We start from the raw sequence: 71,713 nt of genomic DNA on the forward strand, positions 1-71,713 counted from the left end.
TATTTAAATGACTTTATGTGTCAAACTATTTTTTTTGTAAGATTTTGTACACATGGTCATGTTCTTAGATCACGTAGTTTCCAAAACAATAAATGGTTACTCCCCAATACGCTATCAATTCTCATTAATTGTTTGACTAAATCGACATTCTTTGATACCAGAAAACCATAATTTAGTACTAAGATAACAACATAGTAATGTAATAGTAACAAACTTAAATTGTTTTCTGTGTACAACTATCTTTTTTATTTTTCATCAGATTTTGTACACATTTCATTGAATTAGATAGTCCTCACACCAATAAATAAATGGTTACTTTGAGTACGCTATTTATTTTCATATTAATTGTTTGACCAATTTCAGTTCACTAATACCACAAAAACATAATTGAAAGGCTAACCCATGTCACATTATCACTAACAAACGTAATTGTATTTTTGTGTACAAGTATGTCTTTTCTGTTTAATAGTATGTCTTTCATTAATTGTTTGAGAAACTCTAATAGTGACAAACTTAAATGTATCTATATAATGTATCTATATATAAGTATCTGTTTTTTGTAAGATTTTATACACATACTTATGATAATTCAATTAAGTATGATCATTCAATTAAATTATACCCATAATTTTAAATGTTTATCCCTAATATTGCTATTAATTTTCATTCGACACCAACATTTCGCTACCATGTGAGTTTCTCATTACCCTATCCCAATCAATCTCTCTTTCGGCATTCGCAAGAACATGACAGGGATACGGGACCCAAGTAAGAAAAAAAGATGAAAAGTGGGAAAGAAGACAGGTGTAAAAAGAAAAAATCAATAATGGAGGACAGGTGTGAGAACTGGTTTAGGAAGAAGAAGATGAAAGGAAAAACATAAGAACAGATACAAGAATGCATATTAAAATATACAGAGGTGCTGGAAGAAGTGCCCATCCTCTGAAAGATCATCTACAGTTGCCACATTTGGAGTTGGTATTAGCTTACGATTCTAACATTTTTATGGTACATTCGACAAATTTATTGCAAGAAGGAAACTTGATGAATTGCGCCGTGTTAATTATTTTCTCCTTTAATGTACTCAATCAAATCGTGGAGACTGGTGTAAGAGGAACCACCTGGACTCACACTCTTGTGTGCCAACATAGCTATTGCTCGAGCTGATTTTAGAAACTCGTCCCTCCTATGAACCATGACATCATTTACCATCTTCTCCACAACATCTCTGTCACAAACATCTTTCATGTCCAATCCAACCTTCCAAACCTCACTCACAAACCTGCTGTTAATCTGCTGATCCGCAAAGTACGGCCAACAAATCATGGGTACACCAGCCACCAAGCTCTCCAGGGTTGAGTTCCACCCACTGTGTGTCAGAAACCCACCAATGGCTTTGTGTGCCAGCACCTCCTCTTGCGGGGCCCACTCCACAATGAACCCCCTCTCTTTAGTCCCTTCCTTCACCTCAGTTGGTATCTCGTCCTCATTGTGTTTTCCTGCAACAATGTCAGGCCGCATCACCCACAGGAACCTCTTCTTGCTGTTCACCAAACCCTGCCAAATCTCCATTAAATCTTCCTTTTTCACAATAGTGCTACTTCCGAAGCTCACATACATCACTGACCCTTCAGGCTGAGCGTCCAGCCACGTCATGCAGCTCCTGTCTACTTGAAAAATACTGTTCTTAAACCTGGGAATCTCCTTTCCTTGGTTGGATTCTGTCTTTCTCGTGATCAAATGGTGGTGGAGAGGGCCAACGGTGAAAACTTTGGAAAAATGATGACGTATTTGGTTGAGGACAGGGCCTTCTAGATCCTCAAATGAGTTGAGGATAAACGCGTCTGCTGCAAGTGATTGTCGACTCCGATCTACATAGGACTCAAAAGTCGAGTTCCCCTGTTTGTTTGGTCGAAAGAAACTTGGAAGATCTCTGCACCGAAGCAAGTTCTCCATTCCTGGCAAGTTTTTTATGATCCGATCCATGTCGTCATCTCCTACAACCACTCACATCATAAGTTCATCTTATATATATTAACCACGTCACTAATGCTCCTGAATCTATACAATTTTTGTGTACTGTATAATATAGTTCCTTCGCAATTTGACTTTAAGAATAAGTACAGTTTTCTAATAAGTCAAAAAGCTGAACCATTAAGAGATTATAGCAGCTATTCAATGTCCTTACATACCTCTGATGGGAAGTTCTTGACATTGGAGGAGCTTTGTAGCAGAGATATAAGCCCAGAAGCAGCAAGAACTAATGGTTCGGAAATGAATGATTGGTATGGATATGTTTAACTCAGCAGCGACGCCAGCGGAAAGGCTTCCGAAGATTCCATCCTGAATAACGCAACTAAGTTTGGGAATTTGAGGAGTGTGGGAGAGCAGAATATCTCTCAAGAAGGGCTTAGCGTGGAGAGTTACGGAAGAAATGAAGTCCCAGATACGGTCTCCGAATCCAGGGTGGCCACCCTCGTCGTAACAATCGGAAAGGGTCTTGAAATGGAGCGTAGGGTAGGATTCTGAGAGAACTTGGATGTCACCGAAACGAGTGAGGCGACTGTGGATGGTGTCGGTGGTGAGGAAGGTGATGCGGAGATTCTGAAGGGCCAGAAGCTCGGCGAGCTTCAGCATGGACACAACATGCGCCGGCAATGGAAGAGGGAAGATCAGCACGTGCGCTTCTGCCATTGAATTTCTGTTCTTCAACTTCGCTTGCTCTCTTCTTATTCGATGCTGTGTTTGATATTGTGGAGATGCAATGTGTTAACAAATAAAATGGACACAGGGGAGATGGTAGTTTCAGGCTCCTTTCAAAGAATACAATCCCACACTTTACTGTATTAATATTTGAATGATCTTAATAAAAATTAACTTTTATATTAATAAAAGTAAAAGATAGATGTAGTCTTATTTTAATGTATATAATGTTAGAATAGGATATGAAAAGAGTGTATTTTGTTTGTTGTACGTGGTGAGAAATTATAATTTTTTGGGGAAATTGTTGATTGAACGGCACTTGCTGAGTTTGTCTGCCAGGCTCTAAGTCGCCACATTTCAACCGTTCGTGTCGCTTTTACCAAAACGTTACAAAAAATATCTGAGAAAACACACCAGAAATCATTCAATAAATTTGGATGGATATGAGAAAACAGACATGCTCTAAGCATCTTCCACAAGTGTGTTTCTTTCAAGAAATAAATTTGAGAAGAATGTAAAGATGAATCTCAATGAATATTAGATGAATATGAATGGATAATTTTGTGTTTCTTTAAATAATATTTGAAAGTGGAAGTAAGTGAATTTTGTGATGAAGTTTGTGAGTGATTTAATTGATGTGATAGATAAAAAAATATTAATACATAAAATTATTATTTTATTATTTTAGTTAAAATTAATATATTATTAATATTATTTAATATTACTATAATTATTTATATAATAATAATTAGGTTAATCTTTTCATTGGTCTCTATTTTTGTAAAAAAATCTCAAATTAGTCATTTTTTTATTTGTCTCAATTTGGTCTTATGTTTGGATATTTGTTGCAATCAAGTCATTTCCGTTAATAATGTACTAACTACATTAGAAGAATTGTCACATGTTAGTTTGTGATTTTTTATATATTTTTAATTGTTTTATAATTCCTTTTTTAAATAAAAAAAATATTGTCATGTGTCAAGCTGACGTTATGTCACATGATAATAATAATGTGATGTGGTATTGACAGTGTCATGTGTCATTATCACACACCAAGTGTCATTGTCTTAGTCTCTATGTATTTTTATTTTGTCTCACTCCCAATTTTTTTAAAATTGAGCAATTTTATCTATTTCCAAAATCAAATTTAACTTTTGTGCAAATGTTATACAAATATTTTTATTCAATATTTTTAACTTTATTTAAATTTATATTTTACATTGAATTTCATAAAATAAAATAAATTTATCACTTATTTTCAATTCTTATAAATAACTGTATATTTTTAAAAAGTTTAAAACTCAATAATATCTATACAAATGTTTGAGTTGGTTTAAAAATAAAAATTTTATAAATTCATTTTTAAAATTTTAAAATAATTTTAAAGATTTTTTAACAATTTAAAACAAATTAATTTACAATTTGAATACAAATTTAAATAAATTTTAATGTCAAATATAAAAATAAATAAACTTAAAAATATTTAATAAAAATATTTGTTTAATATTTATACAAAAATTAAATTTAGTCTCAATTTGGAGATCGACAAAATAACTCAATTTAAAAAAAAAAATTGGAATACAATGGAGACAAAATGAGAACATAGGAACAAAATTGAGACTAATAAAACAATGACACCTTCTGATAGTGACATGTGACACTATTACTAGCAAAACTTTTTAATTTAATGAAAAAAAAATACAAGACACGTAATTTCTCTTTTATCGTGATTAATATATTACTAACAAAACTGACATAATTATAATAAATTTACCAAAATAGGAACTAAAATGAGATAAATAATAAAAAAAATGACTTAAAATTTCTTTACAAAAATAAGAACCAATAAAATGATTTAATCTAATAATTATTATATATATATATATATATATATATATATATATATATATATTAGTATTTTAAATTTAAAATAAAAAAGATATTAAAATACTAATATATGAAGTTGTAAGTGACTATTATTTCTGTATGCACGTCAAAATGTTGACAAATATTTTTTAAACAAATTATCTGGATAGAGTACTCTGCATCACTCTCCTAATTTTTCTTAAAAGATTTGAACATCGTAGCAAGTCTTAGTTAATGAAAATTTATCGTTAATATAATTAATTTTGAAAAGTTATTTTAAAAATAAGATATATCACTATGTATTATATTAAACTGATTATTTCTCTAAAAATAAGATATTATTTAGGTTAAAATTAAATATTTTTAACCTCTTAAAATTTTAAAATAATGGTGTTATTGTCTTTTTCGTTTTAGTTTTAAACCAACTCTAATTTTAAATTAAAAATATTTAATAAAAATATGCATTTTAATAAGAATATTCATATAATATTTATATATAAATTAAATTTTGTCTCAATTTGGAGAGGAACATAAATGCTAAATTAAAAAAAAATAGGACCACATTGAAAATAAATAACGAATATTAGAAACAAATTGAATATTAAAACTGACATTAACATGTGACATGATATTGACTAGACACGTGGATTTTTTTTAATTAAAAAAATTAAATTTAAAAAAAATTAAAAAAACCACAAAATGACACGTGGTATGATATGAGCTTGACACACGTACATTTTTTTTTAATAAAAAAATTAAAAATAAAATAAAATGAAAAAAAATCACAAAATGACATGTGACGGTTACTATTCACAGTTCGTTAACTATTTGAACGGTGTCAGTGAAAAGACCAAATAGAATAAAATTGACAATATTAGCACCAAATTAAAAAAGAAAACAAAAGTATGACCAAATTGAAAAAACCCCTGGAAAAATTGTACGATAGTGATTAGAAATTTCGGACTAAAGTGTATTGTTAGTATAACATCCCTGGCTACCCCTCTTCGGGCCCCAGAGGCTATCAGGTGTTACTACAGCCCAATGCACCCCAACCCATCACCCTTCTCCGTCCATTCATACTGGGTGGGTTGTTGCCAGTGGGAATCGAACCCCCAACCTGACCTTTAACACAACTGGTAGCACCACCCAATATGAATGGACGGAGAAGGGTGATGGGTTGGGGTGCATTGGACTGTAGTAACCTGACAGCCTCTGGGGCCCGAGGAGGGGTAGCTAGGGATGTTACAAAAAAGTTTTTTGGTAGCATCTGCTGGTGAACCATAGGTGTTAAAGGTCAGATTGGGGGTTCGATTCCCACTGACAACAACCCACCCAGTATGAATGGACGGAGAAGGGTGATGGGTTGGGGTGCATTGGACTGTAGTAATCTGACAGCCTTTGGGGCCCGACGAGGGGTAGCCAGGAATGTTACAGTTAGACTCGTCTAATATGTCTTGTTACACTCATCTGATTAATATATAAAGTAACTAGCGTAATGTATATGTATTGATAAATTTATCTAATTAATGAATGGATAGACTCATGTATATTCATATATTCATCTAATTGAGTATGGACAACTTAATGTGTACATACAAATTAAATTATCCGAAAAAGTGTGAAAAGTAAAAGATCTAAAAACAAAAGTCTTAGTCAATAAAAAAAATGTACACGCAAACTTTTTTTTAATATATTAATTTAATAGACTAAAAAACTAGTTGAATTATATTTATTATAATATTTATAATTTATTTATATATTGTTATTATTATTATTATTATATTTTTATTAATAATATATTTCAACTGGTGGTGTATTTAGATATTAAATAATTTTGTTAAAAATTAAAAATAATATTTATTTTTTTAATGTATTTAAAATAATAATTCAGTTTTATTCAAGAATTTTAAATATTACTTTTAAAGTATTTGAAGAGAATAGTTATATAACATTTGTTTTAGAAATTTCTAATTAGTTTTTATATTTAAATATTATGTGTTTTATGTTATGTCTTTTAGAAGTGTATTAATGTTTTACAATCATTATCTGTATGTTTGTCATTGTCATTTGGAATTGTTTTGGAATTATATTAACTTTTTAGTTAAAATCATATGAAATTTGTAATGTTATTTGTTGTGTTTATTCACTATAATATATTATTTCCACTTATTTTTTATGTGTAATTTAATAATAACAAATTAATGTGTTAATGTGTATTATAGTTTACAAATTTAATTTATTATTATTTTGAATAAATAAATCTAAATATTTAAAATGATCCACATAGTTCGAAAAAGAAAATGGATTAAGATACAATTTGTCATATTTTACATATATTTTACTATGTTGAAAGTCTCACATCGATTAGAGATAAAACTAATTCAATATATATATATATATATATATATATATATATAAATAAATAAATAAAAGTGGGTACAAACCTCACCTTATAAGTTAGTTTTGTGAGGTTGAATTAGACCAAAAATCCACTTTTAACAAGTAGGTTGCAAACCTCACCTTATAAGTCTACTTCTAATATGATATTCATAATATGAATATATCTTGGGTCTGAAAGAATGTGTAAAAACTCTCATTTACATATAGCTTAGTATAGATCATTGATTTTTTTCTAAAAAAAAATAGTATCACTTTAATAATAACCCTTTAAACTCGTCAGAGAGTAAAAAAATAAAGGATGAGTTGTATTATATAATTGTCGTACTACTTAATATTTCAGACAAAATTAAAATATTACGAAACAAAACTTCATGATCAGGCTAAATAAAGAAAGGGATCTTTGATGTAGACACACTAAAAGAATACAAGTTCCAACAATACAGTGTTATCAAATGCATAATATTGCAGAAAACCAATAATCTACTACATATATAGCACTATATAATGGCTATTTAACAGCACAGAGCAATACACTATAGCAACATCAACAATTCAAACCAGCATTGATGGTAAAATAACATCGTCGAAAAAATTGTCCTAAAAAAATTCCACTGAAGGGCAGCAGAATCACAGTCAAAGGACCAATATAGTTATGTCAAAGTAACCAAACCATTGAAATGTTCCAAAACAACTTTCACCGCTTTATCATCATATTCCTGTGTATAAATAGAGTTATACACGCAAAATGAGATGATGAAATCAGAAGAACCAAAATTACATCAAGATGTGACAAACCCCACCCCAACCCAAAAACCAAAAGCTGCATTTATTTGGTGAGAACGGTAAAAGGAACTTAAGGGGCCACCTCGCTGCCATGCTTACAAGAAGTGTGCAGTGTTAATTATTTTTCCTGCCAACTGATTTAATGTATTCAACCAAATCTTGGAGACTGGAGTAAGAGGAACCACCTGGACTCACACTCTTGTGAGCCAACGTAGCCATTGCTTGAGCTGATTTCAGAAACTCCTCCCTCCTATGAACCATCACATCATTTACCATCTTCTCCACAACGTGTCTATCACACAAATCTTTCATGTCCAATCCAATTTTCCAAACCTCACTCACAAATCTGCTGTTAATCTGCTGATCCGCAAAGCATGGCCAGCAAATCATGGGCACACCGGCCACCAAACTCTCCAAGGTTGAGTTCCACCCACTGTGTGTCAAAAACCCACCAATGGCCTTGTGTGTCAGCACCTCCTCTTGTGGCGCCCACCCCACTATGAACCCCCTCTCTTTAGTCCCTTCCTCCAGCTCAGCCGGTACCCGGTCACCGTTGTCTTCTCCGGCCACCATATCTGGCCGAATCACCCACAAGAACCTCTTCTTGCTGTTCACCAAACCGTACCAAAACTCCATGAGCCTCTCCCTTGTTACGGTAGTAATGCTACCGAAGCTCACATATAGCACCGATTGCAACGGCTGAGAGTCAAGCCAAGTCAAGCAACTTCTATCCGCTTCCCAGAAAGAAGCCGTGGACGGCGTCGTTTTGGCGTCGGATACTCTTCTGGAGTTCAAGTGCGCATGGAGAGGACCAACGGCGAAGACACGGAGAAACTTGAGACGCATTTGTGACAATAGAGGACCATCTAGATCCTCGAAAGTGTTGAGTATGACTCCTCGGGCTCGAAGTGTTTGATGGCAATCAAAGACCGTGGATTTTAAAGGATCTACTTGGTTGGATTCTGTTCCTCGATAAAAACTTGGGAGATCTCGACATCGGATAATGTTTTCCATGCCTGGAAGAGCGGTTATGATGCGATCCATGTCTTCCTCTCCTTCAATAAGTTTCGATTCAGTTCTCATCGTATTATCAAGCATGATAATTTATAACAAATAGATTATAACTTATAGTTTTATTATACCTCTGATTGGAAGTTCGTTGGATTCAAAGAGATTTGGAGCACAGAACAAAGCCCAGAAGCTTGAAACACTGATGGCGCGAAAATGAATGACCGGTATCCCAACCTCATCCGCCACGTCAGCGGTGAGGCCTCCGAGGAATCCGTCACCAATGAGGCACGTGACCTTGGGCTTGGCAGCAGTTTTGGAGAGAAGAATTTCTGTGAGGAGAGGTTTTCCATGCGAGTTGAAGAAAGAATAGAGGTCAGCGAAAGCGTTGTTATTGGAACGAGGGTGATGATCAGGGAGGCCATCGGAGATGGACTTGAATTCGAGGTTGGGGTAGGTTTGTGAAAGAGAGTGGATGTCGGCGAAACGGTGGAGGCGGCGGTGGATGAAGTCGGTGGTGAGGAAGGTGATGTGGAAGTGATGCAGAGCTAGAAGCTGTGCCAGCTTCATCATGGAGTTTACGTTGCCTTGCATTGGTCCTGGTAAGAGGAGCACATGGTGTCTACCTGCTGCTGCTTCTTCTTCTGCCATATGATTCTCTCTCCACAGAGATGCAACAGCTAGAGCAGCTATCAGTTGTTTATATATTCTTCATTCAAAATATACTTTATTTACATTTTTCAAGTCAAATAATTGCTATACACCTAATTTATTAATATATGAAGATTTGGTACCATAAAAAATCCACACATACATATTTTTAAATACTAACACGTGTTATTTTTAATTTTTTGTTTATTTCAATGTCATTACACACAACTCATTTAATATTTTGTTCAAAATAACCCTACCATATTTGTAATTTACACAATTACCATTCAATTAATACTTTAAATATTTTATCTTATTTTTAAAATGTCCCTCTATACATATTTCTATTATTCTATTTATTACTTTTATTATAATTTTATTATTATCAAAATTATAATAATTAGTATTATTATTTATTAACTTTATTATTAATATTAATAATAATAATAATAATATTTATTTACATTATTACTTTTATTATTATATTATTAGTTGTGGTATTATTTTAATCATAAACATAATTAATATTAATAATATTATTACATTTATTGTTATTATTAACGAAAATATTATTTTATAAAATTTTATATTTGAATTTATAAAATTTTATTTTAAAACCAACTCTAATATTTGTATAGAAATTATTTAAAACTATTTTGTAACAAGTTAAAATAAATATATTAAATTTTTTAAATAAAATATAAATAAAGTTTGAGGTAAAATATAAATTTAATTATATTGTTAAAATATTTAATAAAAATATCATTATAACATTTATATAAAAGTTAAATTTGGTCTCAATTTAAAGGAGATGAAATTGGAAAAGTTAAAAGGCAAGGAAGAAGATGACTTTTTTCTTTGAAATGTGGATGGTTGAAGTTAGAGTTAATTCTAGGTTTAATTAGTAAGATGATACCCACTTTCATTTAGATGTGACACATATGAACGAAAGTCAGTGTTATCCGACTAATTAAACCTTAATTTTATGTCTTGATGAAAGAAAATAAGTCCATGTTATTATTATGTGTTTACTTAAGAGTTAATATCTGCCAACTCGTGATGTATGATTTGCACATTAAATACCCATGTTAGTTAAAGTTGATCAGGGATGATTTCATTGGTTGGTGGTTATGCTTACTTAAAAGTTAATATATGCGAATCTATGATATATGATTTGAACATTAGTTACCTCTCTTATTTATAATTGAGAAGGAATGATTTCATTATGTGTGTACTCATCACTTCATAACTACAAACCCATGGAATATGGTTTGGACATTACATATGAATGTTACCTATACTTAAACAGGGATGATTTTCATTCGTTGTTTCATCGACTAAAATGTTAACCCATATATTTGCTAACTTCATAGTTCTTGGTAGAGATGACAAAACGGGTTGGGCTCAACGGATCAGCCCGTCAGTCCGTGTTAAAAGGGACGGGTTGGGTTGAATATTTCAACTCGTGAGTCCGTTATGCTCTATCTTGTTCAGCCTGTCAACTTGGATTCGTTGGTCCGTTTTAAGAAAGTAAAATAAAATAAGGATAATTAAAAAGATTATTTTTTATCTTATATTTTTTAAATATGTAAATATATAATAGTATTGTAATTAAAATCATTAATACCTACAAATTAAACTCTAATTATTAGTTATAATTGAATAATTTAATATGTAAATTTAATAATTATTTTAATTTATCTAATTAAAAACTTTAAATAATCAATTAAAAGTTCAAAAAATATTTTATTTGATTAAATATGCCTTCAAGAATAATTTATATGTATATATAAATAAATTTTAAAAATTAAAAAGTTTAAAAAATTTGAAAACAAATTATTTTTTTTCTAAAAAATATAAAAGAAAGAAAAAAAAGTGGGTGGGCCAGTTCGACCTGACCCATTAACCTGTCTTATACGGAACATAATGTGATTATTGATTATTTTTGTTTGACGAACCAATCCGGTTTGACCCTTTGACGGGCCATAAAAGGGCCAAAGAAAACCGGGTTCACCCTTAGTTCTTAGTTACATCATAACCGTCTAATTTTTTTCCCAAAGCGTAATCTCAGGTGTCAATCTTTACTCTTCCTTATATGTACCCCATTGCCTTCATGCTTGTTCTCGCGTCAAAGTTGGTTTTGTCATCTTCTGTTTGACATATATGGCTTGGGGGATTGAGTTTTATTCGTATTATTTTGACGATTGTCGTGTATGGCTTTGGGGATTGGAGTTCCCTTCTTGATCAAGACTCTTAAAGGTTTTGCAAATTATCTGATCGATTGATGTGCTTTTTTGTCGGACTGAAATGCAAGAATTACCAGTAAACTTACGCCTTTACCTAAATTTCGAGTTGCAGTTCTCCGTAACACAATCCCTTTATATCTCCAAACGTGTTTCAGGGGCAGATTCCTCCAAAAGCCGTTATTGGTGCTAAGGATGGCAACGGGGCGGGGACGGGTTTCGCTATCCCATACCCATCCCCGCATAAAAAATTCATCCTTATCCCCATACCCAAACCCAACGGTCAAACTTTTTTCCCATCCCCATCCCCACCGGGTAACGGGTATAATCTCGTACCCATACCCGTACCCTTGTTCTAACTACTTCAATATTAATTTTTATAAAAGAAAAAAAATTACGGTAAAGAAAACATAATATTATGAAATATTCAATATTAGGAGGATTTTCTTCGATGCCAAATACCTTAAAATAAATTATAATTGTTTACATTTTATATTAGAATACCAAATAAAATTTCATGTGAACCAAAACATTTGTTAAATTTGCAAACTACAACATTGATGAACTTAGTTGATAAAATTAAAAAATATTTCAAAAAAATATAAAAGGAAAATAAATATTTAAATTAAAATATATTTTAAATGTTTGTTTACTTCAATTTTTTAAATTCTAATGAATATCTTTTTTATACACTAATAAAAGTTATAATATATCACTTGATCAAAATGACACAAAGAATAAATAATAAACATAATAATAAAAGGAAAACAAATATTCAAATTAAAATATATTTTAAATGTTTGTTTACTTCAATTTTTTAAATTATAATGAATCTCTTTTTTATACACTAATAAAAGTTATAATACATCACTTGATCAAAATGACACAAAGAACAAATAATAAACATAATAATAAAATTTTGACATAGATTTTGTATCTTTTGAACTTCAATATATGTTGGATAGTGACAAAAAAATATTCATAGCAATTACATTAAATTTTTATATTGTAGTAAATAAAAGTTATTTATACAATTAAAGTGGAAAAAATTACAGTATGATTAATAGTGAGTTATAAAATAACAAATAATTAGATAGAATATATCGAAATATTATTCTACATGATGAAAATAAACAATAAATAAAAATATTAAAAGACTAACAAATGTGTGTTTTAGAAATAATTTGAGAGACTATCGAAAGAAATCGCACAAAGGAAATCAAATGTATAATTAAGGTATGATAAAATGAAAAATACCTTACAGAACTAATTATTAAATTATGTTTGAAGTGGTTAAAATTAAATAGAAATATCATTAGTGACCAAAAAATTTGTCATTAAATTACATATAAATTAGTAATTAAATTGGTCACTAAATCAAGTACAAATTCGATCATTGAATCGGTCACTAATTTAGTCATTGACTCAGACAATAAATCAACTACTACCACCAATGACGAAAAATAGTGACTGATATGGGTTACTGACTAAATCAGTCACCATTTCATGTTTTTCTTGTAGTGAATTATCATATACTATTCCTAAATATCATTATATATATATATATATATATATATATATATATATATATATATATATATATATATATATATATATAAAATTTTAACCACTTCAAACAAAATTTAAAGTGAAAAAATTACATTATGATTAATAATGAGTTATAAAATAAAAAATAATTAGATAGAATATATCGAAATATTATTCTACATGATGAAAATAAAAAAAATAAATAAAAATATTAAAAAACTAACAAATGTGTGTTTTAGAAATAATTTGAGAGACTATCGAAAAAAATCACACAAAGGAAATTAAATGTATAACTAAGGTATGATAAGACGAAAAATATCTTAGAGAATTAAGAAAACTTTTCAAATATTAACATATAATTAATGGTTGAAAAATAACGAAAATTATTTTAATGAAACAAAAGAGTTCTTCAAATTAAATAAAAATTAATAATAATAATAAGTAAAGAATTTTTTTTATATTATCTTAAATTGAGAGTATAAACATTCTCATGTGAAAGAAAAATTTATAATAAATAAAAATATTAAAAAATAATATAAATATTCAAATGTGAGGCATAATTTTTTTTTAATTAACATACATCATTTTAACATAATTACATAAAGGTTATGATAAGATAAAAAATATATTGGAGATGAGAATGAGTTTCATGACAAATGAAATAATTAAAAGAAATAAAAAATAGAAAAAAAATATATATATAGGGGTTACTTGATTAATTGTGAATATTTTAATAATTTAAACGAAAATGGAGATATGGCGGGGACGGGTATTATGGCGGGTATATGTACATCCCCATACCCATCTCCATACCCAACTGAAAAAGTCGGGATTCCCCATACCCATACTCATACCCAGTCAATGTGGGGATTCCCCGTCAAAACGGGGACGGATTCGGGCAATACCCACGGAGACGGGTTTATTTGCCATCTCTAGATGCTCACTTTCTTCGAACAAATAGGCTTTTTCCAATACCAGATTCACTCCCTGATTCCAATACGGACATGACATGGATAAAAAATATGACAAAATTGAAAAAATATAAAACACGAACATCACAATAAATATATATATATATATATATATATATATATATATATATATATATATATATATATATATATATATATATATATATATATATATATATATATATCATCTTAAAAAAATATACTAAACGAATCTTTTAAGAAAGATTATTTTTTATAAATGATTTCCTTTTTAATTTTAAATGTTTTGGATTTCCCTTTATAATCTTAAAAAAATATACTAAGTGAATCTTATAAGAAAGATTATCTTTTATCCTTTGATTTCCTTTTTAATTTTAATTTTTTGGATTTCCCTTTATTCTCCCATAATTATCAATCTTTCTGATACGTGTATATAATGAATATCTTAAACGTGAACAGATTCGGAAATGTTCGATTCGTGAAAATTTTCCCTTTAAAATTTGGGATTCGCGAAATTTTTTCCTATATTACGTATCTGATGCAGTGTATGGAGGCGTATTTGATGCAGTGTCCAAATTGATGGCCGCGTCTAACCCATGAGCAAGCTCCGGACACCGCATTGTGCAGGTGTCTGCTCCGCCTCCGCGTCGGTGTCCGCTTCGGGAGCGGGAAGCGCGCTCCAAACGGCGTGTCGGAGCATCTTCTTGAGACCCAAAATCCAGTTCTTTAGTATGTCTGGATTCCAGGGTTAAGAGTTATGGAGCTATTAGGAAAATTGTGTGCGACCGAAAGATTTTATTCTTGTGTAGCACAGAATCAGTTTAACGTTTAACGTTTAACGATTGATGATTTTGAATTGTATGGTGTGCTTTTGCGGGATTGAATTATACGGTGTGGTGTCTAAGGATCATCAATGTGCTTTTTGTTGGGTTGAATTATACGGTGTTTAAAGATCGACCGATGTGAATTTGTGGGATTGAATTATATGGTATGCTTTTGTCGGATTGAATTATATGGTGTTTAACCATCTATCGATGTGCTTTTGTCGGATTGAATTATATGGTGTTTAACCATCTACCGATGTGTTTTATTTGTTTATCCATCTTATTGTCTAGGTCCTTCATCTTTTACCCAGATTAATTGTAGTTTTCTTAAATTCATGGCTGTATAGGGAAACTACGAAATGAAATGGATGCATAGTGTGCAAATGATGGGTGGTGGTCATGTTTTGGGAACAGTGAATGGAGATCCCGTGAAACTTTAAGTAAGGCAAAACTTGTGGAGTGGGGAGATCTTGTAAATACTCACTATATGAGTGAGAAACTTTGACAATTGTGTTGTTGGGCGGTTGACTCTTTCCATTTTGATTATCTTCTGCTAGTGTTGCAGTGAAGATGATGTTTATTTCATTATGGAGGCAATAGCTATAGATTATTGAACTTACTACAAAACTTTATTTTTTTATCACGATTCTCACTATTCAATTTACTATTTCTTTTATATGCTTGAGTTGGAATGGATGACTGTAGGATTGTACATATGTCAGCCATGGTCTTTGTTTAAGCAAGAGCAATATTTGATTATTGAACATTATGATTGTCGAGTTGGTTGTGGAAATTTCTCCATTGGGTTTCTTTAATAATTAAATTTATTTATTGATCTTATTGTCTAGGTCCTTCATCTTCTACCCAATTTCATTATAGTTTTCTTGAATTCATGGGCTTTACAAGGAAACTAAAAAATGAAGTGGGTGCGGAGTGTGTAAATGGTGGTGGACAAGTTTGAGAAACGGTTGGATGGAGATCTGGTGAAACTTTAGATTTTATTGTCCTTGTATGCAGTATTTTCATTGCCGTTTTTCTTCATGCCATGCTTGTGGAATGGGTGATCCTGTAAATAAGCATTCTTTGAGTGGGAGGCTTTGACATTTGTGTTGTTGGACCGTTAACTCTGAACTTACTATAAAGCTTTATGTTTTATTACGTTTCCATTAAATTCATTCGCCTTGCAGGGAAACTAATAAATGAAGTTGCTGCAGGGTGTGCAAATGGTGAGTGGTGAGGAGGTTTTGGAAACAGTGCATGCGGTAGTGAAACCTTAGGTTTAATTATTTTTGCATTCATTATTTTCATTGCCATTTTTCTTCCGGTTAAACTTGTGGAGTGGGAGATATTGTAAATTCTTGTAAATATGCACTGCATGAGTGAGAGGCCATGACAATTTTAATTAACTTTTTCTACACAGTGAAGAGGATGTCTATTGGGTCATGGCATCATTAGTTGTAGATTATTTAACTTACTATGTTGCAGCGAAGAGGATGTCTATTGAGTCGTGGAGTTGTATATTATTTAACTTACTACAGAGCTTTATGGTTTATTACGATGGCTTTATTCTCTCTCATAAATTGTAGGAAGGCACATGTGTCAACCATGGCTTGTCTTTGAGCAAGAACAATACTTGATTTTTCTGCACCAGTTTCTTAATAATTTGATTTGTTTATCCATCTTAGTGTCAAGGTCCTTCATCTTCCTCCGAGATTGATTATAATTTTCTTGAATTCATTGGGTTTTCAGGAAAACTAAGAAATGAAGTGGGTGCAAGGTATGCAAACAAAGGGTGGTTGGTAGGTTTTTGAAACTAAGAAATGAAGTGGGTGCATGGTGTTCATATAGTGGGTGGTTGGCAGTGAATGGAGATGATGGAGATCCGACGAAACCTTAGGTCTCATTATCTTAGCATTCATTATTTTCTTTATCATTGTTCTTCATGCTAAACTTTTGGAGTGGTATATGTTATAAATAGGCACTATATGAGTGAGAGACTTTGACATGGGTCCTGTTAGACTGTTGACTCTGTTTATGTTGATTGTCTTTGTTTAGTCATGTTGCGGCAATGAGGATATTTGTTGGATCGTGGAGGCAAAAGCTGTAAATTATTGAACTTACTTCAAAACTTTATGTTTTATTACGTCTCCATGTATTCTCATTCTTGAGTGCTCGAGTTTGAGTTGTAGTCTCTCTTATTGGTTATAGGCAGGTACATGTGTCAGCCATGGTGTTTGTCTAAGCAAGTGCAATACTTTATCACTGAACATTATGATCACCAAGCCTGTTATGGAAATTTGAGTTTTGGTTTTTTAGTTCTTGAATTTGTTTATTCATCTTATTGTCTGTCCTTCCTCTTCTACCCAAGTCGATTTTAGTTTCTTAAAATCTTGGGCTCTGCAGGAAAACTAAGAAATGAAGTCGGTGCAGGGTGCGCAAATGGTGTGAAAACATTAGGTTTAATTATTTTTTTTATTTGCTGTTTTCATTGCACCTGTGGAGTGGGAGATTTTGTAACTATAAACTGTATGAGTTAGACGCTTTGACTTTTGTGTTGTTGCACAGTTGACTTCGTTGATTTTAATTATTTGTTTTTTGCACAGTTGACTACGATGTCTATTTGATTGTAGTGGAGGCAATAGCTGTAGATTATTGAACTTACTACAAAGCTTTATTTTTTATCTTCTTTGGATATATTATTTGTTTTATGCGCTTGAGTTGGAATGGTTGTAGTTTCTCTTATTGACTGTAAGATTGAACATGTGTCAGCTATGTTGTTTGTTTAATCAAGAGCAATACTTGTAGATTATTGAACTTACTACAAAGCTTTATTTTTTTTATCACGTTTGGATATACTATTTTTTTTATGTGCTTGAGTTGGAATGGCTGTAGTTTCTGTTATTGACTGTAAGATTGAACATGTGTAAGCCATGTTTGTTTAAGCAAGAGCAATACTGGTTGTGGAAATTTCTCCATTGGTTTTCTTTAATTATTAAATTTGTTAATTCATCTTCTCGTCTAGTTCTTCATCTTCTACCCAGTTTGATTATTGTTTTCTTGAATTCATGGGCTTGACAGGGTAACTAAGATGAAGTGGGTGCAGAGTGTGCAAATGGTTGGTGGTAGACAGGTTTCAGAAACAGATATGGTGACCTTGTAAATAAGCATTCAGTATTCAATGCGGTTATTCTTCAAGCCAAACTTGTGGAAATAAGCATTATTTGAGTCAGAGGCTTTGACATTTGTGATCATCAGAGCCTATTTTTGGATTTTCTCCATTGGTTTCTCACTTCTTGAATTTGTTTATATGAAGCTTTATGGTGTATTACGCTTTAATTTACTATTTTTGTTATGGGCTTGTGTTGGAATGTTTGTATCCTCTCATTCGTTGTAGGAAGGTACATGTGTCAATCGTGGCGTTTGTCTGAGAAAGAGCAATGCTTGATCTTTTAACATTGTGACTTTGAACATTGTGATCATCGAGCCCATTATGGTAGTTTTTCCATTAGTTTCTTAATTCTTGATTTTGATTATCCATCTTAATGTCTAGGTCCTTCATCTTCCACCCATTTTGGTTATATCTTTCTTGAATTCATGGATTTTTCAAGGAAACTAAGAAATAAAATGGGTGGAAGGTGTGCAAAGAGTGGGTGGTTGGTAGGTTTTGGAAACCGTGTATGGAGATGGGGTGGGTGGTTAGCTTGTTATTTAGAGTGACCAAGGGTACCTTTGTTTTATGGGATCATCTTACCCGAGTTTTGATTTGGTTGGTTGGTAAGCTGGAGTATCAAATTTCGTTGTTTTCTTATCAGGCATAATGTTTGTGGACTTGGATATAACGAAACAACTTATATAATGCCTTTGTACAAACAATGCATCGGATTAGGAATTTTCAGAGAACTAACAACGCGTATGTACAAGTTTGAAATATGTGATGTGCTTGTCAGATATTTTCTAGGTATGTATTTTTAATAGCTAGTTTTATTCTTGCTTTTGTATTACATAGATGTTATGTTAATATGATCTTTTTGATTATAATAACAATTAATAACAATTGCCGTGGTTTATGTAAAATTATTATGATTGATGGATTGCCTTTAATAATTATTGCTGTAAGAAAAATATACTGAAGTTCCTGGTTGATGATTCTCGTTATTGGAATAATTTTATGGCATTTTTTTTTTGTAGTTATGTACAAAGGTGTATTTTACTTTCCTGCATCCATGCTTTGCACTTTCTGAACTGTTGAGATTTAACTTTGACTAGCAACTGTTACTATTGCCTCTTCTTTCAAATATGCTTCTGCAAACCGCTTGGGATTTTTGCTCCTTTTCTATTCTTCTCTGCCATTTCCTTGCTGTCATTTCTTTTTCAGGTGCGCTTCTTTTTTTCTCGTTCTTGTGTTCTGTATTTCTGTCTTTTCCATATCTGTATGGTCTTCAAGTGTTTATTTTTGGATGAGTGTATATGCATCTTTTCTCATTCTACTGCACCCGCTGATTCCATGCATTAGAGTCCTGGTATAATAGCATAAATTTTTAACGTTTATACGTTTGCAATATGTTAGTTCTGATTCTCTTTTGACATATTTGTTCTTGTAACTTTCTATAGGGTTTTAATCTTTTGCTTAGTTTCAGGCTTGATATGCGTTTTGGTGTTTGTTTTTCCTTGTTTTTCTTGGTTCATTTGAACTTGTTTATTTGTGATAAGCCCATATTTTACCTTTATTTATTTATATGCTATTATTTAACATGGACTATACTGAATAGATTTAAGATTTAACAGAGAAGAATGTAACTTAATTGAAAAAAAAAAGCATTAAACTAAATAAAAACAATAAATATAAGAATTAAATGACTAGTTAAACCTCATTTTAAGGTATTGAATTTTCAGGATGTGTACATTTATCTAAAATGGAAAATATTTAACTAGAATGACACATGAACATTTTACGGATATACATTGTGTTATTAGCTTTTTACATATACTTTAGCTTCAATTATAAATTACATGATTTTGTAGTCTAATAACAACCATTCTAGTACCATGGCTAAATCTGTAAAATATATGAAAACATACTAGCAAAATAATTTTAAAATGTCGTAAAAATTTAATTTTTATCTAAATTTTTGTTTAAATGGATGTGTGGATGATCTGTGATTCATTCGATAAAAACTCAAAATAAAGTTGAAGAAAATTATTTTTTCAAATAAATTATTAAATAAAAATATATAACAATGTATTTACATCTTCGCATGAATAAATACTAAATTGTTAGTTAAATCATTAAGTAACAAAACTTCATTCTATCAGTAATAAATAAAAAATGAATTATTATCTTACCATGGGATAAATATTTTTCAAATTTATAACTAATAACTATTTAAATTCATATCATATTTAAAATTTCTAAAGAATAATCTATCTGTGATATAATTTTATTTTAAATTGAATCTTTGTTCGGTTAAAAAAATTGTATGAGTCAGATGTCTTTTAGTTAATTATAAAGATAATACCTTAAATACATTTCAAAAAGGAGATAATTAAAAATTTGTTATTGTTATACATTGACTCCGATTTTATATTTGAATAAATTTTGTTAGCGAAAACTTACTCTCTCAGAACCTAAAATATTTTATAGTAAAGTTTGTAAGAAAACTTAAGAAAATAAAAAATGGAAAATAAAAAAAAAGATTAATCATAAATATATTACTGTAAAATCTGAAATTATTATAAAATTATTATAATAAAACTAATAACGTGTAAAATACTTAAAAAGATATTAACTGAAGAATATAGTTTTTTTTTTAAATTGACAGTATAAATACAAAAATATTTAAATAATTATATATTAAAATTGTATATAATGTATACAATTTAAAAAGTTAAAGCTAAAATGTTACTTCTGCTGTAACTTGGTTTTGGTTAACAGCGGTTTATTCTAACCCAAGATAAGGACGAAAATCTTAATTGCATAATTTTTCTCCCACCGCCTAATCTCAGTTGTCCATCTTTACTCTTCCTTATATATACCCTATTGCCCTCATGGTTGTTCTTGCGCCAAAATTCGTTCTGTCATCTTCTCTGACATACAGGCCTCATGGTTCCCTTCTTTGATCAAGATCTTTCAGGGCTTTGCGAATTATCTGGTCGGCCGATGTGCTTTTTGTCGGCTTGAAAGCAAGCATTATCAGTGGTCTTACGCTTTTATTTGATGATGATGAGTTTTGAACCTCGTGGTTCTGACATCTGGTGTCTGTCATATGGCTTTGGGGTTTGTGGTTCCGGGCAGAGCTGAACGTAGGGTTTTCTTTGTTCCTTGAAATACTTTGTTGCATTCATTCATTTTCTTTCACAATAATTGATTACCTAATTTCGAGTTGCAGTTCTCCATAATCCAATCCCTTTATATCTCCAAACGTGTTTCAGGGGCAGATTCCCTCAAAACCCCTTATCGGTGCTCATTTTCTTCAAACAAATAGGCTTTTTCCTGTGCAAGATTCATTCCCTGATTCGTCAAAGATCTCAGATACTTTTTACGACAAAATCTTGAGACCCAAAATTCAGTTCTTTCAGATGTCTGGATTCCAGGGTTACGAGTTATGCAGCTTCATTTCAAAGAGTCCCTCCATTTTGACTCATAGCTTGAAGAGAACATTAGTCCCCTCGGTTGAAGCTATTTGGAGAATTGTGTGCGACCAGAAAGATTTCATTCTTGTGTTACAGAGATGTGGCTGGATACTCCCAAAGAACAAAAGGTTTATGGAGAATGTCGTCTTCTTGGAGAGGGGTGGCATTCTTGGGACTCATCTTGCCTTGGTACTCAAACTTCATCCAAGGCTTTTTCTTGCACCCGCAGTCTACTATTGAAAACCGTTCCTCGAACTGTAGACTTGGGTTTCCGTGAAAATTCAAGAATGGTTGTCCATGCAAGAAAGTTAATTGTTTTGGGTTTTCCAAGGATGAGGGCCCGCAAATGTTCAAGAGAACGAGAACCCCGACTTTGTTTAGAACATCAGAGTAGAAGTTGAATGTTGAAATGAAATTCTTCTTGCATACAGTTAGGCTGCCCAAGTCTGTCCTTATTCACCAGCCTAAGATTTTAATGTAGAACATAGAGGATTGCGTGCTTTCTTGATATAAAGTCTTCCCGCTGTTGAAATCAAAAAATCTCTGCAAGAAAGTCCCCATTTATATTCATGTGTTGTGCTTGTCGGAGGAGATGTTCTTGGACAAGTATATATCACAAGTCAGAAAAAATGCAGTGGAGTCATTAGTAGCATACGAAGGTCATTATCTCGAGGCATAACCAACATTCAATTCTGTTTTTTTCACTCTTCCACAGGTTCTAATACTGAAATTATTTTGACAGTGTTGTGCATGCTTAATTTAGTTTCTTATATTTTTTAGTTTTTTTTCAAGGCAACGCTACCAAATATCCTTTCCTTCTACACAGTAGCAAAAGTAGACCTGATTAGACATGAGTCTCCTTGTCTCAAGCAAAGCCCATGTGGGGAGTGGAGGAAATTAAAAAAGAAATGGGTTGATTTCAAATCCACAAAAGTACACAGAATCAACGTTGATGATTTTGAATTATGGTGTGCTTTTGTGGGGTTGAATTATACAGTGTTTAAGGATCGATATGTACTTTTGTTGGTTTGATTTATACGGTGTTTAAGGATCCATGAATGTGCTTGCTTTTGTTGGTTAATTATACGGTGTTTAAAGATCGATCGGTGTGCATTTGTCGGATTGAATTATATGGTGTGCTTTTGTCGGATTGAATTATATGGTGTTTAACTATCAATTGATGTGCTTTTGTCGGATTGAATAATATCAGTTCTTTTATCGCAAGAATTATCACTCAGTTCTTTTATCACAAGAATTATCACTAGATCGTGGAGGCAGCTGTAGATTATTTTTCTTACAATAATGCTTATTAAGTTTCCATTTACTATTTTTCTTATGTGCTCAAGGTAGTCTCTCTTATTGTTTGTAAGAAGGTACATTTGTCAGTGATGTTGATTATCTATCGAAGAACAATACTTGATCGTGAACAATATGATCATCGAGTCTGTTATGAGACTTCTCCGTTGGTTTTTTCAATTATTGTATTTGATTATTTATCTTATCTTCTAGGTCCTTCAACTCCTTCCTAGATTGATTGTGCTTTGCAGGGAATCTAAGAATTGAAGTGAGGGCAGGGTGTGCAAATGAATGTCGGTTGTGGAGGCAATGGCGGGAGATTATTGTTTGGAATGGCTGTAGTCTCTCATTGGTGGTAGTCTCTCTCGTTTTATTACGTTTCCATTCACAATTGTTCTTAACTGGTCGATTTGGAATGGCTGTAGTCTCTTGAATTGGTTGTCGGAAGGTACATGTATCAGTCAGGAACAATACTGTTATGGTCTGAGGCTAAGGATTTTATTTTGCCAGTACAGTGCTATGTTTTCTGGATTATCTTTTAACTGGCTAAACTGGTTTGTTATGCAAGAGTACTGTTACAAAATGACATTTGAGGTGGATTTGTCTGCTACATTTTTGTGTTCTGGGTTTACAAAAGGCATTGTGGGATGAGCGTGGTTGACAAGTTCTGTTGGGCTTAGAGGTACAGTGCTGTGTTTTCTGGATTAATGTTTAACTGGCTACACTTGTTTGTTTGATTCTGATCTTCGTTGTAACTTTGACTACAATAGAACTGTTACAAAGTGACATTTGAGGTTGATTTGTCTTTCTTTTGGATTTGTCGTTCCTTCATTCTTCATTTTTGTTTGATTTTAGATAGGAATTGATGTATTTTCTTTTGGATTTGTCGTTCTTTCATTGTTCATTTTTGTTTGATTTTAGATAGGAATTGATGTATTTCTAGGCATGCTTGATGCTGGAGTTTTTTAGAGGAATTTGTTAATTTCAGGATACGATTCTTGAAATGGTATAACGAATTAGATCGACTAATAACTCTAGATAAAATAATTGTTTGTTTGGTTGTATTTCTTTTCAGCACACACCAAGGAGTCTGGCACTTCTCTTTCTTTGAGTAATAAAAATTATGGAAGAGTTTAGAACGGTTTAAAACAGCACGTGATCACTGATCTTAGCTTGTGTTTGGAGTGACTAAGGCTACCTTGGTTTTATGGGATCATCTTCCCTGAGTAAGTTGATTGGTAAGCTGGCACTATTGGATTTCCTTGTTTCCTTATCAGGCATAATGTTTCTGGAGTTGGATATAATGAAACAACTTATGTAATGCCTTTGTACTAACAGCAGTGTATTGGATTAGGAATTTTCAGAGAACTAACGGCATATGTATAAGTTTGAAATATGTGATGTGCTTGTCAGATATTTTGTAGATATGTATTTTTGATAGCTAGTTTTATTCTTGTTTTGAATTACAGAGATGTTATGCTAATGTGATCTTTTGATTCTAATAACAATTGTCGTTGTTTATATAAATTATTATGATTGATGGATTGCCTTTAATAGTTATTGCTGTAAGAAAAATATACTGAAGTTGCTTGTTGATGATTCTCATCATTGTAATAATTCTATGGCATTTTTTTCGTAGTTATTTGCAAAGATATATTTTACTTTCTAGAGTTAGTTCTGCAATAGTTATTTTCTTATTATTGCTAATTAAATATTTCCTCTTGTTTTTAATTTTTTTTTTAAATTATTTTTTCGTTTGTGATTTGTAATAGAAGATTAGGATGTCACAGATTTGTAATAGAACATTTTTTTTAACTGCTTTCTTTATTGAACCTGATAAGTCCTTCCTTGTTTTGGGTTTGATCAATAATTTTGTGTAACGTCTCTAGTCTGTTAGTGAGAATTTTTTAAACCATTGTAAACATACGCCTGAATTTAATGTATGGGCCTACATTGTTCTAACTTGGAGTTGTTTAGTACGTTTGTTGTATATTATGATAATATGATAATATTGTTGTTTAATTTGTTTGAACTACTTTTACATTCAAAAATTTAGAATTGAAATTCTTACTTTTGTCTGTCTTATATTTTTATAATATGTTGAATTCAGAATTAATTATTGAAGTATCATTATCTTCTGCAAAACATCTCCCTAGGCTCATTATGACAACTTTCCCCTGGCTACAGCTTCATGACACGCGTCCTGCATCCATGCTTTGCACGTTCGGAATGTTTGAGATTCAACTTTGAGTAGCAACCGTTACTATTCCCTCTTTTTTCAAATATACTTCTGCAAACCGCTCGAGATTTTTTCTTCTTTCATCTACTTCCATGCCATTTGCTTGCTGTCATTTCTTTTTCAGGTGCGCTTCTTTTTTTCTTGTTCTTGTGTGCTGCATTTCTTTGTCTTTGCCCTATATGCATCTTTTCTCATTCTACTCACCTGCTGATTCCCTGCATTCATTTTCTGGTATAATAGCATAAGTTTTTACCGTTTATATGTTTGCAATATACTAGTTCTGATTCTCTTTCATGTATTTTAAAACTTTCTATAGGGTTTTAAACTTTTGCTTAGTTTCAGGGTTGAAGTGCGTTTGGTGTTTGTTTTTAAGTTTTTTTCTTGGGTCATTTGAACTTGTTTATTTGTGATAAGCCCATATTTACCATTATTTGTTTATATGCTATTATTTAACATGCAAAATACTGATTAGATTTAAGATTTAACAGAGAATAATGGAACTTAATTGAAAAAAAAAAAATACTTAAACTGAATAAAAACAATAAATATAATAATTAAACCATATTTCAAGGTATTGAATTTTCAGATACATTTATCTAAAATGGAAAATATTTAACTAAAATTAGACAAACATTTAAGAAATTTACATTGTGTTATTAACTTATTACATATAACTTTGGCTCCAATTATAAATTACATGATTTTGTAGCCTAATAACCACCATTCTAGTCACCATCGCTAAACCAATAAAACTGATTTAAAAATATTATAAATTATAACTTAGATATTCTTAAAACTTTGAGATTAGATTTTAATTAATTTTAATATTGAAAAAAAAAGAATCATATGAAAACATAACACTAACAAAGACTAATTTTAAAATGTCGTAAAGATTTTAATTTTTATCTAAATGGATCTGTGGATGATTTGTAATTCATTTGATTGAATCTCAAAATATAGTTGAAGAAAATTATATTTTCAATTAAATCATTAAACAAAACACACAGCAATGTATTAAATCTTCGAGTAAATAATTACTTAATTGTTAGTTAAATCATCAAGTATAAAACTTCATTCAATTAGCAATAAATAAAAAATGAATTATTATCTTGGCATGGGATTAATATTTTTCAAATTTAAAACCAATAAATATTTAAATTCATAATCAAATTTATAATTTGTAAAGAATAATCCATCTGTGATATAATGTTATTTTAAATTGAATCAATGTTCAATTAAGAAAATTGAATTTTTCGGGCTGTACAGGGCAGACACGGTGTATGGATGTGTGGTGTGGGAGATAATGTAAGTATTAAGTTTTGTTACACTTGTGTTTTCTTAAGACAATCTGATTTTGGAACCTATCAGATTTGTTGTTTGTGTTTATTCCTTTGCAGCACGTCTCGAATCTCTAAGATTTCTTTTGGCGGTTGAGCATGTAGAATCGAGTTTTGATGGCTGTAGCTCCCAATATCCTAATTTCTTGACGAGTGTTCTCTCTTATTAACTTTCTCTCGACTTGATCATGACTTGATCACCAAACATTAAGGATTGAATTGTGATTTGTTACTCGGAAACTTTAGGTTTTGTTATTGTCACATTTTTTTTTGCATTTATCTTTGATTGGCTATTTGTTGACGAATGTGAATATAGCCAGGTGTGTGATCCGCGATTGTGTTGAGGATTAAATAATAATACGATATCCAGGGTAATATAATATCTTGGATGAGTTTCATTTCTATTATTTAACTTCTTTGAACCTGAACTTCAAATATAGGGATTCAATTGCGATTTGTTTTTCTGCAGCAATGTTTGGGGGATTTGTTTAGTGTAACATTTGTCTCATTGAGCATATATTAGGAGTGAAGATGTCTGCAGGGACTGATGTGAGGTTGGATGTGGAAACACCATCAAGGGGATTTGTCAAGCTTTAGGTTTTGTAACCTTTACATTTTTTATGTCATTATTTGTGATTAGCTAAACTTGTTTGGATTCTACGTTTTGGTTGGATTCATTGCTGACCTTGCAGTGTGGCTGTCAGTTCTTGTGGGTTTTTTAACATGCACTATCAGACTATTGGTGGCACTGCAATTTGGGTAGGATTTGTCTGGCATGGTGATTGTAGTGAAGAGGATATCTGATTGATCGTGGAGGCAATAGTTGTAGATTATTGAACTTACCATAAAGGATGTCTCTTTTATTGGTTGTAGGAAGGTACATGTGTCAGCCATGGTGATTGTTTTCATTTACTCATGTTTAAGCTAAGAGGATGTATCCTTGAGGAAATTACTCTAGATTAGTAAACTTATTGCAAAGCTATATGTTTTATTACGTTTCCATTTACTATTTTTCTTATGTGCTCAGGTGAGAATGACTATGGTCTCTCTTATTAGTTGTAAGAAGGTACATGTATCAGCCATTGTGTTTGTCTAAGCAATGGCAATACTTGGTCTCTGAAATTTGATCATAAGTTTGTTATGGAATTTTCTCCATCAATGTTTTATTGAATTTGTTTGTTGATCTTATTGTATAGAGCTTCCATCTTCTACCTAGATTAATTATTTTTTTTATTCATGGGTTGTACAGGGAAACTACGAAATGAAATGGATGAAGGGTGTGCAAATGGTGGATGGAGATCCGGTGAAACCTTAGCTTTTATTATCTATGTATTCAATGGGATTTGTTATAAATTGGCTTTATATGAGTGAGATTTCTTTTGCGATTGCGTATCAAAAATCTTCAGTTAGGAACGGTTTACGACATGGAACCTAATATCTGAGTTTGCTCTTTATATAATTTCTCTGCATTGGTATTTTGGGTTTGTTTCTTGTATTTTTAGCCTATTATTAGCATTTACGTCTCCCTTGGTTTTTGAATTACCGAACTGCATGACTTTTAAGCATGTGAGGATTGAAAAACATAAGTGTTAGGAATGGCTAAGAACTCGTAATAAACATTGGCATTCAACTGCCGTTTGTTTCTCTGCACAGGTGTTTCTCTTATGCAGTTGAAGTGGAATTTGTTGTTGAAGAACGGGCCATCTTCTATTTTTACTTTTCCTTGGTCTTCGATGAGCTCATTTCACCAATTTTTTGTGCTTCGTTGGGTTCTCACAGTGAAATCAAGTGTGGTCGTTTGTGGAAGAAATTAACTATCCTATAAAATATGGTTTGGTGATTTTGTATTGATTTGGGTGAAGTATATGGTGTTACCATCAATTGATGTGGTCAAATTTTGGTGTTAAAGAGAGTTTAGTATGACTTTCATTCTGATTCTTGCATATGATTTGCACTCTTCGGTACTCCAAAATCACAGCTCTTTTGACTCCTTTCAGTTTGGGGTCTCCAAATTTATGATAGGATGTGGGAACTAGATGCTATCTTGTTGCAGACTATTTTACTCAATCTTAGTCCCTTGCCGATTTTCTTCAATCTCAACTTTTGCTAATACATATGTGGGCACAGGTTTTGGAAGCTGTGAATGAAGATCCAGGCAAACTTCAGGTTTTATTATCTTTGCGTTCATTATTTTCTCTGAAGTTATTCTTCTGGCTACATTTGTGGCGTGGTGACAGGCACCACATGAGTATAAGAGGCATTGACATTTGTATTGTTTGGCCTTTAACTCGTTTTGCAGTGATGTCTAGACTTACTTTGGATGTCTTTGGTTATGGACGCAATGGAGGTAGATTTTTTTTTTGAACGTCTGGTCTCTCTTAATGGTTGAATAGTGAGAAGGTGCATCTCATTTTGTTGTGTTTCCATTCACTACTTTTCTTATGCGCTTGATTTGGAAGGTACTTGGTCACTAATCATTATGATCATCGAGTCTGTTATGGGAATATCTCCATTGTTTTTTAATTATTGAATTCATCTTTTCGCCTATGAAGCCAAGCAATGAAGTGTGTTGTAGATGTGCAAATTGTGTGTGGAAGTTCTGTGGTATGTGAAGCTAGAGGGTTTATTTACCGTTACTTTGCTGTGCTCTTATGATCCAATTTTTAAATGGCTATATCTTGTTAGTTTGATTATGATCTTATTTGTATTGATGGTAGTATGTCGACAGTCTGGGATTTTGTCATGGGCACTGGAAACTGCAAACTAACACTTGAGGAGGATTTGTCCTCTATGTTTTTATGAGTTCTGGGTTTATGAAAGGCATTGTGGGATTCTTAATTAGCTCGTTATCCTAGAACAAAAATAATTTGGCGAAAATATGTTAAATCGGTGGGTGGTGGGCAGGTTTCAGAAACATTGGACGGAGATCTAGTGAAACCTTAGGCTTTACTATCTTTGAATTCATTATTTTCATTGCCGTTATTCTTTAGGCTAAACTTTTCTAGTGGGAGATCTTGAGGCTTTACTATTTTTGAATTCATTATTTTCATTTCTGTTTATTCTTTAGGCTAAACTTTTGGAGTGGGAGTTCTTGTTGATTTTGATTATCTTCTTATACTAGTGTTGCAGTGATGACAATGTGTATTGGATCGTAGAGGTAATAGTTATAGATTATTTAACATACTACAAAGCTTTATGTTTCGTTACGATTCTATTTACTATTTTTCTTATATGTGCTCGAGTTGGAATGGCTGAAGTCTCTCATATTGGTTGTAGGAAGGTACATGTGTCAGCCATGATGTTTGTCTAAGCAAGAGTAATACTTGATAGCTGAACATTATGATAATCGAGTGTGTTATGGGAATTTCTCAACCGATTTTTCAATTCCTAAATCACCATATCATCTATGTCCTTCATCTTCCACCTAGATTGATTGAATTTTTATTGAATTCGTGGGTTATTTCAGGGAATCTAAGAAATGAAGTGGGTACAGGGTGTGCAACTGGTGGGTGGTGGGAAGGGTTCAGAAATCTGGCAAAACCTTAGGTTTTATTATCTTTGAATTCATTATTTTCTTTGATGTTATTCTTCTTGCTAAACTTGTGGAGTGAGTGGGTGATCTGTAAATAGGCACTATATGAGAGGCTGTTGGCTCTGTTGATTTTGATTGTTTTCTTGTTCTCATGTTACAACTAAAAGGATGTGTGTTGTATCCTAGAGGCAATATTTGTTCAGTATTAAACTTATTGCAAAGCTTTATATTTTATTACGTTTCAATTTACTATTTTCTTATGTACTATAGTGTGAATGACTATAGTCTCTCTAATGGTAGTAGGAAGGTACATGTGTCAGCTATTCTGTTTGACTAAGCAATGGCACTACATGATTGCTTAAATTATGATCATCCAATCTGTTATTGAAATTTATCCCTTGGTTTTTTAGGTATTGAATTTCTTTATTCATCTTATCACGTAGGTCTTTCTTTTCAACCCAAATTCATTAAAGTTTTTTTAAATTAATGGGTTGTATATCGATACTACGAATTAAAATGGTTGTCAGGTGTGCAAATGGTGGATGGTGGCATGTTTTGGGAACAATGGATGAAGATCCGGTTAAAACTTAGGTTTTATTATTTATGCATTCAGTATTTTCATTACCTGGAGAAACTTGTGGAGTGGGAGATCTTGTAATTAGGTACTATATGAGTGAGAGGCTTTGACATTTGTGTTTTTGGACTGTTGACTCAGTTGACTTTGATTATCATCCTAGAGGCAATAGCTGTAAATGACTATTGTTTTATTATGATTCCATTTAGTATTTTTCTTATGTGTTGGAGTTGAAATGACTAATGTTTCTCTTATTGGTCGTAGATGGCACATGTGTCAACCATTGTGTTTGTCCAAAGAGGAGCAATTCTTGATTGCTGATATTTTTATTTGTTTATCCATCTTATCGTCTAGGTCCTTCATCTTTTACCCAGATTGATTAAAGTTTTCTTAAATTCATGGGCTCCACAGGGAAACTACGAAATGAAGTCATTCCATAGTATGCAACTGGTGGGTTGTGGCCATTGTGGATGGAGATCCGATGAACTTGGGTTTTATTATCTTTGCATTCTGTATTTTCATTGTCGTATTCTCCAGGCCAAACTTGTGGAATGTGGATGATCTAGCAAATTGGCACTATATGCTTGAGAAACTTTGATATTTGTGTTGTTGGGCGGTTGTCTCTGTTGATTTTCATTATCTATTTCTACTAGTGTTGCAATGCAGAGGATGTCTATTTGATCGTGGAGGCAATAGTTGTAGGTTATTGAACATACTATAGAGCTTTATGTTTTATTAATTTTTAATTTATTATTCTTTTATGTGCTTGAGTTGGAATGGTTATGGTTTCTCTTATTGCCTGTAGGATGGTACATGTGTCAACCATGATATTTGTTTACGCGAGAGCAATACTTGATCATTGAACATTAAGATCATTGAGCTCGTGGATCTGAATTGATTAACAAGCTTTTATATGGTTTAAGATAAATCTTGAATAAATCTTTAGGTTTTAAAGTTTAATTAATCAATTTTGCAGTTCTGGGTTAATGGACTGTTTAAATCAATCAAGAAAGATTATGAGAGAGAAGAAAGAAGCACGACACACAATTTATACTGGTTCGATTCAAAAAGAATCTACATTCAGTCTTCTTCTAAGTAACACACTTAGGAGGATTCCACTAAACAAAAAAGTTCCAAGAATTACAAGCACAACTACGTAATTCTAACCCCCAAAACCCAAGAACTTGATTCAACAATCAAGAACTCCCCCTAGGAGCAATGCATCCACACAATTGCACCTAGGTCCACACTTCAAACATTGAAGCTACTGTAATTAGAAATACAGAAAACAAAATAAGAAACGAAAACACCTAAGTTGTGCAGATTTGACTTGATGCTCCTTGAATCAAGCAAGATCCATCATGGTAGAATCAACCATCAATTCTTCTTGGATCTGTACTTGAGTTATCTTGCAAAATCTTCTGAAACTTTGTGTCTCTCAGATGGCTCTATCTCAGATGAAAACTGCGTGATCTTTCTGATTTTTCCAGACCCAAAATAGATTCCAAAACAACTTTTATACAAAGGTTTTTGCTGTCACTAATTCGATTAGCAATTTACCTAATCGATTATCGTGAGCATATTTTCACTTACTTTGTACAATACTCACAGCTAATCCATTAGTTAAAGAACTAATCATATGCAGAAATACACAGCAGGCCTGAAATACATTTGATAAAGAGAAACTAATTGCCTAATGCATATCCTAACTGGACCAAGCTATGTTTTATCCTAGATCAGTAGACATCATCAAAATTGTTCTTCATTTATGGATGAAAGGCTCCTCCTTTCAACAATCTCCTCCTTTTTGATGATGTCCAAAACATGGACTGTGATAAGCCTGCCTGCAGCACATTAAGCAAACACAACAACAGTACAAGCACACAAAGCAAACAACAACATAGGCATATAACAGATATCATTTTCATTACATACTCCCCCTACCAATAAACCATCAATATATCAAATTCTCCCCCTTTTTGGACATTAGCAAAAAAATCAGACAGATTTAGGATGCAATACAGAACAGCAGGAAAATTGTATCTAAACAGCGCAGCAATGTAAGAGATGCAGCAGGAGATAATGCATAACAACCAGGATAACAACCAGAATGCATAACAATTTCGCATAATGGATTAGCGGGCTCCTTTTGAGAAATTAAGTAGCAACTATGTGATGCAGAACTTAACACAGATTAAGCTTCAGACAGAACACGATAATGGATTAAGGCCAAGGTTAGGCAAGCAGCTACACAGTTTGAACACAGTAGGCATATAAAGTATGACAATACTAACAACGCAGCAGGTGAAATCAGTAGCACAGGTTAAAAAATTGACCAATGTGATGGATAAAATATTGACCTTTGTTATTATCACCTCTTGTAACATGACCAATAATTGGCTTTGTAAGATATCCTGCAGAAGTTCTTCACATCTCCTTTCATGTGTCTTGAGCATCCATTATATAAAAGCTACATTGTTTTCCTTGCATCAAGACACATCTGAAACAAAGATTAAAGAGAAGATGCAGGTACCCAATTGAACTTGGGTCCTTTCATGTTAGTGGTTTGAGGTGTTCCTTTAGGTACCTATTTGTACTCTCCTTTAGGAACCCCACAATTTTTAAAATAGCAGGAATTTGATGCATGACCAAGTTCAGAACAGTAGGAGCAAATGACAGATGTTGGTTTACTCATATCTAGAAAACTTCTGGTGCCTAATGGATTAGATTTGCCACTGTAACCTATTCCCTCTTTATTAAGCACACTCCTTTGAGATCCTAACACTGCATCAAGGTTTGATCTTCCCAAAGTGAATTTTGAGAGAGTTTTCATTAGGTAATCTATCTTTTCTAGCTGTCTTGGGCATTTTTCACATTGGGGAGAGCTTGTGTCATCTTTGGACCTAGAGTGTTTCTTAGATTTCTCTAGTTTTTCAAGACCTGTTATCAGATTTTCATTTTCCTCTTCTAGTTGCTTTACTCTACCTTCAAGCCATTTAATTTCTCCATTACGCTTATTATTTGACTTTTGCAATTTTGTGGCTTCCTTATGCAATTCATTAAAAGCATCAAGTAATTCATAGTAGTTATTTTCATCATCATTGGAGTTGAAACTACTCACACTGCTCTTAGAAGAGCTTGTTCCAGCCATAAGACAGAGGTTGGTCTCTTTCTCAATGCTTCGATCAGATTCACTGGATGAGCGGGAGTCACTGTTGTAAGCTTTCCTTTTCTTCTTGTGCTTGTCTGCCTCACCTTTCTCTTCTAGTTTTTGTTTCAGCTTGAGGGCAGGGCATTCAGGTTTGATGTGTCCCATTTTTCCACACTTATAGCAGGTTGGAACATGTTTTTCTTGTTTCCTAGAAGATCTTTTAATTTTTGCAGAATTACTGTTAGATTTGTTCTTATGCTTTAGAAATTTTGAGAACCCCTTTACCAATAGTCTCAAAGCTTCATTGTTAAAGTTATAATCATCATTAGAGTTATTTGCAGATTCTGCTTTCTTCAGTTTTGCTGCAGATTTTACAGCACTCTTCAAGGTTATTGTGTGCCTCTTTTCTCCATCCTCTTCTTCCTTGATTCTTCCAAGCTCTAGTTCATGTTCCCTTAGTTTCCCAAAGAGTGTGGCCATGTTCATGCTAGTGAGATCTCTGGATTCTGAAATTGCAGTGACTTTGTGACTTTGGGCTGCCATATCCTATTTAAGCTCTTCAAAATTTTGATATTGAGTTCCTCTTTGTCAAAAGTCTTGCCAAGAGCTAGGAGGTGATTTACTATATGTGTAAATCTTTTCTGCACATCACAAATGCTTTCTCCAGACTTCATCCTGAACATCTCATACTCTTGAATAAGAGTGTTCTTCCTTGCTCTTTTTACCTCATCCGTGCCCTCATGGGTGACCTCCAAAACATCCCACATCTCTTTGGCGGATTCACACACAGATACCCTGTAAAATTCATCCAAAGTTAGTGCAGAGGATATAATATTTTTGGCTCTAACATCATAGTGTGCCCTTTTATTTTCATCAAGAGTCCACTTTGAGAACTCTTTAAGAACAGTTTTGCCTTCCACAACTTTAATGGGTTGAAAAGGTCCATTAACTACAGCATCCCAGACCCCTTTGTCCACTGATTCAAGAAAAATTTTCATTTTAATTTTCCAAAAAGGGTAGTTTTCATCAGCAAACAGAGGTGGCCTGTTGATGGATGCCCCTTAGCAAAGGTTTGAGATGTATTAGACATATCAGGATCTTTCTAATCGATTATCGTGCGATTAGCCAGCTCTGGTACCAATTGTTAAAAACAGATCTGTCTAATTATCTTAACCACAAAGGGATTTGAATTGATTAACAAGCTTTTATATGGTTTAAGATGAATCTTGAATAAATCTTTAGGTTTTAAAGCTTAATTAATCAATTTCGCAGTTCTGGGTTAATGGACTGTTTAAATCAATCAAGAAAGATTATGAGAGAGAAGAAAGAAGCAAGACACACAATTTATACTGGTTCGATTCAAAAAGAATCTACATCCAGTCTTCTCCTAAGTAACACACTTAGGAGGATTCCACTAAACAAAAAGGTTCCAAGAATTACAAGCACACCTATGTAATTCTAACCCCCAAAACCCAAGAACTTGATTCAACAATCAAGAACTCCTCCTAGGAGCAATGCATCCACACAATTGCACCTAGGTCCACACTTCAAACACTGAAGCTACTGTAATCAGAAATACAGAAAACAAAACAAGAAACGAAAACACCTAAGTTGTGCAGATTTGACTTGATGCTCCTTGAATCAAGCAAGATCCATCATGGTAGAATCAACCATCAATTCTTCTTGGATCTATACTTGAGTTATCTTGCAGAATCTTCTGAAACTTTGTGTCTCTCAGATGGCTCTATCTTAGATGAAAACTGCGTGATCTTTCTGATTTTTCCAGACCCAAAACAGATTCCAAAACAACTTTTATACAAAGGTTTTTGCTGTCACTAATTCGATTAGCAATTTACCTAATCGATTATCGTGAGCATATTTTCACTTACTTTGTACAATACTCACAGCTAATCCATTAGTTAAAGAACTAATCATATGCAGAAATACACAGCAGGCCTGAAATACATTTGATAAAGAGAAACTAATTGCCTAATGCATATCCTAACTGGACCAAGCTATGTTTTATCCTAGATCAGTAGACATCATCAAAATTGTTCTTCATTTATGGATGAAAGGCTCCCCCTTTCAACAATTTCTCATTATTAAATTTTTTTATTCATCTTGTCATCTTTTGGTTCTTCATCTTTTATTAGTTCGATTATAGTTTTTTGGAATTCATGGGCTCTTTCGGGAAACTAAGAAATGAAGTTGGTGCAGAGTGTGCAAATGGTGGGTGGTGGTCAGGTTTCAGAAACAGTGGATGGTGAAACATCAAGTTTTATTTTCTCTGTATTCAGTATTTTCACTGTCGTTATTCTTCAGGCCAAACTTGTGGAGTTGTTGATCTTGTAAATAGGTATTATATAATTGTGAGGACATTTGTGTTGTTAGACTGTTTGACTCTTGCAATTTGATTATCTTCTTCTAATCATCTTGCAGTGAAGAGGACTATTGGACTGTGGAGGAAATAGCTGTAGATTATTTAACATACTACAAAGCTTTATGTTTTATTTCGTTTCTATTCACTATTTTTCCTATGTTTGGAATGGTCGAAGTCTCTCCTATTGGTTTGTAGGAAGGTACGTGTGTCAGCCATGGTGTTTGTCTAAGCAAGAGCAATACTTGATTGTTAAACATTAAGATCATTGTGGAAATTTGTGGAAACTTCTCCGTTGGATTTTTTAATTATTAAATTCGTTATTCATATATGGCTAGGTCCTTCATCTTTTACCAGTTTGATTATAGTTTTCTTGAATTCAGGGAAACTAAGAAATGAAGTGGGTCCAGAGTGTGCAAGGTGGGAAGGTTTTAGAAACAGTAGATGTTGATCCGTTGAAACATTAGGTTTTGTTATCTTTGTATGCAGTATTTTCACTGCATTTATTCTTCAGGACAGACTTTTGGAGTGGTTGTTGGAGGACTGTTTACTCTGTTGATTTTGATGAAGAGGATGTTTATCGGATCGTGGAGGCAATAACTGTAGATTAGGTAACATACTACAAAGATTTACATTTTATTACGTTTTTATTTACGATTTTTCTTATGCGTTTGAGTTGGAATGGCTGAAGTCTCTCCTATTGGTTGTAGGAAGGTACATGTGTCGGCCATGATGAGTAAGAGCAATACTTGATTGCCAATGTTATTTCATCGAGTGTTTTATGGGAATTTCTCCATTGGTTTTGTAATTCTTGAATTTGTGAATTTGTCTTCTTGTCTAAGTCCTTCGTCTTCCCCTTGATTGATTAAATTTGTCTTAGATTCATGGGTGTTTGAAAGAAAGTAAGAAATGGAGTGGATGGAGATACGGTGAAACCTTAGGTTTTATTATCTTCACATTCATCATTCCCTTTGCTGTTATTCTCCATGCTAAATATCTTGTAAATAGGCACTATATCAATGAGAAGCTTTGACATGTGTTGTTGGATTGTTAATCTTGTTTATGTTGATTGTCTCTTCTACTCGTGTTGCAACAAATAGGATGTCTGTATTGAATTTACTACAAAGCTTTATGTTTTTCTAGTTTCTATATATTATTATCTAAGAAGCCTGCAGCTGACGGCACTATGATGGCTGAAAGGTTGGAGGGCGAAGGCGACGGCATGTGGGAAGGATCATGGCACGTGTCATCATGTGTCATCATGTAATTGGACAGATTAATTAGTAGAGGATTGTTACAGGTTGAGTGGAGTTTAAGTGATAGAAGAGGTGGAGAACAGGTTGTTTTGGAGGTCCACCTCAGGAGGAGTATGTAAATAAAAATTGGGGTGTATTTAGCTCTTGACTATTTTTTTCCAGAATTTGTTGATTTTGGACTTATTTTGTAACTTTGAATATTTTAAATCTATACTTTTAATGATCCAAATTAAATTTCAGTTGCATTAACAAATATTAGAATATTCAATAATATTTTATATAATTAAAATCAAATTTTACGTAATTTTTAACTTACGTACTTAATAAATCAAATAATTAAAAATTTTAATTAAATTAATCTTAAAGCACAAAAAATTTATTAAATTTTTAAATTTAAGAGGATAAAAATTTGAATTCATTAATGACTTATTTTGATTCATAATATCATTGGGCTTTCAAGGTATTATGAATGCACATGATTTAGTACTGAGGAAAGGATCCAAGGAGTGGGCAAGCTTTATGTAAGAATGATGAAAAAGATGTGGTTGTCGGAACGTGTGAATTAGATGAACTCGAATGTAGGGATGATACTCTTCCATTTCTGCAGACATATACCTTTATATATGCCACTCTTTTTGAAAGATTTGGATTTTGACTTCTTTTTAACAACTTTGAGAAGGGATTACTAACTGTGCTGAATATGGCCCTTCTCACTTGCACCCTAATAGTTGGGTTTTTATTCGAGCTTTTATATTCTCTGTAGAGGTCTTGGGATCCGACCTACGTATGTTATTTTTCTATATTTCTTTGAACAAAATAGTAGCTCGTCTTGACAACTCTGGGCCTTCTTGAGTGGTATAGGTGGTCAAGATCTATTCTCGACAACTCTGGGCCTTCTTGAGTGGTATAGGTGGTCAAGATTTATTCACTTTATACCAATCCTCCTATAAAGGTTTTAAAGGAGTCTATATAAAAATTTAAAAATTTTAGCACTTGCTCATAACCTGGCCTTGTTAGAAGGATTTCCTTTGTATTGGATAAAACACCTTATCCAAAAGAATGTTCGTCAAATGAAAGAGTTGGAAGAGTTAAACTCGGTAGATCGGAAAGGTTGTGAAGAATTAGAGGGTATAGAGGTCATTTTCGACATTCGTAAGATCTTAGAGCTCAAGTATTGAAAAATAGACTTAAAATTGTTCATTGGTATACACTCTTGTATTAACTTCATTCTTTCATGGTTTGCTAACTTTGTTTGTGATGATAGAGAAGCAAATGGCTCTATCCAGAAAATGACGTATCAAGCAGAAAGGAAATTCGAAAGGTGGGGCGAGCTCTCGAGTTCAAGGCTCTCCTACAAAGATCAGTCCTGAGAGTGGCCCCGAGACCATTCAGAATGACTCTAAGCTAAAGAAAAGGAAAGTAGGGCACGAGGGAACTAATCTTGAGGCTTCAGATTCTAACGACTGTCGATTATTATCAGGACGAGCAAACTTGCTACCTCGGGTTCAAGAAAAATATTTTGGGATGAAGACTTTGAACACTTGGCTCATCGGCGAGCTCACAATTTTTCTATGGCGTAGTGCTTTCAAAGCGTGACTCTAACTCGACCTGAGAAGGACTATTGCGCTATTTGCATCAGGCCGAAGCTTCCTCACTCTTTTTGGTTGATTGCTTGGAAACGTTTGAGCAAAGGGAGTTGAAATTAGTGGTAGATTTGGAAGCGTCTAAAAAATAAATTATACAACTTCAATCCGAGGCTACCGAGCTTGCTAAAGTTAAACAAGCTTTGAAGGATAAGGAGGTTGAGTTGACCTCTTTGCAAACCAAAGTTGATGAACTGACTCTGAAGGTTCAAACTTGTGAGACTCAAGTGCAGGTCTTGATTGTCTAGTGCCAAAGTTTAGAAAACGAAAAAGAGGAGCTCACTGATTAGCTTTGTGCTACACTTAAATAAGGGTTTCAGTTAGCTTGGGATCAAGTGAAAGTACTTTGCCCTGATGCTGATACTTCCAACACGGATATTACAAAAGAAGTAGTGGATGACCAACTGGTGGAGATTGCTGATGAGTAGAAAAAAATGTGTAATAGTTTTGATAGCTCGTAAATTTCTTATTGTAGCTTAGGCGTATTAAACATTGATAATACTTTGTTGCTTGTTTTTTGAACACTGATGCTTGTTTAATATTGTTTGCTTCTTTCACTTCCTGGGATGTAATGATGGTATTTATAACTTGTTCTTCTCAAGTACCAAGTATTCTTAACTTAAAGAAAAACTCTTTTAAGCTAGATAAGATGGGATACAACTCCTTCTTTCCAAATATTAAATTATAGTATTCATAACTTAAAGAAAAATTCTTTAAGCTATATAAGATGGGATATGACTTGTTCTTCCTAAATATTAATGAAAAAACCGTTAGCATATTAAGACTCTTACCAAACATACGGTTGGACCGAGATAGTCCTCAGCGTACTGAGATTTTTACTCAACGCATAGCAAGGTCGGACCGCGATAGCCCTCAACGTACTAAGATTTTTACCAAGCACGTAGTGACGTCAGACCAAGATAGCCCTCAATGTATTAGGGTTTTACTAGGCGCATAGCGAGGTGGAACCGAGATATCCCTTAGTGTACTTAGGTTTTTACTAGGCGTGTAGCAAGGTCGAACCAAGATAGCCCTCAAAGTACTGAGGTTTTTACCAGGCGCATAGCGAGGTCGAACCGAGATAGCCCTTAGCATTTTGAGATTTTAACCAGTAGCAACGTCGGACTTAGATAGTCCTCATCGTACTGAGGTTTTTACCAGTGCGTAGCGAGGTCGGACTGAGATAGCCCTCAACATACTGAGGTTTTTACCAAGCACGTAGCGAGGTCGGACTGAGATACCCCTCAGCGTTCTGAAGTTTTTACCAGGCGCGTAGCAAGGTCGTACCGAGATAGCCCTCAGTGTACTAATGTTTTTACCAAACGTGTAGCGAGATTAGACCGATGTTTTCGAAGTAAGGATAAACTAAGTTTGAGATTTAACATGAATATTAACATATCAAAATTATGAATAACTCACCTCGTTAAAAAATCGTCCAATTAGTTTTGGAGGGAAAAAGAGTGTGGGTTTTATTAAAAGGGAATTCTCTACAATGTGAAATAGCAGGAACTGAAATAAAAGAAAGAGAATAAATATGTAGTAGAGACAAAATTTCGCTAAAATAGGATCATAAGCTTATTGTGTTCCATGTCCTAGGGATGGTCGTTCCATCCAACGTCTCCAATTTATATGCTTCTCCAAAAAGGACCTTTTGGAGTTGTTCCGACCCTACCCATTTTGGCGAGAGCTATCCTCCATTTCGATTGCATGAGCCCTCCTTAATACTAGGTCATTTTCTTTGAAGTCATAGGGTTTCACCTTTGTTCTGTATCGCCTTTCTACTCCTCTTTTTGTGACCTCGCTTGTTATTCGAGCCAATTCACAAACTTCTTCCGAAACATCCAACTTGGCACGAATACCCTGCTTACCATCTTCTGGAATAGTGGTCATCTCTCTTGGAGGATTTTCGAGTTCTAAAGGAAGGAGAGCATTTGTCCCATATACTAAACGGAAGGGTGTCTCCTATGTTGTAGACTATGGGGGTGGTGTGATATGCCCATAGAATACAAGGTATGTCCTCTGGCCATGTTGTTTTTGCCATTGTTATTCTCCGTTTAAGTGCTCTTAGAATGACTCTATTTACTGCCTCAGCTTGTCCATTTGTCTGAGGATGCTCCATTGATGAGAACTTTTGTTTCATCCACACTTCGTTACAAAGTTTCCTAACTTGAGAGCTTGAGAATTAAGTTTCGTTGTTTGATATCAAGTGATGAGGTCTGCCAAATCTACAAATTATATTTTTCCATATGAACTGTGTGATTGTGGTAGCTATGATAGAAGCCACGGGTTTATCCTCTATCCATTTCGTCGTATATTCAACGGTGACTACGAGAAACTTCATTTGACGAGCTGCTAATGGGAATGGTCTGAGTATGTTTATTCCTCGTATGTATGAAAGGGCCAAGACCTCAGGGGGACCTCAGTATGAAAGGGCCTTTGACATTGGACACATTTCTGCACATGTTCCATACAATCCTTCTTCATCGTGGGTCAGAAATAACCTGCTCGGAGAACTTTTAACATCAGGGCTTATCCTTCGACGTGACTATCGCATACCCTTCGTGCAACTCAATCATAATTCTTTTAGATTCCTCGTGATCTATGTAGGTCAATACGGGTCGAGAGAAACCAAAACGAAAGAGGTGGCCATCCAATAGAGTATATCTAGAAGAACTTTTATTGATGCGTTGGGCTTCTGTTGGGTTTGTGTGTAGCACTCCGTCGGTCAAGTAAGTTTTTATGGGTGTCATCCATGTTTCTGACCTATTGCTCTCATAAGTGGTCATAATTGTAGCTCGTCCCAAGGTATCTATTCTTGGGGCATTTAACATCTCCTTGATAACTGACTTTTGTTGCCCCGGTTTAGTACAACTGGCTAGTTTGGATAGTAGGTCTGCCTGATTGTTATCTTCCTGGGGACATGGATAAGCCCAAAGGTGAGAAAAACTTTGGCTAGGGTCTCTATGTATTCCAAATATCGTGCCAGTTGAGGATCCCTGGCGGCGAAATCACCGTTGACTTGCCTGGTGACCGAATGAATCACTTTTAGTCGTAAGGTGTGTAACCCCCATTTCCTTAGCCAACAACATACCTGCAACTAGGGCTTCATATTTATCTGATTATTGCTAGTTTTAAAAGAAAATTTCATAGACTGTTCAACAAGGATGCCTCCTAGTCTTTCCAGAACTACAACATCCACGGACAAGAGCCATTTCATAGTTATGATGTCTTTCGGGCCGAGCTCCTCGTCATCATTGGTTGAAGGTAGTGTTAACTTGACCACAAAGTCCAACAACACTTGTGCTTTGATGGGACCTCGTGGCTCAAATGTGATTTCGTATTCTCTGAGTTCTATGGCCCATTTTACTAAACGACCCGTCATATCCAATTTCTTAAGAACTTTTTTAATTGGGAGGTCGATTTTTAGTACTACTTGAAAACGTTAAAAATAGGGTCGAAGTTTTCGAGTTGTGATCACGATTGCTAGAGCTGTTTTTCCCAAAGTCGGATATCTCTTTTTCGCTATGTGTAGTAATCGGCTTATGTCCAACCCTTTCAGTTTTAATATTTCTTCCGTAGCGGCTTTTGCCTTTTCGTCGTTGAGCCTCCTTCACCTTTGTATCTTTGCCCTGAATTTGTAGTTAACATTTAATTGGTGGTAGATAACATCGGGGTTTATTCCTGACAGATCTTTGGTGGTCTAGATTGGAACCAATTTTCACCTTTTTACCTGATGAATTTTTCACCTCCTTCAAGTCTCTTACTAGCTTCGCACCGCGATGTTCATCTGAGGACCTTAGATCTAGCTCAGCTTCTAGTGCTCCTTCCTGACGGGACTTGATTGAGCTATGGTATAAGTTTTTCTCGTGCGTAGGCTGTTCTCGTAGCACTTACGAGCGATTTCTTGGTCAACTTTCATAGTGACTACCCCATCCTCTATAAGAAATTTCATCTTCATGTGGGTAGTAGAAACTATTGCCCCAATTTATTTAGAGATGGCCTTCCTAGCAACAAGTTATAGAAAGAGGGAGTGCTTACCACCATATATCTGACCATGATCGTTTTTATTGCTCGCTCATCTGTGAAAGTCGTTCAAAGATCTACATGGCCTCAGACCTCTACATGTTCTCCTGAAAACTCCACTAGTACTCCATCAAAGGGCTGCAATTGGTCTCTAGGAACTTGCAGGCCTATGAATGCATCCCAAAACATCATGTTTGTCGAGCTCCCCTGATCAATTAGGACTCGGTGCATATTCCTTCCCATCATGACTAATGATATCAAAAATGGGGGGTATACATCCTTCATATCTTCCCCCGAGAAGGTAAGAGTCAAAATTGGAGTGGAGACCTCCATAGTGGCCATTGACATAACATTTCTAGCATAACGCTTTCTTGCTGACCAACCTCCCCTTGCGAATCCCCTGACTATAGTATTAAAATTGCTTAGAATCGATGTTTCGTTTGGTTCCCCGATGGGCTTCTTGTGTCCTGGTTGGCAATCCTTGTCCTCCTGTTCCTCTTGGTCTTCTGAGTTGACATACTTCCGAAGTATTCCCTTTCTGGCTAGACTAGCTAACTGCCTCGTCAAGGGGAAACAACTCTCTATGTCATGTCCATAAGTTTTATGAAATTCACACCAAGCTGACGTGTCTTTTTCGAGTAATCTTCTAGTCTCTAAAGGAAAGTGCAAATATCTCATAATGTCGACATCCTTTATTAATTGTGCTTTGAGTTTAGTGAAGGTTGGACAAGTCGATTTAACCGTCTTCCTTTGAGGAGCTCGTTGTGTGGAGTAAGGGGTAAACTTGTAGTTTGGTCGCTTGTGTGGTGAAAATGTCTCTATTACCTGTTGTCGTGTATCTTTGTTCTTACATTCGTATGTTTTTCTTCCGCTCTCTTCTTCTGCATAGCTTCCTCCGTCTCGATGTATATTGTTGCTCGGCCTCACATGTTGGCCAATGTTGTCGTGGGAAGGACTCGCTAAAGGGGTTTGCTTGCATCCCTTTGACAAAGGCCCCTACTAGCATCTCCTCACTGGGTTAGTGAGCCCCATGCTTATGTCGCAGAAACGATTGAGGAATTGCTTCAACGACTCCTCCGAGATTTGCTTTATGTCAAACATGTCGGCGATCTGTAACGGTTTTGGTCAATTTACTGCAAATCGCTTCAAGAAGACCTAAGAGAATGTGGAAAAAGATGTAATGGATGCATTAGGGAGTTTACTAAACCATTTGAGAGTTGTGCCGGTGAGCGTTCCTACGAACATCTGGCAACGAACGGCGTCACTTCCTCTAGAAATCAACATCTAAGCTCGGAAAGCTTTAAGGTGGGCTTCAGTGTCACCTTCCCCAAAAAATGGTGGAACCTTTGGAATGATAAAATGCGGGGGTATCAGCTCTTCCATTATTCTCCTAGCGATAGGGTGCCCTTTGTCTTGATTCATGCTCCTATTTGCAATGTTGTCATCGCGAAAGTTATCGTGGTCTCTCATCCAGGTACGCAAGTCTTCATTGCGCTTTCGTAACTGCTCCTGTTGGCGTAGTGATTCTTCTAAACGATGGCGGGATTTCTATTTCTCTTTCCGCAAGTGTTCGCTTTCTGTTTCCATTTCGGCTCGACATCTTGCCTCGTGCTCTTGCCATCGAGCTTGCTCATCGTTTACCTGCTTTCACATAGCTTCTTTTTCGTGCCGTAAGTTTTCAATATGTTGCATAATTTGCTCCATGGTGAGGGGATCTCATCCATTGTTTCTAGGGGTTGTTACTTCCATGCTATTTTATGTGGGCAGGGATGCTGGTTTTACCTACCCCACAGTGGGCGCCAATGTTCCGATCTCGAACTAAGGATCAAGCCAGAACAACAATAACCTTAATTTACTATCAATCGATAGCCCAGTCTCTTCTTTCTTTTGTTTCACTTTTACTCTCGCTTATACTCTTTTTTTTTTTATAAAAAAAATGCCCCTTTCTCATCTATTAATCTTTCATATATAGGGTCTTCTGTTGGTAACCATTTTCTACTTCCAAGTTCTCAACTAATCAACCTTTCCACTCCTCCTTTATTTTCGTATATTGTTCCCTAAAATCCAAGGACATATCTTAGAAATGTTGCATTTTGTTCACACCCTCTCTTTGCACCAGTTTCCCTCTTTTGGGTTATCTCCTTTGGGCTGCTTTGGGCCATGCTAATGGGCTACCTTCTGATACACACGTATTTTGTGTATGTACATCTCTATATCTTAGGATTAACTCCGACCTTGACGAGATGTCCGACCATGTTAAAAAAAATGTAATGAGCTACGTACTGCTCGGAAAATGAGGTTGAATTTTGACCTGAGTCCGTGGAGAGTACACTAACCAACAAATTTCATCACAACTAGAAAAAACCCTAATCCTGCAAAAACCTTAACCCACAAATTTTTTACCACAACCAGAAAAACCCCAATCACACAAAAACCCTAACCCTAATCTCGATGTGGAAGAAGAGAAACGACATCAAAGGCATTGTTGTGGGAGAGGACCGTTGTTGTCAGTGATATATGTTGTCATCAGAGAGGTAGTCACTAAGAAACATCATCAGAGTCGCTTGAAGTGGAATGTCACGCAAAGTTGGAAGGAAAGGAAGATTTTGTTCAAACTTCTGAGTAAGGGAGAGTGTGAGTTTGATGGTGTGATAAGAGATTATGTGATGGTGTGATGACAGATTGTCCGATGTACAGTAAAAGATAAGGAGAACGAAGGAAAATAGGGTGTTCAACCAACCATATCACATAATCACTTCACAATGGGTTGTGGGTCAGTCCGGGGTAACCTTACAATCTATTGGGTCAATTAAATTCGGCTAGACCGCGACGTGTTTAGAAATTCTATTACAACCCTTTTTAAACTTGATTAGTCTAGAAACTTGGCCAACAAAACACTAGAAGACCCAACGAAAACTAAGCGAACACAAGCCAATAGATCCTAAGAAAAGAAGACCTTCATACCATAAAAATGTGACATTCTATATAAATAGAATAAATCTACTAAATAAAATATCACATAATTATAATATTAAAAACACATTACGTGAAATATATAAATAATAACTATTACAGTTATCCATGATATACTATTTATCCATTATATATTGAAAAAAAAGTTAAAGCATAAAATAATCTCAAAAGCAGAACATAAAAATTAATAGTTGTCAAAAAAAACTTGCTTATAAAATACTAAACTACAAAACAACAATTGTTCTTCAAATAAACCGGCGGGTCGACACGTCATGTTTTTACAATTTTTTTTTTTGTGTTTGTGTATGATTTGTCGATTATAAATTTACGGATTTATAGATAATAATTTTGAAAGAAATAAATACATAAAATAACATGATAATTTATGTTACCTTATTTATCATGCACACGAGAGGCAGGGGGGAAAAATTAAACGGGCCAGCCGAGTGTGTTGTTGAAGTGGAGAGTGAGTCCAGAGAAAAGCGTTTGTTTGACCAAAACGAAAGTGTTCCAAACTGAGGTGCGCGGTGGCACCCCCAATGGCTCTGCTGGGGGAGGATGGCCGCGGTTACGAATTGGCACGGAAGCTCGACACGTGCGGCGTGTGGCGAACCTGGCTCGGCGACTCCACCTACGCCGGCTTCGCACCCTTCCTCACTTCCCCTTCCGCCTGGGATTCCTTCATCACCTCCTCCACTCACGTCCCTCTTCAACTCAGGGTCCGCGCGCTTCTCTTCGACAAAGCCACCGCTTCTCTCTCGCCAAACCCTAACCCTAACCCTAACTCTAATCCTAACTCATATCTCCAACGCCTCAACCCTACCTACCTCCAATTGCACGCCGACGACATCTACTTCACCCTTGACACTCCCTCGCACGACTCCAAGGTACGTGAAACCTATTTCTTCTCTTCTCTTTTAATTACTTCTCCGAATTAACATTTCTTCAATTTCACGCAGAATCAATCTAATAAAACGGCCTCTGCTTCCGGATCCAGGTACGTTGAATCTGAATTGCCGGAAACGTGGTACAGTCAGGTGATTGATAAGTACAAGACTAGTAAGAATATAGTTTCCGGCGAATCGCGTTCGCCGGCGGAGATGGCTTCGTATCTTAACTACGTTACTAACCATAAGAAAAGGCGTCTGGCGTTTAAGGAGGATGTGAATTCGGTTGCAGATCACGCGCTGCAGCCGAACGGTGGTGGCTTAGCTGTTACTGATGATGGTGATTCCGCTGTTTTTCCCGAGATAGCGTTCGCGTTGAACTGCGTGCCTGATAGCGCGCTTCCGTTGAGTGATAGAGTGGGAAATAGCGGTAAGCAGAAGGTGAAGGTGTTTAGTGTCCTTGATACTTTGCCTCCTATTGCACCGACTAGGCATTCCGTTATGATGGAGAGGCTTGGGGTTAGGCCTGAGCCTGGTAGTATGGAGCACGGAGGAGGCGTGAGCCGTGGGAAATTTGGAGCTGACGGGAATGGGAAGGTTGTGGGGCCCCAGCAGGCGACGAAATTGGCTCAAAAGGCGGTGGCGCGGATCTTGTTGGGCGTGGGGTTTGAAGGTGCCATGGAAGGTTCGGTTGAGGACTTCTCTGAAGTACTGAGTGAACGGATTGTTAAAATAGGAACGAATTTGAAAGTGCTTGCTGATAGTTATAAGAAACAATGCTCGGCCATTGAGCTTCTGAAGATGTTGCTTAAAACAGTGGGTTTTAGGTGAGTTTAGACACTTTTTCCTGTGTTTAGTTGTACTTTTACTATTTCCAAAGGGGATTGCTCTGAGACTACAATGTTACTTTGTTTATAAACATTCACAAGAATAGAAATCTGCCAGGGAGAGGAAGAGATGTGTGATCATAAATTGTGCTACTGTGAACTTTTTGGTGCATAGATGATGTGTTGTGCTTTTGTTCGAGGATTCTTTTTTTTAGGTGATAGTTTACTCTGGTTTATATTTAACCGGATGCATTTTAACAGTTTCTTCTCTTGCTCAGTAATTTTGCACCATTAGTGGATGTGGTTAAAGATGGCTCTAAGAATAATGTACAACAGAATCAGCAACAAGTTCATGGAATGCAGCCGCAGCTGCAGCAACAACAGCAGAGTTCCCTTCGGCTACCTCAACAAGTATTTACATATATTTCTTTGTCTATTATTTAATTCTGTAAGCCACTTGTATGATGCTCGGACATGAACAGGGGAATTGGCAGTGAGACGTAGGGTGAATGTCCTTATTTTGGATCTTTAACCCTCCAATTTTGTTGATGTATTTGGTGCTTCCTCAAAACAGAATTACACCATGCCTCATGTTGAATTGTGATTTTATTTTGCTTTGGCCTGTGACCATTATTTATATATCATTCATCAAAACTTATTTTTTTTCTCTTGAATGGTGTTTGAAAATGAAAATTACAAAGCTGCAGTTTCATGCTAATTTATTTTGGATCTTTAGAGAACCCTGCACTTTTGTTGATGTATTTGGTGCTTCCTCATGTTGAACGGTGATTTTATTTTGCTTTGGCCAGTGACTATCCTTTATATATCATTCATCAAAAAATAATTTTCTTCTCTTTGAATGCTATTTGAAAATGAAATGACAAATCTGAAGTTTCATGCTATTATAAATCTGTGGCTGCCCAATATTTTTTTTCATATCCAAGTTATAGTACTAGGTGCTATATTTCATGTATTTGTTCAAATTCACTTGTTCTGTTTGCATTGTTATTAAGTTTTTAGTTTCATTAGGTTAATTTTTCCCGTTTTGATCTCTGGAGAAATGTAGTAGACATCCTTCCTTTCCTTTTTCTTCCTGAGCTGATGGAGATGACGATGATTTGACAAGTAGTACTTTTGAGCTTTTGAATATATATTAGAAAAATGTATTTGCCCTGCTCCCCACCAATTATGGTATAATGTGAAGGAAGAGAATTTGTGCTCATTGAATTTTTTTGCCTGTCATCTATATGGACTTGTGACTGGTCTGCATCCTATTTGCCTAATTAATTTTGTTCCTCATTAAGAATTTTTAAATATGTTCTCTGCTAGATTGATTAATGATTCCTGCTATGCAGTATTACCCAATGCATCGTTAATGTGCAGGTTCAAATGCAGAGGCAGATGCATCCACAGATGCAGCAGATGCTTCATTCCCAAAGTATGGCTTTTCATCAGCAACAGCAAATAGAGAGAATGAGAAGGCGTGCTGTAGCTACTCGCCCATCTATGGATATAGATAAGGAAAGACCGCTGGTTCAAGTCAAGATTGAAAACCAAGATCTACCAATTGATGGTAATGCCTTCACTTCTAGACATCCCCAAATGCAGTTTAGGCCGCAACAGCCTCAGCAGCAGCAGCAGCAGCAGATGGCTGCAATGTCAAATTTCCATTCTCAATCTGGCGCACAGTTTAGACAGATGGGTTCCTTACAGATTCCTTCAATGCAGTCGCCGTAAGTTTTAAAATACACGAATGCTTTTGTTAGGGTGGCTTTTATGTTATCTTTACTAAGACTTCATTGTTTGTGTATATAGGAACATTAGCATGGTTAGAGCCCCTCCTGTGAAAGTGGAGGGCTTCTCGGAATTGATGGGTGGGGATTCTACATCGAAACATGATCTAGACGAAAATAGACTCACCTCTCCCAATGGTAAATAGTCTTTCAGTCAACGGCTGTGTGCATCCCCGGAGTTCCTATGAATTTGGCATTGCCTTCATTGTAATAGAACTTTTTCTTTGTATAGTAGCTCACGTAGTTCATCCCAGCACTGCCATCAATCACCATGCATTGATCAAATATATTTTATGAAACTTGGCTCTCGGGTGTGCTGAATTTTGCTAGGGATGTTTTGTATACATCTGCTTTAATGTTTGTGATTATTTATTTGATTGCAACATAAATTGCGAGAAATTTTTTTCTGCCTTTCAGCGTCATGGAGGGAAAAATATTTCTAAAAACATAATAATACGACGCTCGTGGATCTTTGCTCCTTAAAGCAGTTACAAATCGATTGTGTTTTTCTTTTTCTATATATGTAAAAAGTTGTTTGTATATTAAATGCGACAACGCATTGATTAGATACAGAATTACAACAAAATTACCGATATTAAGCAAGCAACTTACTACAGACTAAATTACGTCTGTTACTCTACTCAAATCAAGCTAACATTTAAAAAAATAATAATAAAATTCTCAATTGGTTAGAGAACCCAATTGTCCTATTTTAGTTTAATATTAAAATGCATTTGCTATCAAAATTGTGTTGTCTTGCTAGAAGAACCTAGTCAATCACATTAAACCGATAAAAATGCATCTCATTTTATAAATTAGAAAAATACAGTTTCTAAAACTCAGTTAATAATGGTGATTTGTTAAACATTTTCAAATAAGTAACATTATTGGTAAGCATAATTGTGTAAATTTTTGAATTAAATCAATTAAAAGAAATATATGAACAACTCAAAATTAAAGAATATGCATGATGAAAATAAGTATAAATTTTTTAAGTAGGAATAAATCATGTTCAATAAAAATAAGTAGAAATTAGATAGATGATACCAATTGTAAAATATGCATCTAAATCATAACAATAAATTTCACATTAAAATGTTTATACAGTCACAAATAAATTCCTTTGATAAAATATAAGGCCTCTAATTTATTCTTTTAAGTAGTGCAATGTTCCTGCTAATTTACATGATTGAATTTAAGATTAAGATGCAACAAAACGGTTTGTAACTCAAGTTTTGTTTTGTTGACGAACTATCCATTATTAAATTGTTGAGAATCATATTAACTGAAATGGATATACAAACATTGTAGTATAAACACTTTCCTCACATACTAGTATATACTATAGTACATTAAATTTAATCGAGAAATATATAATATAATTATTTACCTTTAAAATGGATTTGATTTAAAGATACTCGTAAGAAAGGAATAAATCTGAACTGTATTCAAAGAGATTGCATATGGCCTTTACAGATTTCTTCCCATCAACTAATAGAGTATAGAAGACAATGAAAATTATACACATACAACAAAACCAGTCTGATTATAGGAATGGATTAAAATTTTCCTAGTTACATTTCAACACTTCCCCCTCAAACTAGTAAATAGATATCCAACATTCTCAGCTTGCAAGCAAAATTATATTTGGAGACAAAAAAAGAGTCCCTTGGTTATAGAGTAAGCTCTCATTGGAATTTTGTCCTTTGTTTTCTTTTTATCAGGTGAAACAGCACTGAAGACTGCTGCTAACTGCCTATAATGAAGACAGCCTATGAAGGTGATAAATGCTGCAATAAAGACAGTGAAAAAGGACACCATGCTGCAAGGAAGCCAGTAAAAATGGGGTACAATAAAGGAGCCAAATGTAGTAATATCGGACAGAAACTGAGTAACATGAAAGGAGAAAACAAATAGAGAACACAAATAAAAGAATTTCTGCACTGTTTTATTTACTCAAGGAGGAGGCAGGTCACGACTCAGTGTCAGTCATGACACATGCAGCAACAAAACAGAAAACAGAAAATCCAGAAAAGAGTCTGATGATTGCCTTTTGCTAATGGATCCCTTACTTATATCTTTTGTTTTTGCACTTAAGTCCCTTACATAGCCGTCAAACAAGTGGAATTTTACGAGAGATCCAAAGACCGAACTAGGTTAGAAAAAAACAGCTACAGCCAAACAGTAGCAAATGTCCATCAATTAACAAAAAAAAAACAGCTGCATATAAGAGATGATAATGGCATGAGCAGGGAGCTCAGCAGTTAAGTGGAGATGGAACAGGTCACAGAAGATGGTACTCCTCCAATGCATGCAAAAAGAAAGAAGTGAAAGGAAAGTAAAAAATCTGAATTGTATTTCTGACTTGTGTTTAGAGAGATTACATATGGTACTTATTTACAGACATCTTCATCTCACCTAATTGAGAAAAAAAGGAAATAAAAATTATAAAAATAAAAAATCACATCAATCTACCTCATTCTAAGATACGTAAATCAGCCTAATTCACAGGAATAAATTAAATTTTCCCGATTACATTTCCACATGTATTATTACCAACAGATTTTTACTGGATCTTGAGCCTGACATTAAAGTTCAGGAAGTACAGTAGAAAACCTGTGAAAAAATAGAAGGGGCAACAATCAGTACCTTAAAAAAGGGTACATGTGCAGTTGCTTTTGGTGTAGGCTTGGTTTCATCTTTGTCAAGTTTGTCACAAAGCACCACAATATACAGCATATCTCACATCAAGAAGTGAATAACTTAGCTAATCTCTATTTCAAAAGTAATGAGTGAAATATAACTCACATGGATAAGCCGGTTACCAACATCCAATAGTTTATCCACTTGCAGCACCAGAGGAGACAAGCAAATATCCACCATCCAATAGTTTATCCACTTGCAGCACCAGAGCAGACAAGCAAATATCCACTCGCAGCATTCAATAGTTTGTCAACAAAAAAATAAAGCACCAAAGTGTCTTGCTGTGAAACTAAATTGTGTATCAGAACCAGACATTAGGTGATATGAATAATAAGAAATGTAACTGTTCCATTCCAGGAAATAATTAACAATCATTTTCTTCAACTCTATTCAGTTCCTGCATTAACATAGAGCATGTTCCAGAATGTAAATGGCAGCCATTCTTCTTCATAAGGCTCAGCAATTCTGTGCATTGATCAACATATCCATTCCTAGCTAAGCCATCAATTAGAATTTTCCAAGCCACTTCATCATAATTATACCCACATCGTAGTAAACTATGAAAAACTGCTTCAGCCTTTTCTTTGTCCATTTGTTCAAACAGCCCACAAATAAGAAGCTTATATGATTCCAGATGGGCTAAATGACCACATTCCATCATAGAATCTAACAGTGTCATTGCTTCCACAAACATTCCCAACTTGCAACAACTGCTAAGAAGAGAATTATGAATACTTTCAGAGGGAGAGATTTCACTTCTCCTCATATCATGATACAAACTGAAGGCTATGTCCAAACGTCCTACTCTGCAAAACCCTCTAATAAGCTTGCTGTAAGTGTTAAGATTGGGCACACAGCCACATACTGCCATTTTCTCAAAGAGCATGGTAGTGATTTCAAAATCAATTTTATTCCATATATCTGCATTGTTAAAAGATACATTACTTAAATCAAGCCCCACATGATTGCTGCCTTCCTTATGTTTTTCAAAGATTAGATGCTTCATTAGAATGGAGTATGTTTGATAAGAAGGCTCGAAGCCAGTGTCAAACATGCGTTTGAGAACACCAAATGCGCTATCAAGTAGTCCCATACATCCATATGCATTAATTAATAAATTATAGATTAAGGGGTCAAGCAATATGCCTTCATTTTTAATCTTGACCACCATCTCTTCGGCCTCCTCTAATCTTCCTTGGCTACAATATGCCTTGATAAATGCAGTATACGTGACAACATTAGGCTGATATCCAGAAGAAATGATTTGGTTGAGAATTTCATTAGCTCGGCCAAAGTCAAATTCTTTCAATGCTTCCTCAACAAGAATGGTATAAGTATAAAGAGTGGGCTTCACACCAAACTTTCCCATGTCTTCCACCAACAACATTGCATCTTGCGTTTTACCCTCTTTGCGTAAGCCATCTATCAATACATTGAACATGACTGAGTTAGGCAAACAGTCCTCTGCAACCATCCTTTTGAACAATAGTAGGGCATCTTCAATTTTCCCACTTTGGCAGTATCCCTCAAGCAAAGCTGTGTATATATGTGCATTTGCTTTGACATTTTTTTCCTTGAGGGATTCCAAGATCTGATTAGCTTCTTCAACCCTGCCCATTCTACAGAAGGAGCCAATAAAAGCACTAAAAGTCCGCTCATCCGGACTGAAACCATCTTTAATCATCAAATGAAACAAGCGAGATGCACTATCTACAACTCCTGTTTTACACAACCCATGTATTAATGTGTTATATGTAATAACATTTGGTGACAATTTATTCTCAACCATTTTATTAAGTAGAGCCATTGCCCTATCCATACTTTTACCCTCACAAAAACCACAAATCAACTCATTATACGTCCGCACATCGGGACAAACTTTCTTCGACTCCATCAGACCCAAAACCCCCATAGCATCCTCCATCCTCCCCTGTTTACAATAACCACCAATCAAGGCATTGTACGAGACAATGCTAGGAGCCATGCCTTTCTCCACCATTTTGTTTAACATTGCCACGGCCTCCTCCATCCTACTCTGCTTGCAAAAATAATCAATCAAAACAGTATAAGTATAAACATTAGGCTCACAACCTCTTTCCACCATCTCCCCAAAAAGACTCAAAGCCACCACCTCTTTCCCGGACTCGCACAACGCACCGATGAGAACAGTATAAGTCCGAACCGTGGGGAAACAACCATTCTCCCTCATCTGCGACCACAAGTTAAGAGCATCATCAAGCCTCCCAGCTTCACAAAGCCCATGTATAAGATTAGTATATGGAACTGCATTCCTCCCCTGCGGCATAATCTGAAACACTCTATAAGCTCTCTCTACATCATTGCTTCTACAATAACCCAATATCAAGGAAGCATACGTAAACGAATCGGGAGAAAACCCACATATTAACAACCTAGTCAAAAACAGTCTTGCCACATACATGTTCCCCAATTTGCAATAAGAATTCAACATGGTATTCAACGTGATCAAGTTAGGGAAAACATCACCATTTCCATTACCACTGCCATCCCCGTTATCATCCAACATCTCCTTATACAAACTTATCATTTCATCGAACAGAGAAAAATGAGACAAGCACATGAGGAGTCTATTATAGGAAGTGATAGAGAGCTTAAACGAGAGTTCGTGACCCTCGGGGGCGGTGTTCATTCGGCGGAGGAGATTCAGCACAAACCTGGCGTCGTGTGCGGAGGCGCAGCACTTGATCATAGAGTTGCGGACATTCTCGGCGGCACGAAGGGTTCCGTGTCGAACGAGGATAAGAAGGAGGGACTCGTAGGTGCCGAGGGTGTGGACGAAGGAATGTTTGTGGCGGATCCATCGGAAGAAATTTAGGGCGGTGAGAGGGTCGGGGTTGAGATTGAAGAGAGAGGAGAGAAGGGAAGGGGTTAGGGCAGGGATTAGGGAATCAAGGGAAGGGTCTTTTCGCCATTGGGGGCGAGAGAGAATGAGGAAGATTTGAGAGGGGAGAGAAGGTTGGTGAGGGAAAGGAGCAGCGGAAGAGAAGGGTTTGCGATTGTGATGGTGCAGAAGAAGGAACAGGGGTTGGGATTTTTTCATTTAAGAACCATACACAACCACAGTGTGCGGTGGCTATGGTGTCTGATGCAGTGAGAAAAAACGTTACCGAGGAAGAAGAGAAGAAAATCCAATGGATGCGATGGGTTTAAAAATTGGGCCGGCCCGGTGAATTGGGCCACGTAGGTTTTGGTATCGTGGTTCATCCTCCGCCAAGGGTGCTGCACATGAAGATGCATATCAGTAGTGTTAAATGTAAAAGCAGAGTCAGAAACCCAAATTTTGACTCGTTGATCATCTTTGACGTTCTTTAACTGTCAAATTTAATCAAGACGTAATCAAAGATTATTTTATAAAACATTGTCTACGATAAAATTAGTAATTTTTATACTAACAATTTTAAAATTTATGTTTGAAATTATTTCTAATCAATCATTGTTTCAGCAAATATAAATTTACAAACTAAAAATCGTTATAAAAATCTCCTAACATCATATGAACAAGAAATCTGGACCTGAAAGTTATAAACTTCAGTGTGAAAAAATTACATGAATCTTTTTATATAAATCCATAAAGGCACTTTCTAGAGATTGAAGTCCGCGAGAATGCTTATAGCGCAAGAAAGCTTGTAGAAAGTCTTTTTCCAATGGAATTTTCGTAATACTGGAACGTTATGATTAATTTTAAATGAAAAGATCATAATTGTACTCATGAGTGTAAATTTAGGGGTTGTCGAAAAAGTTAACTAAATAAATTATTATATATCCGTTTCAAATAAACTTTTGTTATTTCCTGTTAACAAATATATTTTTACACTTGCAACCATTAATGTGTTTCCTTTTATAATATGAATTACATTCTTCAAAATTCAAATCCCAAAATATGTTTTTTATTTAGCACACTCACTATATTATATTGGTTATGACAATTAATTGTTTTTTGTATGATTAAGATTAAAGTACGAAAGTGTCTCAGCTTTCTTAATTTTATTACTTTAATAGTTAGTGATTATCAATAAATAGTAACTTGTTTGTAATGTAATATTAAAAGAATGCAAGTAATCTTGAAAAAAATAAATAAGATTATACGGGAAGTAGTAATAATTATAAAGGAAAAAATAATAGAAACCAGATTAAAATATCATTTTAACAGTAATAACTTTTTTTGTGGTTGATTCTTCTACTCAGCAGCAACTAGAATCACATATTATTCACTCTTTTATGTCTATCCTATCGCACTTAATTAAAAGATACATGTTGTTCATTCTCTTACCGTGTCTAATCCACCTTATGCATGTAAATGTGTCAACATTTAATTTTATTCGGGTGAATACATTTGTTTTGTTAAATAAAAAATAAAAAATAAAATAAAATAAAAATATGTTTTTATTGATGGTAAGTTTTTTAATTTTATTTTTACCATATAAAATAAAGGAAGAATCTAATTTATTTTAATTATTACATCTTTTCCATGAGCTTAAATATTTTGTATATACATTCATCCTCACTATTTGTTATTTACATTCCACACATGACATATTAAAGAAATTGTATAATCTCTGTTTTTTGGAGAATGATATAATATTAGAAGTAATATTCTTCATAATAATTAGAATAAACTAGAATAAATATATTGAATTTATGCTTACAGTCAGGAAGATATTATTTTAATAATTAAAAGTAAATATTCTTGATAATAATATTTTTTTAAAAATAGTACGATTTTTTAATAATTGAAAGAAAATATTCTTAATAATAATTAGAATCAATTATATGAATAATATTGGTATGATTTGATCATGATCTTCATGTACCGGATAATATATGATTATAGTAATTATACACAATATTTTGTTAATAATTAATTATAATCAATAATATTATGTAACGCACATAAGCACAAAACATCTCCAATGCAAGCAGAAAAAAATTGAAAAACCTCTCTTATTTTTTTATTTTCAGAGCACACAGCAAAAGGGTCACCTTATTATCCTTTTAGGTGGCAGTTTTGCTTTATTCACGAATCTGAAAGGTAAATTCTTTTTGCTCCTACTGGTATCACTTCGACTCTGTTATAATATCACGTGTATGATTGATTGACCCATTGTATGGCTAGATGTGTTTGAGGTCTGAATGCTAGGTGATTTTGGATGCCCAACACTTCTCTTTTCTTTTACTTAGGATGCCATTATTTTGGTGATTAGAAATATTTTTTTGTAGACTTTTAATTCTCTTTTAAAAAAATAAATAAATAAATAAAAATTATATTATTTCTTTTATATAAGTATGGAATAATGTCAAGTCCTGAACTTGCTTGATAATCAAACACTCCTTCATAGGTTTTTAATTTTTTTATTAAAAATAATAATAATATAAAATAAAAATTATAAAATTGTTTTTGAATATCATGTCAAATCTTGGATTTGCTTTTGCTTGATAACTAAATATTTTATCATGTTGAAGCTCGGATTCTCTTGATATTAATAAAAAATATATATATTAAAATCTAAAATTTAAAAAATACTAATAATATCAAATTACAAATATTTTTATAAAGAATTATGTTATCCCTAATTTTCTAATTGGAAATCCGAAATAACTAGTGATAATGGGCATATAGAAACTAAATGAAATATGTTTGTTTTTTTTATACATATGTTTATAAAGCACTTCCCTAAATTTTCATTTGTGAGAGAAAAAAGAAGATAAAAGATCCTACTTGAAAGATACAATTCAAAATTGGCAACTTCTCAATAAATTCAATTATTAGAGACGAAAAAAAAAAGAAATAGAGTAACATAATTTAGAAATAAATTTCTCATATGTTACATCTACCCATCTTGTGATTTCAAATCAACAGACTTCTTATGTAGGAGCGAGGTACAAGCCTGTCGGGCCCAAAAAACCAAAAAAATATTTTTGTTTCTTTTGTAAATTTATTTATTATTATTTTTGGGCAAAATAAATATTTTAAAAAATCATATCTTTTTTCACATTTAATTAAAGATATCATCTTAGAACGGACGTTATGGAGGTGTTAATACCTTTTCCACACGTAACTGACTCCTACACCCAAAATCTTTTTTTTTTTGCAGACCTTGTATTATCTTCTTGGTTTTTCCATCATTTTCAAGAATAAACTATGATGGCGACTCCAAACTCTATGTTTACAAATTTAATTTTGGTTCGTCGTCCGATCGCGATTTCGGTTACGACACTATGCAAACACGTTCCAAATTAGGTGTTGTTTAAAATCATTTTCCTATTTTACTTCTCATTGTTGTAGAACCTTCTACTATCAAGAAAGCCTTATTCTATCTTTCTTGGCGTCAAATTATGCAATGTGAATATGATGCATTAATGACTACTCATATATGGTCTCTGACTCCACTTCCTCCTATAAGCACAACAATAGGTTGTAAATTGAATTTTTGAATCAAAGAAAACCCACGTGATACTATTAACAAGTACATATGTTTAATAGCTAAAGACTTTCATTAAAAGTTTTAGTAGCTAAAGAGTTTCATTAAAAGTTTAAGTGCGACTATTCTAAGACTTTCTCTCCAATTGTAATGCATGTTATTGTTAGATTGATTCTTACTTTAACTCTTACAAATTGTTGGTCCATTCAATAGATTAATGTAAATAATACCTTCTTAAATGACATTCTACGGAAAGATTTTACATTACTTAAGCCCTAGTTTTGAGTCACCAAATTTCATTATTGTTTGAAAGCTTTAGTGCTCCATATATGACTTAAAACAGGCCTCAAGTGTTTGGTTTGACAAACTCACAAATACATTGGTTAGTTTCAGGTTTGTTTAAAGCAAATGTATCCCTTTCTGTTAATACTCATAATTGTTGTTGTTCTAGTCAAAAAAGGTGTAAAGTACCCTCAACTGAAAACAAAAAGTAAGGAAAATTTTAACTTGAGCTGATGACTCACTTAAGCCAAAATTCATTTGTCATGCCTCGGTCTCGGCCGCCATATCATGTGCAGTTTGCACGCTTCATCCAATGACATGAAAATGGTCAAAAGTATCTTCCGCCTTTTTCAACTGTTCTGACAGTAACTTTTTTCTTCATTGGCTTTTTCGAGTTGAGTTTTCAGATCATTGCACCTGTCTTCACTTATGTCAAACTTTCTTTGCCATCGACGATAGGTTTCTTTGTCGGACACAAATGTTTCTTGAAGAAAAGACGTGACAATTTTAATCAATGCACTGTGTCGCCATATCAAAAAATAAAAAATTAATTTTGTTTTTAATCTTTATTATTTTATATGTGTTTTTATTTTGTTTGGTTTTTGGGGAACAACAAATATTTTAAACATCAAATTTTATCTTACATACTTAATTAAAGAAGAAACCGTCTTAAGACAAGCGTTGTGGGGTGCTAATACCTTCCCCACACGTAACCGACTTCCGAATCCAAATTTGGTTTCGAAGTTCATTCTTTTTTAAGGTTTTTTCTATAGTCTCCCATAATAAACTATGGTGATGACTCTCTTTTTTTTTAAAAAAGAAATTATTTTCATCGTCATACCGTGATCTCGGTTGCAACAAGTATATAATCGTAACCAGAATTGAGATTGACTATATTGTAAAAAAAAAATTATCAATTCATGTCTCAACCATTGGTAGATAATTGAAAAATAGTAAAGTGAATATTACAATATCTAAAGGGTGTTATTTATTATGGCTTACATCTTCAACCTACATCTAGTCTTGCCAAGTGTAATCTTATTGTTTAGTGTGATGCATATTGAGCCTCTGATATTGATGACAAAATATCCACTTTTGGTGCTTGTATATTTTTCAACAAAAGTTTGGTTTCTTAGTGGTCTAAGAAACAAACGTTGGCATCTCGGTCGAGTGTTGAAGCAAAATATAAAAGTCTTGCTATCAATACATTTGAAATCCTATGACTATAATATCTCCTTATAGATTAAAAATTAATTGTTCTACATCGATCTATCTATTGTAATGATCAAAGCACTACAATTGTAAGTCATAATTATGTTTTATACTCCAAAATAAAACACATGGAGCTAAACATCTTTGTTGTTCATGAAGATGTATTGGACCACTCATTAATTGTTATTCTCATTCATGCAAGTGATCAAATTACTAATATACTTATCAAATTCCTTTCTCAAGCTCGAATTTTCCTTTTACATCACAAATTCAATGTTATTAATTATTTTCAATAACCTTGTATTTGAGGGAAACCCTTAATGTATATAGAATTTTGTTTTAAATTTTGTGTTTAATTTTGGTTTTGTATTTTTTGGTTAATGTATATTAGATTGAAATGGACCACTTGGACAACCACTATCTTAATGACTAAATTATGAATTATCTTTTGAGTATTATGTGTTCTGTGTAATGTATTTTTTAATCTCGAAATACTTATGGTTAGTTTGAATTGTAATACATAGATATTATACACATGAACATTATAATGAGATGGAATTTTCCTAAGTCCACAAGGATTGATACAAGGACTTTTACAACTGAAATTAATGACTACAGACCAAATATTCAATAAAACATAAGAATTTATAACATGTCAAATTTAGAAGACAAGGACTAAAACCAGATTATGTTTACAACATATAGACCAAAAATAACATGTAAAGTTGATAACACAGGACTGATAACATGAAACTTCACAAGGATTACTAATTTCTGAACTTTAAATTACAACGAAATGAACAATTGTTCTACAACCTTACTTCTAACAATTCGTCTTTAGGCAAATTAAAACACAAAGTATCATAGTACAAGTCCAGAAAAATATTCCATCATTCTTTGTGGTGGTTGCTTTAAGAAGCAATAATCTTTTGCCACATCTACAAAATTTTGATCCAAAATGCAAAGATCCCAATTGTGTAGATAACGACGATTACGATGTGCTACACTTAGATTCAAAACTCTTTCTCATTATTAAACCCTAAAACTGTAGAAAACCCTAATCTCATATGTGCCTACCTTATTTTCAAGAACAACTTCTTACCACTTCATCCTTTTTTGCATCACTGGATTTGAATTTGTATTCACATGAAATCATAAGACAAAGCCCTTTCCAAAATATTTCCCCTTAAAACATTCACAAAGGTCTTCATGAGTTTTTCAACTTCCATTTTAAATTAAGAGAAATTAAACATGTGTTAGTAACATGTACAAATATGTGTCATCATATTAATAGCATAACTGGAACATTATTTGTCACATGATCACATTATTAACCTAGTTCAAAATTAGGAACAAAAACAATTAATTTTAAAAGTACGAAGAACAAAATGTATCAAAATTTATGGAAAAAATTATTTCTAAAATTTCAAAACATTACATATCCAAAAACATGAATAACCAAATTCTTTATCTTTTCAATTTTCAAGAAAATATTATTTTATTCTCACCTCAAAATTTTAATTTTAATATGGAAGAAATAATTCTCAGTAAATAAATATTTTTCGAACAAAACACCGATATAAATAAATTTTCTTATCTCTTTTATCCATTCGCATCATTCATGCCATAATATTATTGTTTTTCACTTAACTTCTCTCATGTCATAATTTACGTGTTTAAACATGTTTTTCCTTTCCTATGTTGTTAGAATTATGGTGCTTGATTTAGTCCCACATCGCTTAGAATAGTGAGATGTGGTTCTCTATTTTACTATATAAGAGACTCTATGTAAAGCTTTAAGATACACCAGAAATACAAATACTTCCTAGTGTAGTCGTGGATGTAGGCATACACATTGTAGCTGAACCACGTTAAATTCTCTGTGTCTTTTTTTCTCTCCTTTATTCTTTCCTTTATTGCCTTGTTCCTAACAATTGGTATCAGAGCCATTTTTCTTAGTATGCTCTGTGGTTGCAGCATTGTCTGATCTTCCACATCAGAAAAGATTTGGGAGCTTTGGTCAAAAGCCGCAGCAGGAGCTTTGGTCAAAAGCCGCAGCAGGAGCTTTGGTCTGCTTTCGTCAAAGCAGCAAGAGCAATGGCATTGGAAGAAGGGAAGGTGAGGATTGAGAAGTTTGATGACAGTGACTTCGGGTTCTGGAAGATGCAGATAGAGGACTACCTGTATCAGAAGAAGTTGTATCTACCCTTAACAGGGCAGAAGCCAACTAACATGGAGCAGGCGAAATGAGATTTGTTAGATCGACAGACACTCGGTGTGATCCGGTTGACATTAGCCAAGAATGTTGCGTTCAACATCATGAACGAGAACACAACCGTAGATTTGATGAAGGCATTGTCAAATATGTATGAGAAGCCATCTGCAGCCAATAAAGTGTATTTGATTCGCAGACTAGTCAACCTAAAAATGGGTGAAGGTAACTCGATTACTAATCATATTAGTGAATTCAATACAATTATTGCGCAGTTGACATCAGTGCAAATAACATTTGATGATGAGGTGAAAGCATTAATTTTATTATCATCTCTTCCGGAAAGTTGGAGTGCAACTGTTACTGCAGTTAGTAATTCTGCAAGTAATAGTAAGTTGAAGCTTGATAACATCCGTGACTTGATCTTAAGCGAAGATGTTCGCAGGAAAAGTTCAGGGGAATCTTCCAGTTCTAGTTCCGGTTCAGCATTGAGTACTGAAACTAGAGGAAGAAGTAGCCAGAAAGGTCGTAATCAAGGCCGAGGCAGATCAAAGTCTAGAGAGAAATCAAAACCAAAATTCCGGAATGATATCACTTGTTGGAATTGTCAGAAAAGGGGTCACTTTACAAATCAATGTAGGGCTCCAAGGAAGAACAACAACAAGAGGCAAGATGATGATCAATCAGCAAATGCAGCAACTGATGAAATTGAAGATGCACTATTATGTAGTCTAGATAGTTCTATTGATTCATGGATTATGGACTCAGGTGCGTCATTTCATACTACACCTTCCTTAGAACTATTATCTAACTATGTTTCAGGAAAGTTTGGGAAGGTCTACCTTGCAGATGGGAAATCTCTTGATATTATAGGAAGATGTGATATCAATATCAGAACCTCTAATGGAAGTGTGTGGACTTTGAAGAATGTCAGACATATTCCAGCCTTAAAGAGAAACTTAATATCTATAGGGCAGTTGGATGATGAGGGGCATTACACCACCTTTGGAGATGAGGTAAACCTTTCACATCTGAAAGTTTTTGGTTGTGCTTCATATATTTTGTTGAACTCTAATAGTAGAGATAAATTGGACCCTAAGGCAAAGCGATGTTATTTCATTGGCTATGGATCTGACATGTATGGCTACAGGTTTTGGGATGACCAAAACAAGAAAATTATCAGAAGTAGAAATGTTACTTTTAATGAAAACATGTTCTATAAGGACAGGACTGTAGAATTTGCAAATGCAAATAAAAAGCCAGAGCAGGTATCATTAGAAGAAGTTTCAGAAAGTGATGTAGCCAACAGAAGGCAGAATACAGAAGTAGAGCCTGAGTCAGAGCCCGAGTCAGAGTTTGGGTCAGAACCTGAACAGATAGTAGAGTCAGTAACTCCTGAATTATCGACTAGAAGGTCTAGCAGAACCGTTGTAGCACCACAAAGGTACTCCCTTTCATTACATTACTTGTTGTTGACTGATGCTGGTGAGCCAGAGCATTTTGCTGAGGCTATGCAGGGAGGTGAATCTATTAAGTGGGAGCTAGCAATGGAAGATGAGATAAAGTCTCTTCAGAAGAATAAGACATGGTCTTTAACCAAGCTTCCAGAAGGAAAGAAGGTTTTGCAAAACAGGTGGGTCTATCGGTTAAAAGAAGAACTAGATGGCAGCAAACGATATAAGGCCAGACTCGTAGTGAAAGGGTTCCAACAGAGACAAGGAATTGACTTCACAGAAATTTTCTCTCCTGTTGTCAAGATGACTACCATCAGAGTTATCTTGAGTATAGTAGCTGCAGAAAATCTTCATCTGGAGCAGTTAGATGTGAAAACTGCATTCCTACATGGAGATCTTGGGGAAGAAATCTTTATGGCACAACCAAAAGGTTTTGAAGTACAAGGCAAAGAGAATCTTGTATGCAAGCTTCATAAAAGTTTGTATGGGTTGAAACAAGCACCGCGACAATGGTATAAGAAGTTTAATGAGTTTATGAGAAACTCAGGATTTCACATATGTGAAGAAGATCATTGTTGTTATGTGAAGAAATATGTTGATAGTTATATCATTCTTGCCTTGTATGTTGATGACATGTTGATTGCTGGTGCTAATATGGCAGAAATTGACAGGTTGAAGAAACAATTGTCAGAAAATTTTGAAATGAAGGATATTGGTCCAGCCAAGCAAATTCTTGGTATGAGAATTTCCAGGGATAGATCTAAAGGTATTCTAAATTTATCTCAGGAAAAATATATAGAAAAATTGCTTAGCAGGTTCAATGTTGGAAATGCTAAAACCAGGAATACACCTTTGGGAACTCACTTAAAGTTCTCAAAAAGGCAATCTTCTCAGACAGAGGAAGAAGAAAATCACATGTCTAAAGTGCCATATGCATCTGCAGTAGGGAGCTTGATGTATGTTATGGTTTGCACCATACCTGATATAGCACATGCAGTGGGAGTTGTGAGCAGGTTTCTATCCAATCCCGGAAAGGAGCATTGGGAAGGCGTGAAGTGGATATTGAGATATTTGAAGGGCACTTCAAAGATGCATTTGTCCTTTAAAAGAAGTAATCTCACTTTACAGGGGTTTTCTGATGCAGATTTGGGAGATGATTTGGATGGTAGAAAGAGCACAACGGGTTATATTTTTACGTTGGATGACACAGCTATCAGTTGGAAGTCCAAACTTCAAGGAATAGTCTCCCTTTCAACCACTGAAGCTGAATATATAGCTATCTCATAAACAGCAAAAGAGATGATATGGTTGAAGAATCTTCTAAAAGAATTAGGAAAAGGACAAGATGAACCTTCATTGTTCAGTGACAGTCAAAATGCCATTTGTCTTGCTAAAAATCCAATTCTTCACTCCAGATGCAAACACATTGAATTGAAGTATCATTTTATCAGAAACTTGATAAATGATAGAGATTTGATTTTGTTGAAGATTCTAGGTGCAGAGAATCCAACTGATATGTTGACCAAGACTGTCACAACAACTAAGTTGAGGCTTTGCATTGCCTCAACTGGCCTTCGAAAAAATTGATGATGAAGGCACTAGTGGTAATGTAAATCAAACCCCAAGTGGGAGAATTGTTAGAATTTTGGTGCTTGATTTAGTCCCACATCGCTTAGAATAATGAGATGTGGTTCTCTATTTTACTATATAAGAGACTCTATGTAAAGCTTTAAGATACACCAGAAATACAAATATTTCTTAGTGTAGTCGTGGACGTAGGCATACACATTCTAGCTGAACCACGTTAAATTCTCTGTGTCTTTTATTCTCTCCTTTATTCTTTTCTTTATTGCCTTATTCTTAACACCTTACGGTAAAACTCCAACTTACATTGGATGAAACCCAGAGAATCTACAAGGAAGCAACCAACCAACTTTGAAGTGGAGATTCCAGATTCAGTTTCGAATCAGTAAATGGAAGCACTTTTTCTTACCTCGAGAATTGCGTTTATTGCAGGGCGACTCCAACAGTAACACAGACACTATTTAAGGCATTAACAAAAACCAAACGTGAATAAAAAATAGTAAAAAGAGGTCCACCATCTTTGAACCTCTTCCGCGTTGCTTCCATTCCATAAAATCACTGGCAAAAAGACATCAACAAAAGAATCCTTAACCTTAACCCAAACCTTGTACTACCCCTCACTCTCCTTGTCCCTTCCTTCCGATCCAAGTGACTGACTCTGCTCACGCATGCCAACTCATGAAAACAAGGTCCCACGCTGGAACCACTAAGCCACGCAATGCAAGACCCCACAACTTCCGACGCCGATCACCGCAACCACCACGAAACCACGCCGTCGTCTAAGCGCACGGTCGCCGCCAACCTCCACAGGTCCAAGCGTCCCGTCTTCAAGGTGCTCCCGGGGCAGATCGCGTTCCGCCTCGTGTGCCACGCCTCCATCGTGGGCGGTCTCATCGGGAGCTCCGGCTCTATCGTCTCCCAGCTCCGCCGCGAGACCGCTTGCAAAATCCACTGCGAGGACTCCCCCGGCAGCGCCGAGGACCGCGTCATCCTCGTCATCGGCTCCCTCTCGCCCCGCAAGGGCCTCCAGCTCGGCGACGGCGAGGTCGACGTTTCCAACGCGCAGGAAGCCGTTGTTAGGGTTTTCGAGAGGGTTTGGGAGCTGGAGGCCGAGAAAGGCGTTAATTCTAACAGAGCTGTTAACGGCGAGGTCTTTTCCAAGTTGCTTGCACACACTTCGCAGATTGGAGCTGTTGTTGGCAAAGGAGGGAAGAACATCACCGCCATTAGGAACAGTAGTGGTGCCAAAATTAGGGTTTGTCCTCCTCCGCATTGCGCCGCCAAAGACGAGGAGTTAGTTCAAGTAAGTTTTTTTTTTTTTTTTTATTGTAACAATTTGTGCTCTTTTATGGTCAACGCGTTCGTTATTGTTCTTTTCGAATGAAAATCATGCTACAATGTGTGTGTGTGTCAGTGAATTGAGTTTTCTGCTTGGGATCATGGGGAATTGACGCGCTTTCTGCATAATAGAGTTCATTGAATCTGATCTGTGACTTTTCTTCTCTGCTAAATGTCAACACTGAATTTATTTTCCCAGTAACTAAATTGTCATTCAAAATCCCTATAACGTTGGCCACCTTCTTTGTTCTGTTCCTACTTCCTGCACTTGGATTTCATCTGATATCACGAGAGAACACGTGTTTTGTTGCATAGACGAATGCGGTATGCCCGCAATTTCTGCGTATGATTTGGGTCCTACATGAATGCTTTCAATTACTACATGTTTATATTCCTGATATAATAAATATACTTCTTTTATTTTCCAGTAATACTTTCTACTTTTTATTTCCTTATCCAGTGCTCAACGTTTGTCTGAATTTTAACTGGGGCACCAAATTGTCAACAAAGAGATGTTTTTGCGTCATTGTAAAACCGATTTCGATGGTTAAAATTACTTTTAAGTTGATAGGATTTATGCGTAGATGTTATTATTTTAAAATTAAGTTAGAATTGATTATACACTTTTTTCTTACAAAAGCTGATTAGAACTATTTCAATTTAGAATTAATATTGGATCTAAAATCGATTCATGAATGTGAAACCAAAATACGAACTTTTATTTAAAATTAGATTAGCTTGTATTTCATCATCTAGCATAAATCTAAACATGCGAATCATAGATCCTATTTTTAATGAATTTCGGAATTAAGACAATAGACTTGTCATTGAGAAATGAGTATTTGGAAGTATTTTTGTTTATCTGGGAGCTTGTTTGATTGACAGATAACTGGTGGCCTTTTGGCTGTAAAGAAAGCGCTGATTGCTGTATCTCACTGTCTTCAAGATTGTCCCCCATTATCCAAAGTTTCTGTTTCTTCTAGTACACCCACTGTTAGCTCTTCTGATAGATCGTCCTCTGATCCCAATGCTGAACTTTTTCCTCACCTTAATTCATTGTTAACCTCCTTGGATGGTTTATCTGTACATGAACGGACCACAAACTCTAATGAAACCTCTGGCAGTGACTCAAAAGGAGCAGAGCACGAAGTTGTGTTCAGACTCCTTTGCTCTAATAATGTAGCTGGGAGCGTGATTGGCAAAAGAGGGGCTATAGTCAGAGCTCTGGAAAGCAAAACAGGTGCTTCTATTATCTTTACAGCTCCTTTAAGCGAGTCTGCCGAGCGCATTGTCACCATTTCTGCTGTAGAGGTCAGTCACATGAGAATGATGCACCATGCCACTACTGACTCATGTTTATAATATATATAGTGTTTTCAGTTTTGTGTACCCTCTTTCATGCGCATATGCGTGTTCATGCAACGACATATACATTTGATAGATCTGTTTGAAAACACATTTTTGGATTGTTGATTTAGCGCTGGCTTTTGTTCATCCAGAACCTTGAATCTTGTAATTCTCCTGCACAAGATGCTGTTATTCTTGTCTTCGCTAGAATCATCGAAGATCACATTGGAAAGGGTTTCCTCCCGGTATCTAGTATGGAATCACCTGTAACTGCAAGGCTGCTAGTTGCAGCAAGCACAGTAAACTGCTTGAGCAACAATGAAGGTCAGGTGATTTCAGAATTGAGAGAACTAACTGGGGCTGATTTACAAATTTTGCATGGAGAGTCAGTTCCTAGTGGCGCTGCAGATGGTGATGTGGTGGTACAGGTACACCTGTTAATTTTATACAATTCAAGTTGACTTTTCTTTAAAGGATCTCAAGGGTTTAAATTTATTTACCTGATGCCATTAGCTTCTGAGAATTTTTAGATCCTGATTCTGTTTCCATACGCTGATGTCCTATCATTTAAAAATTAAAACTTTTGACTGATGCAAAAGTTTCAATTTAAAATTCTCCAATATAGAAAACAGTTAACAAAAGTATACTTGGCTAGAAGCTGTGATCCGCTTATGTAAAGGCATTTCAGTAAAAGTATGTGGAAAATATCTATTGGTTTCACCAAAAGCGCATTACTCTGTATCATTGTCTTTTGTTTATAGTTAATTTGAAATATCTTTGCAATCCTTGTTCTATCTGCTTAGTGTTTGGTGTAGTTTGATGCTTTTTTGTGTACCGACATAGGTTGGGAACTTGAGATTAACTGATAACAAATATCTTATCTTGTTGCACTGGGCTGAGGCATTTGAGCACTCAAAATAGACCGAGTTTCTTATTATGGCTCCGACAATCTTTTGTTACTGTCTCCTCAAGTTTACACTTAGAGAGATTTCATGCAGATCACTGGAGAGTACAAATGTGTACAAGATGCCTTGCACAAAATCACTTGTAGAATCAGAGATAATCTTTCGGCCAATGGGGTGGTTGCTGAAGCAAAACTGAAATCCAATTGGAAAGTGAACAAGGAACCTGTAAAGGGTAAACCTTTTTTTGCCCGAGGAAAATCTGCTTATCCTTCTGGGAGGTTTCAACGACGGGTATTTTTCACCTCCTTTGTGTTTTATTGGTTTCCAAATTCTTTTATAGCTTTTAATTCTTCCAAACTCATAAGATGAGATTGATTAGGAGTTCTAATATTTGCAGAATGCAGGGTTGCATGCTAAAACAGTATCACAAAATGGAGACTTGCATACAGATTTAAGTGAGAATTTGGAACGTGGAAGGTTAGTATAATGCCGCATGGACTCCAAATGTATTTGGCGTTATTTTTCATCTTTTTCTTCTTGTCTAAAGCTGGGGGCATTTGATACATAGTATAAGGTTGTTTTTTGCCCAATGAATTTTCTTTAGAGAGCGCTGTTGTGTTTTTGTGAAAGTGACAGTATCATGGTAGTGTTTTAGAGATTAATCTTATGTTGGACTGGGCTTAGAAATGAAGCAGATAGGCATATCAATAGTATACATACAAGTAGAGTAAGGGGGTCGTATAATAATTTTTTTTTTTTTCAATTTTCATTGAATAAAAGAATATATAAATAGGCTACCTTATCATATAAAAATTGGTTAGTATACTTTGGGTTAAATTTCTTTTTTGTTCCTCTTTTTTATTTACATTACTTAATTTGATCTTTCTATTTTTAAAGCGTTCAATTTGCTTCTCTTGTTAAAAAAATTCATATTGTCCTTCTTGTACTTGATTTCGTTAACGTGTTATTGTCAATTTAGATGGAAGGACAACATTGAGCATTTTTAGAAGTAGAAAGATTAAATTGAATAATAATAGTAATATTAATATAAATAAAAGAAGGATAGAAAGAGTTAATTTCTTGTTTTTTATCTTTTTACTTAACTAATTTATTATTTTTGCTATATAGATAAATTTGTTTTTTCTTACCTATTTAATATTTTCTGTTATAAGGTATTCTGTTTTTGTGATCATTTTATTTTTTATTTTTTTGTCTTTTCTTTTCCAAATACCTAATCTATTGTTTGTGATGACTTGTTAAGTTGACTAGTTTTCTATTTCAATAATTATTTTAGTCAATTCAACCTGTCTGACCGAGAATCAATCCATCCATGGATTATTATCTTTAAAATGACTCATCTCAAAACTAGTAAGCATCAGTTAAATCAATCCAAACTGATTAAAACTAGGTTATTTATTAAAAAAACAATTTTTATTTTCTTTTTACTGTTTTAATTATTCTAAAACAATTTTAAGATAAATAAAAACAGTTGTTTAAATATTACATAAATATAACTTTTTTTTGTTTCTTTTATTATCAGTATTAATTTTGGTCCTTTATTTTGAAAGAGTTGAGTTTGATCCTTTAAATTTTTGAAAAATGTTAAGGCTGTCCTTATACCGAGTCCAAACTATTTCGGTGCGCGGCAAAAGATAAAATTGAGTATTTTAGAAAAGTTAAGTGATGAAATTAAATATTCTATATATAGATAGATCAAATAGAATGATATAAATAAAAGGAATGCAAAAAGGATAATTTAATGTAAAATCGTGTATTCATAATTATTTGTCTTGAACCCAATGCCATAATACATTAACTACTAGTTAATAAGAAAAGCAACACAGTGCTTGGTAGACAAAATGTTTAAATTTGTTAAAACATTTTTTGTCATGTGATCCTTCTCACATCCTGTGCTTGATAAAATCCTTTGGCAGAGGAAACATGTTTGCGACGGTGACAAATACTACTGTGGAGATAGTAGTTTCTGAACATGTCTTTGGTTCTGTTTATGGTGAAGACGGTGGCAATTTGGATCGAATCAGACAGGTGCTTAATTATTTCTTAACAAAAATATTACAATTTGAGGTGAATTCTGGTTGGACTGTCACGTTTTCTTATTAAACAATGTGATTTCTGAATAATTTGATCAAAGATGTGATTTCTTATCAATCATTTGTATTGATAATATCTGGCTAGGGAACTTTGACTCCATTTATTACATTTTTGGTTTTTTTTGCACCATGGTAAATTTATCGGCCATTATCAAATTTTAACTTCGAAATCTCATATATATATATTTATTAATTGACATGTTTGTCTGACTTATTGTACTTTAGTGCTGAGAAAACAATACAAGTCTTGTCTGTCATTACAATGTTCCAAGTTTCAAGATTGGTGAAATGGTTTTACAATGATGTTGGCATTAATGTGTTGAGTGTTGTTCTGGGATCAGATTTCAGGTGCAACTGTAACGGTTTATGATCCATCGGTTGGTACAAGTGGAGGGAAAGTTGTGATATCTGGAACACCTGATCAAACCTTTGCAGCACAGAGCTTGCTTCAAGCTTTTATTCAAACGGGACAAGTAAGTTGACCAAAAGCAGCATTTCATCAAGCAGTTGGTGTACATAGATGTGTCACACGACAGACAACAACCTTCACCTTGTTAATATGTATTCACTGTTTTCCTTAAAGATCATGCTTT

General features: G+C 34.4%; 5 protein-coding genes and 2 long non-coding RNA genes across 26 annotated transcripts in view; 4 read left to right on the top strand and 3 right to left on the bottom strand.

Annotated features, from left to right (window-relative positions):
• Positions 1 to 850: 850 nt before the first annotated feature.
• On the bottom strand, positions 851 to 2,846 carry LOC114166713 (7-deoxyloganetic acid glucosyltransferase-like). The gene is made up of 2 exons (XM_028051496.1): positions 2,193 to 2,846; positions 851 to 1,997 (listed from the first exon to the last, which is right to left on the bottom strand). Exons 1-2 carry the CDS (start codon positions 2,692 to 2,694, stop codon positions 1,060 to 1,062), a joined length of 1,440 nt encoding a protein of 479 aa, XP_027907297.1. The 5' UTR covers positions 2,695 to 2,846; the 3' UTR covers positions 851 to 1,059.
• A 4,667-nt stretch (positions 2,847 to 7,513) lies between these two features.
• On the bottom strand, positions 7,514 to 9,460 carry LOC114174288 (7-deoxyloganetic acid glucosyltransferase-like). Its single transcript, XM_028059104.1, has 2 exons — positions 8,895 to 9,460; positions 7,514 to 8,807 (listed from the first exon to the last, which is right to left on the bottom strand). The coding sequence occupies exons 1-2, from the start codon at positions 9,409 to 9,411 to the stop codon at positions 7,867 to 7,869; spliced, it is 1,458 nt and encodes a 485-aa protein (XP_027914905.1). The 5' UTR covers positions 9,412 to 9,460; the 3' UTR covers positions 7,514 to 7,866.
• A 5,107-nt stretch (positions 9,461 to 14,567) lies between these two features.
• Positions 14,568 to 18,493, top strand: LOC114173565. 6 transcript variants are annotated; one of them, XR_003602519.1, is made up of 4 exons: positions 14,571 to 15,140; positions 15,825 to 16,873; positions 17,380 to 17,433; positions 18,055 to 18,493. It is a non-coding gene; the product is annotated as an uncharacterized LOC114173565 (long non-coding RNA). The 6 variants fall into 6 exon arrangements; XR_003602520.1 differs by having other exon boundaries at positions 17,380 to 17,418; XR_003602518.1 differs by lacking the exon at positions 17,380 to 17,433 and having other exon boundaries at positions 14,572 to 15,140; positions 15,825 to 16,523; positions 16,726 to 16,873.
• A 3,370-nt stretch (positions 18,494 to 21,863) lies between these two features.
• LOC114173847 lies at positions 21,864 to 37,597 on the top strand. 12 transcript variants are annotated; one of them, XR_003602612.1, is made up of 8 exons: positions 21,864 to 23,584; positions 23,978 to 24,140; positions 25,059 to 25,265; positions 26,408 to 26,446; positions 26,539 to 29,635; positions 29,755 to 29,828; positions 29,945 to 31,282; positions 35,953 to 37,597. It is a non-coding gene; the product is annotated as an uncharacterized LOC114173847 (long non-coding RNA). The 12 variants fall into 12 exon arrangements; XR_003602609.1 differs by having other exon boundaries at positions 26,539 to 27,355; positions 27,506 to 27,544; positions 27,728 to 31,282; XR_003602611.1 differs by having other exon boundaries at positions 26,539 to 31,282; positions 35,953 to 36,723; positions 36,823 to 37,597.
• An 8,822-nt stretch (positions 37,598 to 46,419) lies between these two features.
• LOC114173683 lies at positions 46,420 to 49,930 on the top strand. The gene is made up of 5 exons (XM_028058208.1): positions 46,420 to 46,894; positions 46,967 to 47,721; positions 48,000 to 48,132; positions 49,105 to 49,454; positions 49,537 to 49,930. The coding sequence occupies exons 1-5, from the start codon at positions 46,547 to 46,549 to the stop codon at positions 49,658 to 49,660; spliced, it is 1,710 nt and encodes a 569-aa protein (XP_027914009.1). The 5' UTR covers positions 46,420 to 46,546; the 3' UTR covers positions 49,661 to 49,930.
• Positions 49,931 to 51,154: 1,224 nt separating this feature from the next.
• LOC114173476 (pentatricopeptide repeat-containing protein At5g65560-like) lies at positions 51,155 to 55,533 on the bottom strand. 4 transcript variants are annotated; one of them, XM_028057916.1, is made up of 2 exons: positions 52,323 to 55,533; positions 51,155 to 51,336 (listed from the first exon to the last, which is right to left on the bottom strand). In XM_028057916.1, exon 1 carries the CDS (start codon positions 55,294 to 55,296, stop codon positions 52,582 to 52,584), a length of 2,715 nt encoding a protein of 904 aa, XP_027913717.1. In that variant the 5' UTR covers positions 55,297 to 55,533; the 3' UTR covers positions 51,155 to 51,336; positions 52,323 to 52,581. The 4 variants fall into 4 exon arrangements, with proteins under 4 accessions (XP_027913717.1, XP_027913713.1, XP_027913716.1 ...); XM_028057912.1 differs by having other exon boundaries at positions 51,155 to 52,130; XM_028057915.1 differs by having other exon boundaries at positions 52,164 to 55,533.
• Positions 55,534 to 65,926: 10,393 nt separating this feature from the next.
• The window catches only part of LOC114173700 (KH domain-containing protein HEN4), a 5,884-nt gene continuing 97 nt past the window's right edge, over positions 65,927 to 71,713 (top strand). The window contains exons 1-7 of the mRNA XM_028058242.1: positions 65,927 to 66,722; positions 67,643 to 68,068; positions 68,257 to 68,532; positions 69,103 to 69,300; positions 69,407 to 69,486; positions 70,944 to 71,055; positions 71,462 to 71,713. The exon at positions 71,462 to 71,713 is cut by the window's right edge and continues 97 nt beyond it. Coding sequence (XP_027914043.1) covers positions 66,138 to 66,722; positions 67,643 to 68,068; positions 68,257 to 68,532; positions 69,103 to 69,300; positions 69,407 to 69,486; positions 70,944 to 71,055; positions 71,462 to 71,602 — 1,818 coding nt within the window. The 5' untranslated portion in view covers positions 65,927 to 66,137 and the 3' untranslated portion in view covers positions 71,603 to 71,713. The remainder of the gene's footprint in view (positions 66,723 to 67,642; positions 68,069 to 68,256; positions 68,533 to 69,102; positions 69,301 to 69,406; positions 69,487 to 70,943; positions 71,056 to 71,461) is intronic.

This window comes from Vigna unguiculata, chromosome 2, assembly GCF_004118075.2.
Source record: "Vigna unguiculata cultivar IT97K-499-35 chromosome 2, ASM411807v1, whole genome shotgun sequence".
In the NCBI taxonomy this organism is placed as follows: domain Eukaryota; kingdom Viridiplantae; phylum Streptophyta; class Magnoliopsida; order Fabales; family Fabaceae; genus Vigna; species Vigna unguiculata.

Excerpts from the sequence above, each read along its gene's own strand:
- LOC114173476 (XM_028057916.1), bottom strand. The coding sequence starts at position 55,296 with ATGAAAAAATCCCAACCCCTGTTCCTTCTTCTGCACCATCACAATCGC.
- LOC114174288 (XM_028059104.1), bottom strand. The coding sequence starts at position 9,411 with ATGGCAGAAGAAGAAGCAGCAGCAGGTAGACACCATGTGCTCCTCTTA. Across the intron at positions 8,808-8,894 it reads CAACGAACTTCCAATCAGAG|GAGAGGAAGACATGGATCGC; the intron begins GTATAATAAAAC and ends AACTTATTGAAG.
- LOC114166713 (XM_028051496.1), bottom strand. The coding sequence starts at position 2,694 with ATGGCAGAAGCGCACGTGCTGATCTTCCCTCTTCCATTGCCGGCGCAT. Across the intron at positions 1,998-2,192 it reads TCAAGAACTTCCCATCAGAG|GAGATGACGACATGGATCGG; the intron begins GTATGTAAGGAC and ends GAGTGGTTGTAG.
- LOC114173683 (XM_028058208.1), top strand. The coding sequence starts at position 46,547 with ATGGCTCTGCTGGGGGAGGATGGCCGCGGTTACGAATTGGCACGGAAG. Across the intron at positions 46,895-46,966 it reads CTCCCTCGCACGACTCCAAG|AATCAATCTAATAAAACGGC; the intron begins GTACGTGAAACC and ends AATTTCACGCAG. Across the intron at positions 49,455-49,536 it reads ATTCCTTCAATGCAGTCGCC|GAACATTAGCATGGTTAGAG; the intron begins GTAAGTTTTAAA and ends TTGTGTATATAG.